Raw genomic sequence first — 72089 nt, 5'->3', positions numbered from 1 at the left:
AAATAAGACAATCATTATCGTACACCCGCTTCAGGCTAGCAAGGGCTTTGGGATAATTTTCCGCAGTAACTTGGAAGGCCCTAACTGTTCCTAAAGCGTCTCCAGCTAAACACGAAATTAAATGATTGAATTTTTCAATATCGTGTAAAGTGTCATCTTTGTCAACGAAAGTTTCGAAAAGGCTAATAAAATTTTTAAATTCGGAGTGTTTTCCGCTAAAAGTTGGGAGAGCAACGCTCGGCAGACGGCATTGAGGCGGGCGATTTGCTGGCGGAGCGGATTTCTCGATATTATTTTGTTTGGACTTATTTAAAATTGAAATCAGCAATGACTTTGTCATTACGGCCCTCTCTTCCAACTCTTCGCGGTATACATCTTTTGTATCTTTCACTTCTATTTGGTTTTGCAAAAGTGAAGCATTTTCAATGTGCGTATTTAGAATCTCTAATCGACACTCAAGCTCGACCGGATTTATAGATAATTTAGCTTCTTTTAAGTGGCGATAAGTTCGGTTAATACTTTTCATGCAGACATCTCGTTGATGTTTAAGCTCTTCGATATCCTTAGTTGCCATTGCGTTTATTTGTATTTATTTGGTTGGTATCGAAGAGGTGTTAAATATTTATTTTTATTAAATTATTTTTTTTTTTTTTTTTAAATAATAAAATAAAAAATCAACGAGTACTATACCGATCGCACACGGTGTAAGGGAGCTAAGTGCCGAGAGAATTACAAAAAAATCTAAATAGGGTTTTTATATTTTTTATATAAACCCTGCGACAGTATATGCCGCACGCACGCACTGTAGGGGAGCTACCGCTCAAGCTCAAGCGTACCGAAACAACGAACAAACGTTTAGGCAGACCGAAAATTGCACTGCTGCAGCGATCGAGAACGAAAACGACAAAAGATAACTCGAAATAGCGGCAGCGGTGTCGGTGTGCGTGTGTATGTGTACGCGGCTAGCGGCTCTTCCTATGCAGATGCTAACGGAGAATGATACACTGACCGATAACTAAGGGCAACGAATATATAAGCCTGACGCCAAAATGCGCGCAAAATTATGAAAAGCGCGGAAAAATTGGAAAAGCGCGGGAAAATTCTGAAAAGCGCGGGAAATGTTCGGACAAACTGCAGCGAAAGTTATTGCCGCTAATTTTCTGAGAGCTACAATTTTCACAATTTGCACTTTTTTCCAGCTATTTTTATTTATACCCTAAATTGGTGCTCACTACGACGAAAGTTGGGGGAATTAAGTTCGCACTAATTGGGTCGACGACGAGTATTTTATTGCTTGTTCTTTGGCCAAAGCGATTCACATATAATTCGAAATATATTATGTTTATTGTAGAATTTTGGTTGTTAGTACATGCAAATTTTTATTTCTTGGTTAGAATGCTCACTATCTACCGATTTTTACACGAATGCAAAAAGTTGAAAGATGGGCCAAAACACAATTGACAAAACGCCACAGATTAACTTTCAACTTTTGGCACTCTATACCTGGATGGCCGACTTGATAATTGCAACTTCCTTTTTGTCTTCCATTTGGCGGCAGCAGCAAATTGAGCAATTAAAATTGCCGAAACGTCAGGCGCAACTTCAAGAACGGCAGAAAATTTCCAGCGACGAAATTATTTAATTTAATTTATTGGCCGAACCGACACGAATAAATTGGTTGTTGTTGGTATTGTTTATAGTTTTCACCGACAAAAAAATTAAAACTCGCGAACTCTACTGCTGATCACGTCGGGGTCACCATGAAAATTTAATACTATTTTGTATTAACAACGCGAAAAACTTTGTGAACGCAGTAGTTCTGACGATTTTAATTTGCGACAAATTGTGAAACTATGTCGAAAGCGCGACGAAAGGGAGTGGCTACGATGATGTTCGATGGATCACTAACAATTATATTTCAATAATTTCTCTTAGAACCTAACTTATGCTACGGTGGCGAGAGACGGGGCGAATTCGCAAGAGCGAACAGACGAAAGCTTTATTGGCTCCCGCTCTCGCCCTACAACTAGTGATTCACATACAAGCGCTGAGTGCGCAAACAATGCCTTCAATGGCTGAGATGCTGGGTTTTCAAGTGGGGAAGATGTGAGGCGCCTTAAACGTCCTCACAAATTTTTGGTCGCCTAGAAGTCTACTCGGTCCATTTGAACTTTGTCCCCTTCTTAACCAGGTTTTATAGCGGTTGTGCCAGTTCCGTTAAGATAGAAACAAATCTTCTGTACCAGGGGGCCAACCCTAGGAAGCTGTGTACCTGCTTTGTTGTTTGTGGACTTGGCATGTGGAGGATCGCGGCTATCTTTTCCGGATCGGTGTGTATGCCTCTCGCGCAGACTACGTGCCCTAGATATTTTAGTTGGCATTTATCTGTGTTGATCTTCAGGTTTGCCTTGCAGAGTCGTCACATTATTTCTTGTAGTTTCTCCAGGTGTTCCTGTTTCGTGCGTCTAATGATCACAATGTCATCCAGGTATGCGAACGCGAATGGTTCCATTTCTGGTCCGATGACTGAGTCTAGAGCTCTTTGGAAAGTCGCTCGTGCGGTGTGCTATCCGAAAGGCATTAGTTTCCACTGCAACAGTCCGCGTCCTGGTACAGTAAAAGCAGTGTACTGTTTGTTTATTATTGATTGCACTGCTGGGTTTCGAGGGTAGTACCTCTGTTTAATTGGGCGGTCGTGCTTTATGAAGATTTTGAGGCTGGCAATGTGACTTACTGCTTTGATATGGCTCATCATCTCCAACTACCTTTTGAGGGACTCTTGGATCTGTGAGTCTGTTAAATCGCCTGTTTCTAGTGATCCTATGCCGTGTCTCTTGTGTTTCTTGCTCCTACGTTGGTTCCTCTTGTTCTTTTTAATTTTCGCTGTGATGCCCCCGCATTCTAATGTGGCGTTGCATTGCTCTAAGAAATCTATTCCCAAGAGTAGGTCTCCGATCACCTCGTCGAGGACTAGTTGTTTTGTTGTGTTTGTTTGTGTCCCGAGCTGTATTGGTACTTCTAGTGCCTCTGTGACTGTTCTGTTTGTTCCGTCTGCAAGTCTTATAGCTTAGGTTACGAGCTTTCTTTTTCCATGTCTGGCCATTCTGTTGGCTAGTTCTTTTCTGATAAAACTCCGTGTGGCTCCTGTGTCAATTGCACCGCGAATTTCCGTGCTGCCTATATTGACTTGTGCTAGTAGGCGTCGACCGTTGAACTTTATTGACATTGCGGGTGTAGTGTGTGCCCTGGGTGCCCGCTCTGATCCCATGGGCTGTTTCCATTTCCCGTCGTTTTATTCCGGCGACAGCAATGAATTGTTCGTATTCCATCCTGTCCGCATACCCAGCAAAACCGTCTTGGTTGGTTATTGCATCCACGTGCTATCTATGGCATCTATGGTTAATGTCCCAAGATCTTGTGACGCCTCTGTTAAGTACTGGTGGCGGTTCTTGGGGTCTCCACTGGTTCCTTAGTGGTCTCAAATAAATTCCTGGTGGTTTGTGTCCTCTGTGAGCTTCCGAGTTTTGTTGTTTTGCCTGCTGTGCTGTATGCTCATGTGATTGTAGTGCCTCGAATTCCTCGGCTAGTCGGAGGTATTTTACTAGGGTTTGGCATTCTCCGCGTTTAGCATATCGTTTGAACTCCACGCGACTGTTTCGGTACACCCACTTCATAGACTTCTCCTCATGATCCGCTGGCCTGTAATACTCTAGGAATTCTTTTCGAAAGGTGTTCCATGAAGGCATCGGGTTTGGGTGGGTGTGCCACCAATCCAAGTAACAGCCTCTGAGAAGTATTACCATTACTCCTGCTGCATGATCTAGATCAGGGTTTCCAGTTCCGTCGTATTCTTCTCCCCAACTGCGTATTACTCCCATTGTGGCCACTTTATTTCGTTCTGTCCTTATGGGCTTGGGTACTGGTTTTTCTTCGACCATCTCCGTCGGTTTCGTCACTTACAGCTATTTATGGTTTTTCTCGATATGTTCCTTTGTGTCGGTTGTCCCACTAATGCCTAATAAAATCTGACATTTGTCTTCGCATGTCCTCGCACAGTGTTTCTGGTTTGACCTCGAATTCTATTAGGTAGGCTTCCAGTTGGGCTTTAATGGTGGTGCTTATCCAGCCTCGAATTAACTTGTCTGCCATTGTATTATTTTGTGTTGTGTTGAGGAAGAGGGTAAACGATCTTTGGTGTTTCTATTTGAGGTTACTGTCTTTTTGTGTTCAATTTGCTCGGGCGCCACTGTTTTGGGAGGCGGTATAGCTCGCCGTGACCAGGGTTCGAGACAGAAATTTATTTCCTTTTTAGATCGGTTTACCTCCCTTTCCCCAAAGAATAACACAAATCGAACGCTACAGAATATGGTTATGTTTAATAGTATGGTTGGTTAGGAGGACTACGTTTCTAATTATAATTATATCGGCGCTATGGAAGGGCCTAGTGTGATACTGCTTGCTGGGTTGACGTCGGCGCTGCTGAAGGACCGAGTGTGGTACTGCTTGCTGGGTTGATGTCGGCGCTGCTGGAGGGCGGAGTGTGGTGCTGGTGGCTGCTTTGTGGGCGGGATCGGCGCTACGGAAGGGGCGTGGGTTGCACTGTTTGGTGCTGGCGCTGCACAATGGTGCACTGCTTGGTGCCGGCGCTGCCTAAGGATCGACTTTGCACTGCTTGATGTCGTCGTACCTCGTCGCTCGAGTACGTCAGGTTTGTAGCGTTCTGGGTCGTTTAGAGGAACGATCTACTTAGGTTTTCTAGTGGGATGTGGGAGTTTCGACCTGTCCTTTATTTCGTATCGTTTCCGGATCGGAAGCCGGAAACGTGACTTCTGGGAGGAACTCACTGAGAAGGTTGGAATTATGCCGGGCTCAGTGATCACGACCGGGCGTGGGTGTGTATTCCAAAACCGCACCAGGTCGTAGAGCCGACTTCAAATCGAACTCTTACGGATCCACCACCAGAACACATACCCGGATATTCCTCCTTGGTGATGCTTCCTCGAAGCTCTTCCGAAAGCAAGTGACTGATCTGGGGCTGTGTCTTCGCTTATATAGGTGTCGTTAAGTGTGATCCCGCTTTGGATAAGAGTTGTTGTAACAGTGGGTCGTTACACTCCGAGTATTTCGGTGCTACTTTTGGTCTCCAGTCTCTTTTCCGTAGGTTGAACGTTCTGGCTTGATCTTGTGCTGCTATTCCCATGTTCCGATGAGCCAACTTGCTTGTTTCTATTATGCGTTGCAACCGTGCTTCGATCGTCTCCTTTACTATTCCGGATCCGGGTGTGGTTTCGTTATACAGGCTTCCAGGTAGTCGTTTTTCCCGACCGTATAGTAGATACGCCGGGCTGAATCCTGTTGACTCTGACCTGCTGCTATTGATAGCCATCGATATTTCGGGTAGCCAGTCGTCCCACCGCGTGTGTTCAGTTCCGGAGAATTGAGCTATCATAGTCTTTATTGTCCTATTTGCTCTCTCAGCCGGGTTCTCTTGCGGGGTGTATGGAGCTGTCAACTGGTGGAATATTCTCCATTTCTGAACCTGCGCTTTAAACTTATTGCTCGTTAGCTGTACCCCGTTGTCCGAGATGAGTACTTTTATTACGATTTCTGTAGTTGCTTTTCTGACAGCTTCACCGAACATGTCAAACATGACTAGAAGCATGTTATTGCCGTGGCTAGACCTTGGTAGTGGACCAACGAAGTCTATGCAGAGCGTTTCCCAGGGTGCTTTTGCGGTCTGTGTCAGCATTTTCCCTGCCGCCTGCTGCTTTGAGATCTTGTACCGTTGGCATGTTTCACAGCGTCGTACGTACTGTTGTATGTCTCTGTGCATCCCTTGCCAGTAGTATGATGCCATTACCCGGTGCTTCGTTTTCCTAATCCCTAGGTGACCTGCTTTTGCGTCGCTATGGTTTTCTCGTAGAACTCGTTCCCTTTGGTTCTTTTCAACGCATAGCTTCCACGGTTGCGTATCCTCGTCTGCGGCCCATGACGTTAGATCGCGTAATTCGGCCATGTTTTTGGCTCTTTTTCTATTGCAAGGAGTTTCTGTTTTATCTACTCGTCTTCCTTGACTTCGGCTCCGTGTACTTCTTCCTCGAGCATTCGGGATAATGCGTCTGCCACGACGTTAAGCTTGCCTTTCGCGATAGCGTACCTCGAATGAGTATGGCTGCATTGCCAATGCTCATCTGGCAATCCGTCCTGAAGGGCTCTCGATCGAGTGGCTAGTGATGACGACGAAGTGGTATCCCTCCAAGTACATCCTCATTTTCTTTTCTTTTATTTCTATCAAAATCAGTAAACGCTATCATATAGCTTCCATAGGAACAATCGAATAATTGAGCTGAAAAATTAGATGTTTTAAAGAGTATATTTTTTTTTGTATATGACCTCTGTCGGTTTCACAAAGGACTTGTTTTGGAATCCTGGAATAATTTTTCTTGTGTTGGGCTTGTTTTGCGAAAAAACGCTAAAAAAAAAAAGCTAAACCTTAAACTAAAATGGACACTTTTAAAAGGTGTATTTATTTAGTCGAATGCTTATTAATTTTTCATCCAAAAATTTGATATCAGATATTTCGTATGTGGATTGAGCGATCGTCGTGACTTTTAAACCTCGTTAGGAGTGGTTTTTGTTTATTATAATATATATTATACTACCGTGGGCAAAAAGTATGGTGAATTTGTTTGTTAAATGAAAAATCTTTATTTTGATAAGTTGATTGTTAATTATAAGGTAAACGATCTTAAATATGATGTTTGCTAGTAAGAACGATATATAAATTATGTATGTCAGTAAGTATGAAACTAATCGATAGCAGCTTTAAGCGTTACACAATTCTAGAAATGTATCGGTACTTTGTAAGACTGAGAAAACGAAGCCGAAAAGGAACACGTGTGGGAGCAACAAAAAGTAAAGAAATAAATGTGAATATTAACAAAAACTACAAATAGAACAACGAGTTAACAAATTATTCTTCTAAATTAAAAATCTTCTAAAGCAACGTTTTTTCCAATACTCGAAGCATGCCCATCAGTCCCTTTCCGGTATAACCATCAGCGCTTTCCTTGATTCAACTTTTACAACTCAATAGACTCGAAACGCGTTCCCCGGAATGAGTTTTGGGAATAGCCAGAAGTCACTCGGATCCAAATTTGGCGAATACGGTGGTTGCGGAACGATGTGCGTCATGTTTTTGAGATAATGGTCACGAAGAACGAGTGCACGAAATTGAGCACATTCGGTATCAAACGAGACTTGACTGATATTGCGATTATATCAAAAATGTCTGTAACAGGCAACGGACAATTTTTGGTCATCTGTTGACGTCGATGGTCGTCCGGAGCGCTCCAAATCATCACACGTTCTCGACCCTCTTTGATGTCTTTGTACCACTTATAAACATATTTCTGCGACATGGTAGAAGGCGTTAACTTAACTTTCACAAACTATAGAAGCTTTAACGACAAAAGCTGCATCTCAGCTCAGGAACCAGAAGAGTATGGAAACTCCATAATTGCAAAGCTTCTGATCAAGGTTCTTAGAGAAGTTTTAGGCGTTCAGCTGCTATACCCGACGATAGCTGATGAGTTCAAGGTGACGTGCTAAACTAGCTCGTCCTATCTGAGTCGGGTTCACTCCGCAGGGAGTGCTAGTGGATGAAAGTTATAAAAAATGTTGTCTTATAGAAATTTATAGCCACCTACGACTTCGATTTGTTCACCTCGATTTATGTATTGAATACAAGGCCAATACAACACGCGTTGGTATATGACTGGCAAAAACACCTCTTAACAATATAAAAAGGAATGGACGATCGCACCTTCAACAAACAAAATATTTGATGTCGAATTTTGTGACAAAATATGAATAAGCATTCGACTAAATAATTACACTTTTTAAATGATTTTATTGGGACCGCTTCATCTAGGTATTTGTCCAACACAGGCATTTTTTTTTCAGCGTGCCGAATATATTTTTCTACTAGTTTAAAAGTTATAGCTGTGCAAAGCTTAGCTATTTCTTCTTTTACATTTTTTATAACGAAATGTCCCACACAAGAAAAATGATTCAAGGATTATAAAACAAGTCGTTAAAAGTTTGTGAAATGGAAAGAGGATCAAAAACTTTTGTCTTATAATATACCAAAAAAAGTATTTTTGAAAAATTTCTGAATGGAGCATCGGATTCCAGCAAACACGGTGTCATTCGATCTAGCCGCGCACAAGAGCTTTAATTAAAAAAATGTAATTTTCACCGCCAAATAATTTTCCTTAATTCTTGGTGTTATTGAACTGAACCGATGAATCCACAGAATCCCACTTTCTTATTTGTATACATATCATATATTCTGATCGCATCCCTGTCTTGCCTAATATCGAAACACAGAGTGCTAATCGAAAAAATCACATCTCTAGGAGAAAAGAGTGGACTTTTGGATCGAAAGGAATGCGCGCAGAATATTCGGGCTAAAATAAATATATACCATTTAATTTTTCTTTGTTAACTCATTTCTATAAAGTTTTCATCCTAACGCTACAAGTTTGGAACTTATAAGTTAATGCTTGTTATTTCTACTAAGTGGCTTAACATTGTTTTCGTCTATTGGTTCCCATAGGTCCTTTTCCTAAAACCAGACTTATTATTTTTAAGGATTACATTGTCGGACATAAATTCATTAATTTGATCTGGCATGAGATTTTTAAATACCTTTGATAGGTATGGTGATATGGAGATGGGTCTGTACTCTTTATTTGGTTTTGGAATCTAAATTAATGTTGCCCTTTTCCAACAGTCCGGATATGTAGATATTGTCAGTGCAGGATCCTTGGCAGCAGTATTTTTATAAATTTAGGGTTTAAGTTGTTAGACCCAGTGGCGCCACTCTTAATTCTTAGTATACTCTGAAGAATGTCACACTGGTTAACACCCATAAACCTAAATTTTATATCACAGACAGATTCAGTTACAAATCGTGGGTTCACATATTTATTTTAAGTGATTTCAGTAACTGTGCAGTTTAAGAACTTTTTATTAAGTTCATTAACATTTATGTCTTGGTTTATCTTTGCATATTCCCAGTTTTTTATTTATTTTTCATGTCAGAGTGGTGGAAGATGCGTTGTTGAATTTATGGGAATAGAAATTTGTCTTGGCGGTATCAGTAAGTTTGGTCAGTTTTTTTCTCAATGACTTGAACACCGCTTAAGCTTGAGGTGTCTTGTACCTTCTCTGTAATATTGCGTCTTTGGTGTTTCTTTGAAACAATGGTTTTTCAGAAAAACGAACAACTTTGCTACGGAAACGCACGAGATGAATAACAAATGCTGTGTTGTAAAAAATTTACTTGTTCCTCTACTTCGGAAAGGGAATATATGTTATTCCAATTGCACGAATTAAAGGTGGAGTTCAAAATGTCATAGTTGATATTTCTAAAGTCCCTAAAAACTATAAGTAAGTATAAGTATGGTCAAGATATTGCAGGTCAAGTCCAGAAGTCAAGAATATGAGTTCATGTTTTGAAAAGGATTGGACAATAAGTTGGTCATATGTAGCCACTCTGTCTGTAACAGATGTAACGCTGTGTGGGGACAGTTGGGTGCCGCGATTGGGGTAAGAATTTACGGAGTTAAAGAGGCAACGGAGTCAGTTGTCATATTCCCGGCAAACGGAGAGTTATCCTATGGGAGCTAATTTATATTCCCGCCAGAGCCACGAGCTGCTGGGTTTCTTTTCCTTTTCGGGAGTCATCGAGTGCAGTTCAATTGCATTGTAAGTGCAAGCTTAATAGGTTAACCTTAAATTTATATAACTATAGTGGCAGTGTGTTATTGTGACGGATAGCATTTCCGGATTAGCTTAAATATAGCGCTAAATCCTGTTTATGGGTAAGGAAAAGAATCGGACAACTATAGCATATAACTTCCATAGGAACAATCGGAAAATTAAATGGAAAAAATATAACTTTGCTGTTTTTTAATTTTTTTTTAGTTCTTCGACATATAGTTATGGTTAAATATTTTAGAATTACGGTTTAAATCTCATCAAATTCGGATGCCTATATCATATAGCTCCCATAGAAATAATAAAAATATATAAAATAACTATCAAATAATTGAGCTGCAAATCATCATAGCTTCAATGATTTTAAAAATATACGCAAGTAAATCATAATTTTTATGTTTTCAAAAATGTGTAATTCTTGCAATAGCTGCAAGGGTATATGAACTTCGGCTTGCCGAAATTTGCTTTCTTTCTTGTTTTTAAATAAAAATAAGTGCACAAAATGCACAAAACAAAAATATTTATTTTGTAAAGCTCCAGCATTTGTTTATGTCAAAAAGTTATCCAAATTATTTTAAGGATAAAAAACTTTGCACATGCAGCGCAAGCGAAACTACAAGTTTCTTGGCTTTTTTTCGTACGTAAACAATTCAACGAATTATTTTTGATAAGTCCCATGGCCCTCCACGCGCCCAACCGACCGAGGGGCACGATGCGAGAGGATAGACGCGAGATATAAAAAAAAGAGATAAAAGTCCGGGGAAAAGTAAGATCTAAATTTGAGTTATTGTCGTAAGGATTAATCGTTTTAAGAGCGGCAGAAGTCATAATTAGGTATAACAGGATAAAGTCTATTATAGTCATAACATAACACCCTAATCTACAATAATTTAATATTAGGGGAATATCATTTTTAGTTAATCTAGTAAATCGAGGCTATCAATCTTACCATATTTAATGTTATAGCTCAAGATAGTACCAATCACCTTTCCACGGTTGGCTAGGGATGGTAAATTAATTATTATTAGTCTACTATAACAAGTAGGTTATATAAGATTTGGACCCCAGTTAAAGCGCCGTAAGGCAAAAACAGAAAAGTATTTTTGTACTGATTCAATGCGGTACATATTGACCGGACTCCAGACGGGAGAGCCGTACTCCAGAATCGGACATGCGAAAACCGTTTTCTATTAAAGCCTTTATAAGTTCGGATGGGGTCACATCTGGTTCCATTCCCTTGAGCACAACTTGTAAGCATTTGCAACTTTTCAGATAGTACGTGTAGTAATTCTTTTTAACATCGTTAAAGTACTTCGACACTGCTCGGAAATCATATTCTGTTTTGGTTTGAAGTTTGGTTTCGCTTATATTCCCTTTCATAAACGGAATAACATGAAAGTTATCTTTTCCGACAAGCTCAACTATTTTGTTGACTAGGACGTTGGAGAACTTCTCCCGAACAAAGATAGGTGGGGGGCTTAAGTTTCTTTGGGGCTAATTCTTCAGACTCTGTTTCAGGCTTCGCCAGAATGGAAAATCTATTTTCATTTAATGGACCGAGCTTTTCAGGGCCCTTGTTGGATCGGTTTATTTTGGGTATATTGCCGTCAGATTTTTTTGGGGGTGTTAGCTTGCGCTTGGAAATACTAATGTAGCGATCCATGCCTCTCTGCATGGCCTAACCCGCTTGCGGAATTGTCATTTCACCTACCGTAGCTTTGTTTTTGCCGTTTGACCCGATTTTTGCACTTAGTTGTGTTGTTTGCTTATCCAGCTGCAGAAAAAGAGAGCGGAGTCGTAATTGCATTGTTGGCGACAGAGACCGTTGTGGTTGACGTAGTAGTTACTGTTGTTGTTGCACTAGGTGGCAGAAGCTCGGTTGGAGTTTTGCATTGCTCACTCCATGGCGTTTGAGCGGTGAAAAGTAGGGCGGGAGAGCAAGAACTAGCTCTCTGGTTTTCGGCGGTCAGTAAACTTGCACTTTCTTGCATTTCGGTTCTAGAGTACGACTCGTGAAAGAGAAATAAGCATTGTTACGGGCCAAGGAGAGACGACGTTTGTCTTGCTCTCTCCGAGTTTTTTCATAGGCTTCGTCTTGTTTATTTTGGCGTTGAGTGCGCTGTTCCACGTTCTTACTCATTTGTTTATTGTTAGTGAGTAAAGATAAATTAATTAATTAAATAAAACTTTAGTTTACGATACGCGAATTATCATCGCGAATCGCAAAACCTCGCGTTTATAACTTTTTTCGAACGTTTTCGACTGAGTGACTATTTGTTGTTGTTTTTCCGGAGCGTTAAGAATACACGTCCACACGCGACCGGAGCTTGAATTGAAAATGGTGAATATTCTTAAAATCACAAAACTTTTTTTTATAATGATATTTTGGTCCAATAATGCTAATAGTCGGTCGACACCGCGAAAAAAGTGGGTTGCCATATTTAGATGCTTGACAGTAAGGGCAATGCATCTCGAACAGATTTATCCACCGATGCATGTATATTATGCATTCGAAATTTCGTCAACAGGAGCGGAGTGCCTATTAAGTTTAGGTCCGACATGGGAACTAACTTTGTTGGCGCTTATTGCAAGATGAACAGGATAGAAGACGTTATACATTGTTTGACAGCAACTCATTGTGCTCTGCTCAGTTAATTTCATGTGACAAACCGGTATTGTGTTTACTGTAAAATTGTCAAAAAAAATTAAAACAAGAAAGGAAGCAATATTTGGCAAGCGGAAGTGCATATACCCCTGCAGCTATTGCAAAAATTAAATATTCTTGAAAACATTAAAATTATGATTGACTTGCGTATATTTTTAAAAACATTGAAGCTATGATGACTTGCAGCTCAATTATTCGATAGATCCTATGACAGCTATATGATATCGTTATCCGATTTTAATTAAATTAAAAGTGTAATTTTGAACTGTCAAATTATTAATTAGTCAATAATATTTTCTAAAAAAAATTACAAAATTAAAAAGTTACATTTTTTAAAGCTTTTTTTTCAATGTTTTTATTGTTTCCATAGGAGCTTTATGTTATAGTCGTACGGTTACCATCTAAACCGTAATTCTGAAATATTTAACCATTACTATTTGTATATATATACTTTATAGGTCGGAAATGTCTCCTTCACTGCCGTTGCAAACTTCTGACTAAAATTATAATACCCTCTGCAAGGGTATAAAAACTAAGTTATTCGTTTCCTAACATTTTAATTGGAAACCATCAAAAGCAGGCATCTGTCTTTAAAGTGGTAAAACGAACTGTGTAAATTAAGTGGATCGTGCATTTGAGGTTAAATTCACCTCTTTGTCCATAGTCCAAAATTCTAAGAGGACCACGTGCGAACATCGGCCGACGCACAAGTCATGGAAGCCAGCGACAAGTGTATTTACATAACTTAAGCGAAGAAAGACAAAATATAATACGAGAAAATGACCGATTGAGACACCGCGTGAGGACACGAAGATAATTGGCAACATACAATCGCTTGATATTGCAAAATTTAGATATTGGACCAATGACGACTATATGCCGATATGCAATGCGAAGCGGCTGGATTGCGCTGCGTAAGTGGAAAAGTCAAACTGGATTTATTACTTTCTTACTTACTTAAGTGATCCCGATTCCAAATATTTTCTTCAACACATCCTTGAATACAATAACTGCCTTCGTATGACTTCCTTTGGAGCTAATATCATTCGAGAAGGCGACTTCTTGCCGACTTGCAAGGTAAAAGATACAACACACATAACCAATCTGTTGTGTTTGGTTAGAAGCGTTCTCGGTGAGTGCTTGGTACAGACTGGCTTTATTCAGAGATCAGCGAGAGAATGAACAAAAGTAACGTGTGTGTGTATACATGTGTGTGCTTATAGAATGAAGGAATACAGATTTTTTTTGGATGTGCGATGTAGCGAGAATACATTTTGCTTATACATAACACATCTCCTCCTTTAATTAAGAACTATTTATATGCTTAGTTTTTCTGAAGTCCTTTGGCTTAAAACGATCGACTTCCTGGCGAACACGGCTGCTTTGGCGTACTGGTATGCCTGAAAGACGTGGTGTAGATTGGTTCTGCCTTGGCTGCTGGGTAGGCTCTGCTGCGCGTTCAGGAGGACGAGAAACAGGAACAGGATCAGATTGCTGAACAACTGGCGGAGTTAGCGGTCGATCTTGTTGCTGTATTTCTTGATTGCAGAATGGCTTTGGCAGTTCAGGAATCCACCAAAACTCTGGAGGTCTCTTGATTGAGTTGTTTGCTGACAACTTCGGTTTTAGCTGGTTGAAATGGCGCTTGATGTAACCATTTGACGTGCGAACAATGAACAGCATTTTGCCAACTGGACGGTCGATAATGCCTTCATTCCACTTTTCTCCCCTTGAATAGTTTCGAGCGTATACCATTTGATTAGAGATGTACTTGGTGATTGTCCGTTTATTCTCGACAGGCTGCTCGAAAAGTTGACAAAGCACGTTGCGGACTGATCGACCGTGGATTAACTCGGCAGGAGTTTTACCTTGGGCGTTTGGAGTGAACCTGTAAGAAGAAAGATAATTTGTTACAGCATCCCTAAGTGGTATACCGTCTTTGAGGTTCTTCTTGACTGCGAATTTTAATGTCTGTACAAATCGCTCTGCTAATCCGTTGGATGCTGGATGAAACGGTGCTGTGGTAATATGCTTTATACCGTGCAGTTTGCAGTGAGGCAATAGGGCTTCGTTGCCTGGCTGGAGTTTTTCTGACCTGTTTGAGAACTTTGTCTTTGTCCATGTGGTTGCGAATTTGCTCGGAATTTATCAGTGGTGATACTTCGACTACATTGTGGCAAGCTTCCTCTTCTTTGTCGAAGTCTGGATCTGTACCCACTGGGAGGCGTGAAAGAGCATCTGCATTACCATGAGCAGATGTGGATCGATACTGGATATCGAAGTTGTAGGCCATGAGAATAATAGCCCAACGTTGTAGCCTGTTTGACGTCATCAACGGGAGATGCTTGCCTGGATTAAAAATGGTAACAAGCGGCTTGTGGTCTGTGATTAGGATAAACTTTCTGCCATAAAGGTATTGATGAAAACGCTTTACTCCAAATATTATGGAAAGTCCTTCCCTTTCGATTTGGCTGTATTTAACCTGGTGCTTGTCGAGCGTTTTAGATGCGAAAACAATGGGTCTCTCTCCGCCATCTGGCTGAAGATGCGAAAGGACTACCCCGATGCCAAGGATGAGGAATCTGTAGCGAGCACTAGCGGTAATTTTTCATCAAAGTGAGCTAACTGCGTTGCGTTAATGATGTGGGACTTAAGAGCTGTAAAAGCCTGCAGCTGTTGTGGACCAAAAAAAAAGGCTACGTCTTTTCTGCGAAGTTGATTCAATGGAGCAGCCAACTGCGAATAGTTCGGAATAAAATTACAATAATAATTAACTTTACCCATGAATGCTTCCAATTGTTGTAAGTTAGAAGGCGGACACAACAGTTTTACAGCCTCCAAGCCTGAGCTGTCTGGGAGAATGCCGTTTGCGCTGATTCTTCGCCCTAAGTATTCTATTTCGTCCTTGAAAAAGAAGCATTTTTGCCGTCTGCATCTGATGCCGTTCTCTTGAAGAGTGCTGAGAACTCGGTCGATTCGGTTCAAATGTTCCTCGCTTGTAGGTGCTGAGATGATGATGTCATCTAAATAGTTGCCACAACCTTCTATTCCTTTTAGAAGTTGCTCGAGGTATCTTTGGAAGATAGCTGATGCGCTTGCAATCCCGTAAGGAAGACGCTGATATTGAAAAAGGCCCAGTGGTGTGTTTACCACCATGATTTCCTTCGAAGCCTCATCTAATTCCATCTGGAGATAGGCATCCTTGAGGTCTATCTTGCTGAACTGCTTACCATGACGAATGATGTGAAATAAATCTTCTTTTGTTGGTAACGGATACTGTTCGACGTCGATTTGTGCGTTGACTGCCTGTTTAAAATCGCCACAAATACGAATATCGCCTCCTGGCTTAGGAGCGAGCACGATTGGAGATGCTCAATTGCTGAATTTTACTGGTTTCCAAATTCCGGCTTGTGTGAGTCTGTTCGTCCATTTGAGCGAACGGAATTTGGCGGCATTTATAAAACTTTGGTGTCGCTGAAGATTTTAAAAATACGCTGGCTTTGAAGTCTTTAATGACACCCATGGCTGGTTCAAACACTTCGCTGTACTTGTGGCAGAGGTCACTTACTTTGTCATTATGTACCTCAAAAATGTTTGATACTTGCATGATATCAAATTCGAAAACGTTAAATAAATCCATACCGAAGAGATTAGTAGAACTTTCTATATTTGCCACGATTATGACCACTTGATTCTCTTTCTCTCCGCACTTTGCGAAAGTGTGCAGCTCCCCTAGTATTGGTGTTGGAGTATGTACAAACGCATGTAAAACTCGGGAACACTTATGCAATTTCGGCTTCTGCAGCAAGGCGTATTTATTGGAGTTTATCACGGATGCTGTTGCTCCGGAATCCATTTGAAATGAGATAACTTGTTTTAATATTTCGAGGTCAATAACTTTTCTGTTTTGTTGACATTTTACTTGACCTGTGACACTGTAAACTGCTTCGGTTATTTACTTGACCCGGCCATTTGACATTTGACTTGACATACTTTGACATACAGACGACTGCTATATGACCTTTCCTACCGCACTTGTGACATACGGAGGCTCTGAACTTACATTTTTCTCTCTGGTGAGTTTGACCACAACCAGAGCAAGATTTAAGATCACCTTTAAACGATCTGGCATCATTTCCACTGCTTGCTGGCTTTTTTGTGTATGTGTGGATCGCATTGATTGGATCCTGTTTGTATACGTTCTCTTTTAGCGTTGCAACGGTTTTTGTTGTTGTTTCATAGGTTTCTGCAACTATGAGAAAATCTTCAAGAGTTGGCTGTGACTTTTGAAGAGCAGATGCCCGGACTGCATCATACGGATTATGTACTATGATCTGATCTCTTATCATCTCATCTACATAATTTGATAAACAACCGTTTGCGTTGCACACAAATTGGCATTCACGAGCGATCCCGCGCAAGTCGGCTACCCACTCTCTATGTGTTTGTGAATGCTTCATCTCTCGTTTGAAAAACTCGTAGCGAGCTGCTACAATATGGCGTTTTGTGGTGAAATGCTCCGTTAGCTTGTCTGTGAGCTGATTGTATGTATACGTGTTCAAATTGTTACTCCCGAATAGATTTTTTAATAGTTCGAATATGTTAACACCACACCATGAAAGGAAATAGGCTTTTTGTTTTTGTTTTGCACTAACCGAATATGCGTTGAAGCATTGTCTGGATTATGTTCTGATCTGCCGGCATCTTGATGAAAATCAACGGCTACGCGACACTGTTTACACAAGAATGTTGTGTTCCTTTACGATTTTACACAAAAACGATAATTCTTGTGGCTGATATTCTGCTTTTTATCCTCGTCGCCAATAATGTTGTGTTTGGTTAGAAGCGTTCTCGGAGAGTGCTTGGTTTAGACTGGCTTTATTCAGAGATCAGCGAGAGAATGAACAAAAGTAACGTGTGTGTGTGTATACATGTGTGTGCTTATAGAATGAAGGAATACAAATTAGTTTTGGATGTGCGATGTAGCGAGAATACATTTTGCTTATACATAACACAATCACTCACACAAACATAATAAAATACAAACATCACATAAATTAGGAACAAACCAAGCTTCAGACACATATATAACATCGACGCTCGAATTGATAAAGAGATATCTCAATTCTTCAATTTTTCGTGAGAGGCTTTGGGCATTTATATGACACAGCTCTCTTCTTTCCGAGAACCCTTAACATCGCATTGCTATTTGATCGATTTGGATTTATGTCTATGTTATTGCTGTCACCAATTTTAAATTATTTTATTGAAATATTAACTGCGGTCGCACACACCATACCAAGAAACAAACTAAAATTAATGCGACTGATTCTAATCCTAAATAAATATAATGAAACTACTGATAATTTCTCAAAAATGAAATATAAATAAAAAAGCCTTTTAGGCGCGAATTGAATTATAATTTAAAGTCCCAGAACTAGCAGCTTCCAGGGCAGCTAATTCATCGGGGGTGGAAATCTCCATTTGAGCTAGTTCGCCCAAGCCTTGCACGCAAATCGTCTCCCCTCCCTCTTTCTCCTTTACAAAGATAACTCCGCATCGAGAAAACAGCTGTTAGGCTCTTCTGCCTCTTGAGATACATCGCCCGCTTAAAGACTTCGTATTTTGGTTTGGTCAGCTGTTCGTTTATATGTAAACGCTGGCGAGTCTAGGCCGATGAGCTTTATTTATTTGTATTTGTTTTTGTGAATAGTGCTTCGGATATAGCAGTAACATTGTTTGTTTTAACTGGTGTGTGCGGTGAGTCTGACAAGGAACTTAGCAGATCGAATGGAAAAGCTGGAAAAACCATCGCAAGTTGCAACATCCCAAAGCGCATATGGCAGCGCAATTGGTGGCGCATATAGCGGCACATCCAGCCTGGCTACACAGGGTAGCTCGGGTATTCTTCCTGGAGTTGCAATAGTAGTTATGTATGCTATATTAGTATCTAAGGACAATTTATGATTCTGTGGGTTTTGGTTCAATAGGAAACCGAATCTATCCTACAAATATTTCAACACATGTAAACGCTCCTTTTATGCAAATATAATAAAATATGTAGCCTAGAAAGTTAATCGACTGTCAGATTTTAATGAAAATCCGGAAGATTGGATTTATTACCATGTTCAATGAATCTTCGCTTAAGAGTCAATATATGAGATCTTATTTAGACTGTAAAAAGCATTTAGGGAGATGCTAAATACGAATTTACGGACTTACTTATTAATCTCGAAAATGTGGGTCATATACGACCAGAATTTTTAGTAAAAAGCCAGATTAAGATGGTTAATGATTTGCCAACTGTATCGGAACACCACGATAAGGCAGTTATCTTTGCAACTAATATTGAAAATTTAGTAATCCGTAATCCGAGCTTGCCCTTATCAAACGGAATACAATAAAATGAGCACTGTACAAATATATTTTATTTACCCAGACTTGAGCCACTTTAGCGCTTGGCTTGGCCAAACAGGTAATCCAAAACCGATGTTGAAGGCTGATTATCGTAATCAGCATAGAACTGTCATGCAAACCACATAGCATACAGAGGTCCACAAAAAGTCAAAGGTGACTAGTTACAAATGCGAGTCAAATGCGAGGTATATAAAAACGAAAGAGTAAAAAAGAGATGGGCTCTAGCTTAAGAACTTGGTCTTAACTATTTTTGCCTCTATCGTGGACACAATGTGACAAGTTTAAGCAGGAATGAAAAATATATTGTTGCCAGAGAAACCACGAGAAGACTCGACATTTTACACAGACTGACATACTCGTAAATACAAAGTATGAGTCTGTAAGGGCCTAGTTACACTTGGTTGCGTCATTGCGTCTGTGGCTTGACGCAGTTTTTTTTACATATGTTTTGTATAGTCAGATAGAGATGGAGAAACTTCTACAAACTTTTGATTTTTACCGATGTTTGTTAGTTATTTACTAGATATTTATTTAATATTTGGGATATCGATATACCATCGTGGGGAACTATCACCATTAACGACCGAAAAAAACAACAACAAGAACGAAAACAAGCTTCGGTAAGCCAAAGTTCATATGCACATAGCTGCAATTTCAAAAATTAAAATTTCTTATTTTTTGTTTACATATGCATTTTATTCTGAATCTTTTCTGAATTGAGTCTAACAATAAGTATATAAAATCTTAAATAATAAAAAAAAAACTATATCTGACAGTCAAGATGATTGACGCGAGATGTAAGGGCTCTAATAACTATTGCTGAGCTGGAAGGTCATTTCGTTGTAATCGGGTCCGGTTGGCTAGGCCCCTGGCGGTTTGGATGAGAAGTTAGTTTGGTGTGGTAGGACGCTTTTTGATTTGATATTTCATCTTTTACGGGTAGAATGCCAAGATCTCTGGGATGTTGTCGTTCCGAACATACCAATACTGGGTAATATCGATGTTATTGCTGCTCGCGTTTCCCCACAATTGGGAGCCGTAAGTCCAAACTGGCTTAAGCGTTGAATTGTAGAGCAGACCTTGAAGTCCAGGCAGAGGGGGAGCGAGCGTTTATGAGCCAATGACGGCTATTCGCTTCGATATGTCTCCGCCATGTAAGTCTCCTGTCTAGGTGGACGCCAAGGTACGTTACATCGTCAGATTGTGGAAGTGGCGTGTTATTCAGAGTTAGCGGGGGACACGTTTGTCTGTTAAGAGTAAACGTTATGTGTTTACATTTTTGCGCATTTATTTTTATACGGCAGTCTGATAACCACCTCTATTTCTGTTGTTAATGTATTGACTTGCTCTACTGTGCCATGGCTTTCTCGAAAGCCAAATTGATGTGCCGGAATAACGTTGTGCTCTTTTAGATGTGGGATTATGAGCGTCAGAAGGAATTTTTCGAGCAGTTTAGACAGACACGAGAGTAAACTTATCGGTCTGTTTAAAGCTGTAATTGTGTGATCTTTTCCTGGCTTTGGGATCATTATGATTACCGACTTTTACCATTTTTTTGGGAAGTAGCCAAGTCGTGTAATCCCGTTAAAGAGTTTACAAATTACCTCAACTGCACAGTTTGGGAGTTCAATTAGCATCTTGGGAGTTATTAGATCACCTCGCTGGGTCGTGCTGGATGCGAAGTGGTGTCTCCCTCACCAGTTTCTCTTGCGATGTCTTCTGCTGTCTTTGGCTCGGCGGGGTTACAGGGATTAGGGATGCGTCGCCATTCCCAGACTAGGGTGAACAGGCACTGTACTCTCAAGGCGTACGTCTTTCGCAGCCTCCTGTCCCTTGCACTGTCCCGGCCGGTCGCACCGGACGTCGGCTCAGTTTCTACCTGACGGTTCAGGCGTACGCCGGAAGCTGCCAACGCAGTCCCTTTGTCAAACGCCAGGTTCTAGACGAACTCTTCTACCCTACCCTCTCTGCCGCAGGCTTAAGAATTCGAAATATATGCTGCTCGCACGACGCTCGTTGTTCGTCGTCCTGGGGTCCTCGTCGTTCTTGTTCTGCCTCCATGTATTTCGGCCGGCTTTGCTCCGAGTTGGCGACTCGCTAAGCTGCCGTTCTGGGACTCTAGCGGTGGACCGCTGTGCTCTCAACGCATACGCCTTTCGAGACACCAGCCGACCAAACGCGCGTCCTTCCGGGCTAGTCGCATCAGGACCTTGTACAGTTCCTGCAGGACGATCAGGCATACACCGGAGTTCGCCAATGCAGTCCTTGTAGACAGGCAGCTAGTTCTAGACAACTTTCCTTCTGAGCCCACGGTTTTTCGTCGAAGGACTCTATTTATTAAACTCTGTCGGACACGTCGGGTAAGATGCCAAGCTCAAATCGCGACAGAAGTTGTGACAAAGCGCCTGGACTTAGCCGTGTGATGCCGTAGGGACCTTAGCTACCTGTGTCTCAATTCGGAGACTTTAGCTCTAAATTCCGAACGTCTCGACGTAGCGATCTTGTTTCCTTGATGACTCCGCACGGCTTTACCTGCTCCTTCACGTTGTTTCACTGGTTACTGGTTCACTTGATGACTGTTACTTGTTGACTTGGTAGAAATCGACTGATCCAGCTTCCTGCGCTCGGCCGGTTTATATAGGCCTCCATTTACCGCTAGTTATTGGCGTCTCCTTGCCTTCTGGTCCAAAGTACACGGTTTTACCGTTCGAGCTTTCGGCCTCTGCGCACGGCACTAAAATATCAGGGTCCAAAGTCCGGTGCCGTCCCGTTACTTCCCTGTCCTTGTATGGTGCTCAGTGCACGACTCTCTCTCGCCGCACTTCCGTTACTAAGGGCGAATTCGCCGCGTAACTGGTAACTGGTGGGCCACTGCTTGCATGTGCTTACTCTGCTTGCTTCTTAACTTGTGGGGAGGTATTCAACTCCTCACATCCTCTCCTTACTTCGGGAACGCAAAAGAGACTCGTTGTTCTTTCTTTCTTGGTATACTCCAAATATTGACATTCTTTCCTCAACGTATATTCTCCTCGAACTTGTCCTCGTTTACTTGCAATCTTCTAGTCGACTAACTCCTCCAGATGGTTCCAACGACGCTCACAGCTCCTTCTTCAGTTCCACACACAGATCCTCCTTCCAGATTTTGAATCTCCCGCCCGAGACGTTTCCCCCGTAGACTTTGAATTCCCGCCCAGACGTTTCCCCATAGACTTTTGAATTCCCGCCCCAGATGTTTCCACCGATGACTTTCTCGATCTCCGTGATTTGTCCTCACCGTCGGATGGTCACTCTACGTCGTGCCGATCGGTTTCCAGTTGTTATCGGTGTTATCGATATTCTCCCGTGTGACTCTCCGTTGTATGGTCACTCTCCGCCAAGCCGATCGGTCTACAGCTGCTATCGGTTCCGTGACTCAAGGTGCCATCCGGTGTTATCGATGTTCCACAGCGTGACTCCTTTCCAGTATTTTGTGCCCACCGATCGACACTATCGTCTAGTGCCAATCGACCGCCATGAATCGAAGTGCCCCATCCCTTGTTTATAGTGACTTCGCACAATGATACGGTAAGCGCAATTTCCTATCTATTTCATGTTTACTTATTTTGTTTTTCCTTCAAAGCTTGGCCCAGGATTGCAGAGTTGACCTTTCCTGCCCTTGGGGCTGGGGTCAATGACCTGCTCGGCTCATCACTTTCTGCGACTTTCCCTGCGACCCTGGTTTTCATGTATATCTCTCATTTCAGATGGCCGGATAATCCGTAGTGCATTTTATGTGAGTGTATTTTCCTTTTTTTTTTAATGTGGCCGTTTATGTGGGTGCGCGTCATTTTCGTGTTTTTGCGGCTTGGCATGCTAATTAATTTAACTGTGGCCGTTTATGTGTGTGCGCGTTATTTTCGTGTTTTTCCGGCTTGGCATGCGGTAAAGCTCTCGAGCTGTACCGTCTCCCCTCTTTCCTCGGGAAATAATGATCTGGTCGTGGTTTTCCTCGATTCGTACAGAGTTTGCCGACGCTACGGATTGTTGTTGGTCTGCGGTCTTTTCGGTTTCTTGTCCTGTGCATCACCTTATTCTTCGCGGCGTATTAACGGATGACTCTGGCTTCATGCCCGACGCAGAATCTGTTTGCCTCGTTGTCTGGGTCACTGTACCTCCTTTTTTCTTGCGTTCTATACAGACTCTGGTACTTGTGGCCGACGATATAGTCCGTACTTTTTGTCGTTGAATGCTCGTGTTGTCCTTGCTTGTTTGTACCGAGTTCTTGTGTTTGTTGCTTAAGCTCACTGACGTGGACGGTTCGTTCTTTTTGTGTATCCTTGTGGCTGATTCTACAAATGACTGGTGAGACGAAGTCTATTACCGTGTACGGTCCTTCATATCTCGGCGCTAGCTTTGTCGCGAAACCCTCGGCTGCCTTTGACAAATGATGCTCCTTCGCCCAGACCGTGTCCTCTATTGTTGGATTCCATTGCCTCCTTCGTAGATTGTAATGCCTGGCTTGGTCCTGAGCAGCTTTCTCCATGTTCCGGCGCACAATTTTTACCGATGTTTGTTAGTTATTTACTAGATATTTATTTAATATTTGGGATATCGATATACCATCGTGGGGAACTATCACCACGAACGACCGAAAAAAACAACAACAAGAACGAAAACAAGCTTCGGTAAGCCAAAGTTCATATGCACATAGCTGCAATTTCAAAAATTAAAATTTCTTATTTTTTGTTTACATATGCATTTTATTCTGAATCTTTTCTGAATTGAGTCTAACAATAAGTATATAAAATCTTAAATTATAAAAAAAAAACTATATCTGACAGTCAAGATGATTGACGCGAGTTGTAAGGGCTCTAATAACTATTGCTGAGCTGGAAGGTCATTTCGTTGTAATCGGGTCCGGTTGGCTAGGCCCCTGGCGGTTTGGATGAGAAGTTAGTTTGGTGTGGTAGGACGCTTTTTGATTTGATATTTCATCTTTTACGGGTAGAATGCCAAGATCTCTGGGATGTTGTCGTTCCGAACATACCAATACTGGGTAATATCGATGTTATTGCTGCTCGCGTTTCCCCACAATTGGGAGCCGTAAGTCCAAACTGGCTTAAGCGTTGAATTGTAGAGCAGACCTTGAAGTCCAGGCAGAGGGGGGAGCGAGCGTTTATGAGCCAATGACGGCTATTCGCTTCGATATGTCTCCGCCATGTAAGTCTCCTGTCTAGGTGGACGCCAAGGTACGTTACATCGTCAGATTGTGGAAGTGGCGTGTTATTCAGAGTTAGCGGGGGACACGTTTGTCTGTTAAGAGTAAACGTTATGTGTTTACATTTTTGCGCATTTATTTTTATACGGCAGTCTGATAACCACCTCTATTTCTGTTGTTAATGTATTGACTTGCTCTACTGTGCCATGGCTTTCTCGAAAGCCAAATTGATGTGCCGGAATAACGTTGTGCTCTTTTAGATGTGGGATTATGAGCGTCAGAAGGAATTTTTCGAGCAGTTTAGACAGACACGAGAGTAAACTTATCGGTCTGTTTAAAGCTGTAATTGTGTGATCTTTTCCTGGCTTTGGGATCATTATGATTACCGACTTTTACCATTTTTTTGGGAAGTAGCCAAGTCGTGTAATCCCGTTAAAGAGTTTACAAATTACCTCAACTGCACAGTTTGGGAGTTCAATTAGCATCTTGGGAGTTATTAGATCACCTCTCTGGGTCGTGCTGGATGCGAAGTGGTGTCTCCCTCATCAGTTTCTCTTGCGATGTCTTCTGCTGTCTTTGGCTCGGCGGGGTTACAGGGATTAGGGATGCGTCGCCATTCCCAGACTAGGGTGAACAGGCACTGTACTCTCAAGGCGTACGTCTATCGCAGCCTCCTGTCCCTTGCACTGTCCCGGCCGGTCGCACCGGACGTCGGCTCAGTTTCTACCTGACGGTTCAGGCGTACGCCGGAAGCTGCCAACGCAGTCCCTTTGTCAAACGCCAGGTTCTAGACGAACTCTTCTACCCTACCCTCTCTGCCGCAGGCTTAAGAATTCGAAATATATGCTGCTCGCACGACGCTCGTTGTTCGTCGTCCTGGGGTCCTCGTCGTTCTTGTTCTGCCTCCATGTATTTCGGCCGGCTTTGCTCCGGGTTGGCGACTCGCTAAGCTGCCGTTCTGGGACTCTAGCGGTGGACCGCTGTGCTCTCAACGCATACGCCTTTCGAGACACCAGCCGACCAAACGCGCGTCCTTCCGGGCTAGTCGCATCAGGACCTTGTACAGTTCCTGCAGGACGATCAGGCATACACCGGAGTTCGCCAATGCAGTCCTTGTAGGCAGGCAGCTAGTTCTAGACAACTTTCCTTCTAAGCCCACGGTTTTTCGTCGGGTGGGATGCCAAGCTCAAATCGCGACAGAAGTTGTGACAAAGCGCCTGGACTTAGCCGTGTGATGCCGTAAGGACCTTAGCTACCTGTGTCTCAATTCGGAGACTTTAGCTCTAAATTCCGAACGTCTCGACGTAGCGATCTTGTTTCCTTGATGACTCCGCACGGCTTTACCTGCTCCTTCACGTTGTTTCACTGGTTACTGGTTCACTTGATGACTGTTACTTGTTGACTTGGTATCGCGGCGTATTAACGGATGCCTCTGGCTTCATGCCCGACGCAGAATCTGTTTGCCTCGTTGTCTGGGTCACTGTACCTCCTTTTTTCTTGCGTTCTATACAGACTCTGGTACTTGTGCCCGACGATATAGTCCGTACTTTTCGTCGTTGAATGCTCGTGTTGTCCTTGCTTGTTTGTACCGAGTTCTTGTGTTTGTTGCTTAAGCTCACTGACGTGGACGGTTCGTTCTTTTTGTGTATCCTTGTGGCGGATTCTACAAATGACTGGTGAGACGAAGTCTATTACCGTGTACGGTCCTTCATACCTCGGCGCTAGCTTTGCCGCGAAACCCTCGGCTGCCTTTGACAAATGATGCTCCTTCGCCCAGACCGTGTCCTTTATTGTTGGATTCCATTGCCTCCTTCGTAGATTGTAATGCCTGGCTTGGTCCTGAGCAGCTTTCGCCATGTTCCGGCGCACAATTTCGAAGATCTCCTTCATCTTATTGGTCTTATCTTCAAGCGTTCCCGTCTGCTTTCCTGTGCCGATGGAAACGCAGTCGAGGCTCTCGAGCCTGCGTGAGGAAACACGGGGAGTACCCTGTTGATTCCGACGTACTTGAGTTTACCGCTAGCATAATCTCCGGCCACTTTTCTTCCCAATTCCTCTGGTTCTGTCCCGCAAACTGCGTTATCATGGTTTTAACGGTTCGGTTTGCTCTTTCCGTCGGATTCTCCTGCGGTGTATATGGTGCTGTGAATTGTTACTTAATGGCCATTTCGTTGATGAATTTTTAATGCGCGGCTGGCAAACTAAACTCCATTGTCCGTTATTACCATGATGACTCTTTCTCGGAACGCCGTTTGAAGTGTTTCTGCCGTTGCTGCTCGCAGTGGCATCAGCACTAGCAGCATCTGGTTGCCGTGCTTCGATACACATACAGTTGCCCATGGTTCTTCGGGTATCTGCGTCAGCATTTTCCCAGCTGCCTGCATCTGGTTAGGCTTGTATTTGAGGCATGTCTCGCATTTCCGTACGTCCGCTCGGGCGTCCCTATGCCAGTAATATCGAGCTGCCAGCCTTGCAATCGTTTTCCGACTTCCCACGTGTCCAGCGGCTGGTGAGTCGTGTGATTCTCCTTCAGGACTGTTTCCCTCAGCCCCCGTGGGACACAGAGCTTCCATGCTGCCACGTCTTCGCTGCTTGCTCTGTGCGGGATATGCCTGTATAACGCGCCTCCTTCCATGAGGTAGTCCGGAAACTTCTGTGGCTGTGTGTTAATCTTCTCACACATATCCTTGATCCAGCTGCATGTTCCCTGCGTGTCCTCCGGCGTTTTCTTGGCTAGCTTAAAGGCTTCTGGCAGAGGCTATCTTGACAGTGCATCAGCGACCACGTTAAGCTGCCCCTTCCTGTACGATATTTCAAAATCATACTGCTGCAGCTCCAGGGCCCACCTCGCTATTCTTCCTGAGGGACTTTCGATGCTGTTCAACCATTTAAGCGCCATATGGTCAGTCACCACTTTAAAGTGGTATCCTTCCAAGTATGGTTTGAGCTTCCGGATTGCCCACACGATTGCCAGGCATTACTTTTCGCTGGTTGAATAGTTCTTTTCCGCGCCATTCAGGGTCCGGCTTGAATATGAAATTATCTTTTTGCCGCTTTCAGTTTCCTGCGTCAGAACTGCCCCTATACCATAATCGCTTGCGTCCGTCTGCAGTACGAATGGTTTATCGAAATCTGGGCATGCCAGCACAGGATCGGCCATTAGCCTTGCCTTAACCTCCTCGAAAGTCCATGTCCATTTCGTGCCCTTTCGCAATAGGTCATTTTGTGGTTTCACTATTCGCGCAAAGTCGGGCACGAATCGCCTGTACCACGATGCTACGTCCAAGTATTGGCGCAGTTCCCGGATGGTTGTGGGTGGTTCCAGCTCGGCTATGGCTGCTACTTTTTCGGGATCAGTGCCGATTCCTTGGTTCCTAACGCGGTTTCCCAGATAAAGCAGTTCGCTTCTGAATAAATGACATTTTTCGGGATTTATCCTGAGGTTTGCCTGTTTAAGGCTTCGGAAAACTTCTCTCAGGTTTCTTCTGTGTTCTTCCGGTGTGCGCCCGATCACGATGATGTCGTCTTGGTATGCAAACGCGTGTGGTGACATCTCCGGTCCAATAATCTGGTCCAGTGCTCTCTGAAAAGTCGCCGAGACGGAGTGTAAGCCAAATGGCATTACTTTCCACTGGGAAAGCCCCTTTCCTGGCACTGTGAACGCCGTGAATGGCCTGCTATTTTCCTCTAGGGGGATTTGCCAGTGGCCATCTTTCAAATCTAAGCTACTTATGTACCTTGCTTCCCTCAACTGGTCCAAGATGTAATTTATCCTTGGCATTGGATAAGCATCTTTGATGGATTTGGCATTGATCTGTCTAAAGTCGACACAAAGCCACAAAGGCACAAATTCCATCCTAGCACCAGCGAGTCTACCACTCCTGGTAGGATCAGCAGGCTTATGGGCAATCGCTTATTGCCGAATTCGATCTCCACCTCGAACTGCGTGTTTATCCCGCTGCACCTGCCATCTGCCAACCTAACTTGCCTTCTCGTCCTTGTAATCTTTCCATCAGCAGCCAGTATATCCGCCAGCTCCTCACTTATAAAGCTCGCTGTTGCTCCGGTGTCGACAATCTTTACCGCTGCGAATAACTGCTGCTCTTCTTCAATTAATTTGCCAGTTAGCTTGGAGAGACAACACCTTGCGACCCCTGCTCGCCTCTCTGCGGCTGGGATCGCGGGCCATTTCCCGATCTCTGGCAGCACTCTACACTTCTAACACCAACCTTGCCGCAACGTGCTCTGGGGGTTATATTTGTTTGGAGTCCATTGGCTTGGTCCGTCGATGGTCGCTTGGTGTCCGCCTTCTTCTTCGCAACTTCTACACGTAACCTGATGTGGTGCTGTTGCTTTGCTTCGAGAGAATTTGTTTTCTTGTATGAATGTCTCTCGCACTTTCTCGCGTTTTTCATATTCATCCGCCAGGACCGTAAGAGATTCTAAATCGTCTATCTTGTACGTTCTCAGAGAGATCCTAAGATCAGGAGTGCAGTTTCTTTTATTAGCTCGAGAGTTTCCTTTGGAGAGTAGCCGAGTGGTCTCATCAAGGTCTGCATGTCGACCATCTAGTGCTTGAACGACTCTCCGAAACCCTGTTTTCTTTGTTTGACTTGATCTGCGAGCTTTGAAAAGAAAATAGCAGAAAATGGCAGAAAACAATGTTGGAAACTGTCGCTGAACTCTCCCCATGTATCCCAGTGTTTATTGTTTGAAATAAACCACTTTAGGGCCTTGCCTTGCAGTAATTTTGGCATAGCTCGGGGATGAGGTTCAGGTTCAAACCGTATGTGTTTGCTGACCATTTCACGTGTTCCAGAAACTCCAGTGGTTTCTCCGTGCCGTCAAACTTGAACGACCATTCCCTGACTTGCTTTGCGACTTTTGCATAGTATGGTGCGCTGGGCCTTTGCTGTTCTGGACTTCTTTCTTGACTTGGGCCCATGGATCTTCCTGCCTCCTTCATGCTCTCCACGCCAAGGCTAGCTATGAGCTGTTCGGCGTCTGGGACTTGCAACTTGCCGCTTGAGCCTGGTTTGTCGTATATTTCCTCCAGCTCAGCAAAAATTTCCGCCATTCCTGGGTCGTTTTGTGTTTTCGTAACATACTCTGAAAGGGCTTTTCGCATGTCGTCCGACCTGCCCTCCAGGATGATGCCAAGCTTGGCTGCCACCTTTGGGAAATCCTCTTTCTTGAGGAGATAGATCCAATTTTTCCCCATTTCTGTTTAATGCTGTATTTTTACTGTCAGAACAATCACGTTGGGCGCCGGATGTAACGAACTGATTTTCTTTGTTATCTGCTCGCTACGAATATCGTGCGGCTAGCTCAGAAAATGTAAGTGTTCTTCCCACCAAATTTATATTTACGTGACCGCCCTGTTGCTTAGTGAAACGCACAAAAAGATTGGGATTATACAGTGATCTTTTATTCGCCGACTTGATCCTCGGCCTAGGTGGTGTATTGATAATGTCGTCGTCTCCTTCCCACGTTGAACGTCTCACTGGGTCGTGCTGGCTGCGAAGTGGTGTCTCCCTAGCCGGTTTCGCTTGCGATGTCTTTTGCTGCCTTTGGCTCGGCGGGGTTACAGGGATTAGGGATGCGTTACCGTTCCCAGACTAGGGTGAACAGGCACTCTGCTCTCAAGGCGTACGCCTTTCGCAGTTTTTACCTGACGGTTCAGGCGTACACCGGAAGCCGCCAACGCAGTCCCTTGGTTAAACGCCAGGTTCTAGACGAACGCTTCCACCCGTCCCTCTCTGCCGCAGGCTTAAGAACTCGAAGTATATGCTGCTCGCACAACGCTCGTTGTTCGTCGTCCTGGGGTCCTCGTTGTCCTTGTTCTGCCTCCAAGTATTTCGGCAGGCTCCGCTCCTGGTTGGCGACTCGGTAAGCTGCCGTTCTGGGACTCTATCGGTGGACCGCTGTGCTCTCAACGCATACGCCTTTCGAGACACCAGCTGATCAAACGCGCTTCCTTCCGGGCTAGTCGCACCAGGACCTTGTACAGTTCCTGCAGAACGATCAGGCATACGCCGGAGTTCGCCAATGCAGTCCTTGTAGGCAGGTAGCTAGTTCTAGACCACTTTCCTTCTGAGCACACGGTTCCTCGTCGAAGGACTCTATTTGTTCAACTCTTTCGGACACGCCGGGTGGGACGCCAAACTCAAATCGCGACAGAAGTTGTGACAAAGCGCCTGGACTTAGCCGTGTGATGCCATAAGGACCTCAGCTACCTGTGTCTCAATTCGGAGACTTTGGCTCTAAGTCCCGAACGTCTCGACGTAGCGATCTTGTTTCCTTGATGACTCCGCACGGCTTTACCTGCTCCTTCACGTTGTTTCACTGGTTACTGGTTCACTTGAAGACTGTTACTTGTTGACTTGGTAGAAATCGACTGATCCAGCTTCCTGCGCTCGGCCGGTTTATATAGGCCTCCATTTACCGCTAGTTATTGGCGTCTCCTTGCCTCCTGGTCCAAAGTACACGGTTTTACCGTTCGAGCTTTCGCCCTCTGCGCACGGCACCAATATCAGGGTCCAAAGTCCGGTGCCGTCCCTTTACTTCCTTCTGCACACGGCCCTTCGCCGCTCTCTTCTGTTGCTGTCCCTCTCGGACTCTCCCTGTCCTTGTATGGTGCTCAGTGCACCACTCTCTCTCGCCGCACTTCCGTTACTAAGGGCGAATTCGCCGCGTAACTGGTAACTGGTGGGCCACTGCTTGCATGTGCTTACTCTGCTTGCTTCTTAACTTGTGGGGAGTTATTCAACTCCTCACATCCTCCCCTTACTTCGGGAACGCAAAAGCGACTCGTTGTTCTTTCTTTCTTGGTATCCTCCAAATATTGACATCCTTCCCTCAACGTATCTTCTCCTCGAACTTGTCCTCGTTTACTTGTAATCTTCTAGTCGACTCACTCCTCCAGATGGTTCCCACGACCCTCACAGCTCCTTCTTGAGTTCCACAGAGCAGGAGGATCCAGATTTTGAATCTCCCGCCCGAGACGTTTCCCCCGTAGACTTTGAATTCCCGCCCAGACGTTTCACCATAGACTTTTGAATTCCCGCCCCAGATGTTTCCATCGATGACTTTCTCGATCTCCGTGATTTGTCCTCTCCGTCGGATGGTCACACTACGTCGTGCCGATCGGTTTCCAGTTGTTATCGGTGTTATCGATGTTCCACAGCGTGACTCCTTGTGCCGATATTTCCAGTATTTTGTGCCCACCGATCGACACTATCGTCTAGTGCCAATCGGCCGCCATGAATCGAAGTGCCCCCATCCCTTGTTTATAGTGACTTCGCACAATGATATGGTAAGCGCAATTTCCTATCTATTTCATGTTTACTTCTTTTGTTTTTCCCTCAAAGCTTGGCCCAGGATTGCAGAGTTGACCTTTCCTGACCTTGGGGCTGGGGTCAATGACCTGCTCGGCTCATCACTTTCTTGCGTCGTTCTGCATTTAGTTGGCAAGTGGTTTGTTTCCCTGCGACCCTGGTTTTCATGTATATCTCTTATTTCAGATGGCCGGATAATCCGTATTGCATTTTATGTGTGTGTATTTTCCTTTTTTTTAATGTGGACGTTTATGTGTGTGCGCGTCATTTTCGTGTTTTTGCGGCTTGGCATGCTAATTAATTTAACTGTGGCCGTTTATGTGTGTGCGCGTTATTTTCGTGTTTTTCCGGCTTGGCATGCGGTAAAGCTCTCGAGCTGTACCGTCTCCCCTCTTTCCTCGGGAAACAATGATCTGGTCGTGGTTTTCCTCGATTCGTACAGAGTTTGCCGACGCTACGGATTGTTGTTGGTCTGCGGTCTTTTCGGTTTCTTGTCCTGTGCATCACCTTATTCTTCGCGGCGTATTAACGGATGACTCTGGCTTCATGCCCGACTCAGAATCTGTTTGCCTCGTTGTCTGGGTCACTGTACCTCCTTTTTTCTTGCGTTCTATACAGACTCTGGTACTTGTGGCCGACGATATAGTCCGTACTTTTTGTCGTTGAATGCTCGTGTTGTCCATGCTTGTTTGTACCGAGTTCTTGTGTTTGTTGCTTAAGCTCACTGACGTGGACGGTTCGTTCTTTTTGTGTATCCTTGTGGCGGATTCTACAAATGACTGGTGAGACGAAGTCTATTACCGTGTACGGTCCTTCATACCTCGGCGCTAGCTTTGCCGCGAAACCCTCGGCTGCCTTTGACAAATGATGCTCCTTCGCCCAGACCGTGTCCTTTATTGTTGGATTCCATTGCCTCCTTCGTAGATTGTAATGCCTGGCTTGGTCCTGAGCAGCTTTCGCCATGTTCCGGCGCACAATTTCGAAGATCTCCTTCATCTTATTGGTCTTATCTTCAAGCGTTCCCGTCTGCTTTCCTGTGCCGATGGAAACGCAGTCGAGGCTCTCGAGCCTGCGTGAGGAAACACGGGGAGTACCCTGTTGATTCCGACGTACTTGAGTTTACCGCTAGCATAATCTCCGGCCACTTTTCGTCCCAATTCCTCTGGTTCTGTCCCGCAAACTGCGTTATCATGGTTTTAACGGTTCGGTTTGCTCTTTCCGTCGGATTCTCCTGCGGTGTATATGGTGCTGTGAATTGTTACTTAATGGCCATTTCGTTGATGAATTTTTAATGCGCGGCTGGCAAACTAAACTCCATTGTCCGTTATTACCATGATGACTCTTTCTCGGAACGCCGTTTGAAGTGTTTCTGCCGTTGCTGCTCGCAGTGGCATCAGCACTAGCAACATCTGGTTGCCGTGCTTCGATACACATACAGTTGCCCATGGTTCTTCGGGTATCTGCGTCAGCATTTTCCCAGCTGCCTGCATCTGGTTAGGCTTGTATTTGAGGCATGTCTCGCATTTCCGTACGTGTGCTCGGGCGTCCCTATGCCAGTAATATCGAGCTGCCAGCCTTGCAATCGTTTTCCGACTTCCCACGTGTCCAGCGCCTGGTGAGTCGTGTGATTCTCCTTCAGGACTGTTTCCCTCAGCCCCCGTGGGACACAGAGCTTCCATGCTGCCACGTCTTCGCTGCTTGCTCTGTGCGGGATATGCCTGTATAACGCGCCTCCTTCCATGAGGTAGTCCGGAAACTTCTGTGGCTGTGTGTTAATCTTCTCACACATATCCTTGATCCAGCTGCATGTTCCCTGCGTGTCCTCCGGCGTTTTCTTGGCTAGCTTAAAGGCTTCTGGCAGAGGCTATCTTGACAGTGCATCAGCGACCACGTTAAGCTGCCCCTTCCTGTACGATATTTCAAAATCATACTGCTGCAGCTCCAGGGCCCACCTCGCTATTCTTCCTGAGGGACTTTCGATGCTGTTCAACCATTTAAGCGCCATATGGTCAGTCACCACTTTAAAGTGGTATCCTTCCAAGTATGGTTTGAGCTTCCGGATTGCCCACACGATTGCCAGGCATTACTTTTCGCTGGTTGAATAGTTATTTTCCGCGCCATTCAGGGTCCGGCTTGAATATGAAATTACCTTTTTGCCGCTTTCAGTTTCCTGCGTCAGAACTGCCCCTATACCATAATCGCTTGCGTCCGTCTGCAGTACGAATGGTTTATCGAAATCTGGGCATGCCAGCACAGGATCGGCCATTAGCCTTGCCTTAACCTCCTCGAAAGTTCATGTCCATTTCGTGCCCTTTCGCAATAGGTCATTTTGTGGTTTCACTATTCGCGCAAAGTCGGGCACGAATCGCCTGTACCACGATGCTACGTCCAAGTATTGGCGCAGTTCCCGGATGGTTGTGGGTGGTTCCAGCTCGGCTATGGCTGCTACTTTTTCGGGATCAGTGCCGATTCCTTGGTTCCTAACGCGGTTTCCCAGGTAAAGCAGTTCGCTTCTGAATAAATGACATTTTTCGGGATTTATCCTGAGGTTTGCCTGTTTAAGGCTTCGGAAAACTTCTCTCAGGTTTCTTCTGTGTTCTTCCGGTGTGCGTCCGATCACGATGATGTCGTCTTGGTATGCAAACGCGTGTGGTGACATCTCCGGTCCAATAATCTGGTCCAGTGCTCTCTGAAAAGTCGCCGAGGCGGAGTGTAAGCCAAATGGCATTACTTTCCACTGGGAAAGCCCCTTTCCTGGCACTGTGAACGCCGTGAATGGCCTGCTATTTTCCTCTAGGGGGATTTGCCAGTGGCCATCTTTCAAATCTAAGCTACTTATGTACCTTGCTTCCCTCAACTGGTCCAAGATGTAATTTATCCTTGGCATTGGATAAGCATCTTTGATGGATTTGGCATTGATCTGTCTAAAGTCGACACAAAGCCACAAAGACACAAATTCCATCCTAGCACCAGCGAGTCAACCACTCCTGGTAGGATCAGCAGGCTTATGGGCAATCGCTTATTGCCGAATTCGATCTCCACCTCGAACTGCGTGTTTATCCCGCTGCACCTGCCATCTGCCAACCTAACTTGCCTTCTCGTCCTTGTAATCTTTCCATCAGCAGCCAGTATATCCGCCAGCTCCTCACTTATAAAGCTCGCTGTTGCTCCGGTGTCGACAATCTTTACCGCTGCGAATAACTGCTGCTCTTCTTCAATTAATTTGCCAGTTAGCTTGGAGAGACAACACCTTGCGACCCCTGCTCGCCTCTCTGCGGCTGGGATCGCGGGCCATTTCCCGATCTCTGGCAGCACTCTACACTTCTAACACCAACCTTGCCGCAACGTGCTCTGGGGGTTATATTTGTTTGGAGTCCATTGGCTTGGTCCGTCGATGGTCGCTTGGTGTCCGCCTTCTTCTTCGCAACTTCTACACGTAACCTGATGTGGTGCTGTTGCTTTGCTTCGAGAGAATTTGTTTTCTTGTATGAATGTCTCTCGCACTTTCTCGCGTTTTTCATATTCATCCGCCAGGACCGTAAGAGATTCTAAATCGTCTATCTTGTACTTTCTCAGAGAGATCCTAAGATCAGGCGTGCAGTTTCTTTTATTAGCTCGAGAGTTTCCTTTGGAGAGTAGCCGAGTGATCTCATCAAGGTCTGCATGTCGACCATCTAGTGCTTGAACGACTCTCCGAAACCCTGTTTTCTTTGTTTGACTTGATCTGCGAGCTTTGAGAAGAATCCCCTTGGCAGAAAATAATTTTGGAAACTGTCACTGAACTCTCCCCATGTATCCCAGTGTATATTGTTCGAAATAAACCACTTTAGGGCCTTGCCTTGCAGTAATTCTGGCATAGCTCGGGGATGAGGTTCAGGTTCAAACCGTATGTGTTTGCTGACCATTTCACTTGTTCCAGAAACTCCAGTGGTTTCTCCGTGCCGTCAAACTTGAACGACCATTCCCTGACTTGCTTTGCGACTTTTGCATAGTATGGTGCGCTGGGCCTTTGCTGTTCTGGTCATCTTTCTTGACTTGGGCCCATGGATCTTCCTGCCTCCTTCATGCTCTCCACGCCAAGGCTAGCTATGAGCTGTTCGGCGTCTGGGACTTGCAACTTGCCGCTTGAGCCTGGTCGTATATTTCCTCCAGCTCAGCCCAAATTTCCGCCATTCCTGGGTCGTTTTGTGTTTTCGTAACATACTCTGAAATGGCTTTTCGCATGTCGTCCGACTTGCCCTCCAGGATGATGCCAAGCTTGGCTGCCACCTTTGGGAAATCCTCTTTCTTGAGGAGATAGATCCAATTTTTCCCCATTTCTGTTTAATGCTGTATTTTTACTGTCAGAACAATCACGTTGGGCGCCGGATGTAACGAACTGATTTTCTTTGTTATCTGCTCGCTACGAATATCGTGCGGCTAGCTCAGAAAATGTAAGTGTTCTTCCCACCAAATTTATATTTACGTGACCGCCCTGTTGCTCAGTGAAACGCACAAAAAGATTGGGAGTATACAGTGATCTTTTATTCGCCGACTTGATCCTCGGCCTAGGTGGTGTATTGATAATGTCGTCGTCTCCTTCCCACGTTGAACGTCTCACTGGGTCGTGCTGGCTGCGAAGTGGTGTCTCCCTAGCCGGTTTCGCTTGCGATGTCTTTTGCTGCCTTTGGCTCGGCGGGGTTACAGGGATTAGGGATGCGTTACCGTTCCCAGACTAGGGTGAACAGGCACTCTGCTCTCAAGGCGTACGCCTTTCGCAGTTTTTACCTGACGGTTCAGGCGTACACCGGAAGCCGCCAACGCAGTCCCTTGGTTAAACGCCAGGTTCTAGACGAACGCTTCCACCCGTCCCTCTCTGCCGCAGGCTTAAGAACTCGAAGTATATGCTGCTCGCACAACGCTCGTTGTTCGTCGTCCTGGGGTCCTCGTTGTCCTTGTTCTGCCTCCAAGTATTTCGGCAGGCTCCGCTCCTGGTTGGCGACTCGGTAAGCTGCCGTTCTGGGACTCTATCGGTGGACCGCTGTGCTCTCAACGCATACGCCTTTCGAGACACCAGCTGATCAAACGCGCTTCCTTCCGGGCTAGTCGCACCAGGACCTTGTACAGTTCCTGCAGAACGATCAGGCATACGCCGGAGTTCGCCAATGCAGTCCTTGTAGGCAGGTAGCTAGTTCTAGACCACTTTCCTTCTGAGCACACGGTTCCTCGTCGAAGGACTCTATTTGTTCAACTCTTTCGGACACGCCGGGTGGGACGCCAAACTCAAATCGCGACAGAAGTTGTGACAAAGCGCCTGGACTTAGCCGTGTGATGCCATAAGGACCTCAGCTACCTGTGTCTCAATTCGGAGACTTTGGCTCTAAGTCCCGAACGTCTCGACGTAGCGATCTTGTTTCCTTGATGACTCCGCACGGCTTTACTTGGTCCTTCACGTTGTTTCACTGGTTACTGGTTCACTTGATGACTGTTACTTGTTGACTGGGTAGAAATCGACTGATCCAGCTTCCTGCGCTCGGCCGGTTTATATAGGCCTCCATTTACCGCTAGTTATTGGCGTCTCCTTGCCTCCTGGTCCAAAGTACACGGTTTTACCGTTCGAGCTTTCGCCCTCTGCGCACGGCACCAATATCAGGGTCCAAAGTCCGGTGCCGTCCCTTTACTTCCTTCTGCACACGGCCCTTCGCCGCTCTCTTCTGTTGCTGTCCCTCTCGGACTCTCCCTGTCCTTGTATGGTGCTCAGTGCACCACTCTCTCTCGCCGCACTTCCGTTACTAAGGGCGAATTCGCCGCGTAACTGGTAACTGGTGGGCCACTGCTTGCATGTGCTTACTCTGCTTGCTTCTTAACTTGTGGGGAGTTATTCAACTCCTCACATCCTCCCCTTACTTCGGGAACGCAAAAGCGACTCGTTGTTCTTTCTTTCTTGGTATCCTCCAAATATTGACATCCTTCCCTCAACGTATCTTCTCCTCGAACTTGTCCTCGTTTACTTGTAATCTTCTAGTCGACTCACTCCTCCAGATGGTTCCCACGACCCACACAGCTCCTTCTTGAGTTCCACAGAGCAGATCCTCCTTCCAGATTTTGAATCTCCCGCCCGAGACGTTTCCCCCGTAGACTTTGAATTCCCGCCCAGACGTTTCACCATAGACTTTTGAATTCCCGCCCCAGATGTTTCCATCGATGACTTTCTCGATCTCCGTGATTTGTCCTCTCCGTCGGATGGTCACACAACGTCGTGCCGATCGGTTTCCAGTTGTTATCGGTGTTATCGATGTTCCACAGCGTGACTCCTTGTGCCGATATTTCCAGTATTTTGTGCCCACCGATCGACACTATCGTCTAGTGCCAATCGGCCGCCATGAATCGAAGTGCCCCCATCCCTTGTTTATAGTGACTTCGCACAATGATATGGTAAGCGCAATTTCCTATCTATTTCATGTTTACTTATTTTGTTTTTCCTTCAAAGCTTGGCCCAGGATTGCAGAGTTGACCTTTCCTGACCTTGGGGCTGGGGTCAATGACCTGCTCGGCTCATCACTTTCTTGCGTCGTTCTGCATTTAGTTGGCAAGTGGTTTGTTTCCCTGCGACCCTGGTTTTCATGTATATCTCTTATTTCAGATGGCCGGATAATCCGTATTGCATTTTATGTGTGTGTATTTTCCTTTTTTTTTAATGTGGACGTTTATGTGTGTGCGCGTCATTTTCGTGTTTTTGCGGCTTGGCATGCTAATTAATTTAACTGTGGCCGTTTATGTGTGTGCGCGTTATTTTCGTGTTTTTCTGGCTTGGCATGCGGTAAAGCTCTCGAGCTGTACCGTCTCCCCTCTTTCCTCGGGAAACAATGATCTGGTCGTGGTTTTCCTCGATTCGTACAGAGTCTGCCGACGCTACGGATTGTTGTTGGTCTTCGGTCTTTTCGGTTTCTTGTCCTGTGCATCACCTTATTCTTCGCGGCGTATTAACGGATGCCTCTGGCTTCATGCCCGACGCAGAATCTGTTTGCCTCGTTGTCTGGGTCACTGTACCTCCTTTTTTCTTGCGTTCTATACAGACTCTGGTACTTGTGGCCGACGATATAGTCCGTACTTTTTGTTGTTGAATGCTCGTGTTGTCCTTGCTTGTTTGTACCGAGTTCTTGTGTTTGTTGCTTAAGCTCACTGACGTGGACGGTTCGTTCTTTTTGTGTATCCTTGTGGCGGATTCTACAAATGACTGGTGAGACGAAGTCTATTACCGTGTACGGTCCTTCATATCTCGGCGCTAGCTTTGCCGCGAAACCCTCGGCTGCCTTTGACAAATGATGCTCCTTCGCCCAGACCGTGTCCTCTATTGTTGGATTCCATTGCCTCCTTTGTAGATTGTAATGCCTGGCTTGGTCCTGAGCAGCTTTCGCCATGTTCCGGCGCACAATTTCGAAGATCTCCTTCATCTTATTGGCTCTCGAGCCTGCGTGAGGAAACACGGGGAGTACCCTGTTGATTCCGACGTACTTGAGTTTACCGCTAGCATAATCTCCGGCCACTTTTCGTCCCAATTCCTCTGGTTCTGTCCCGCAAACTGCGCTATCATGGTTTTAACTGTTCGGTTTGCTCTTTCCGTCGGATTCTTCTGCGGTGTATATGGTGCTGTGAATTGTTACTTAATGGCCATTTCGTTGATGAATTTTTAATTCGCGGCTGGCAAACTAAACTCCATTGTCCGTTATTACCATGATGACTCTTTCTCGGAACGCCGTTTGAAGTGTTTCTGCCGTTGCTGCTCGCAGTGGCATCAGCACTAGCAGCATCTGGTTGCCGTGCTTCGATACACATACAGTTGCCCATGGTTCTTCGGGTATCTGCGTCAGCATTTTCCCAGCTGCCTGCATCTAGTTAGGCTTGTATTTGAGGCATGTCTCGCATTTCCGTACGTGTGCTCGGGCGTCCCTATGCCAGTAATATCGAGCTGCCAGCCTTGCAATCGTTTTCCGACTTCCCACGTGTCCAGCGGCTGGTGAGTCGTGTGATTCTCCTTCAGGACTGTTTCCCTCAGCCCCCGTGGGACACAGAGCTTCCATGCTGCCACGTCTTCGCTGCTTGCTCTGTGCGGGATATGCCTGTATAACGCGCCTCCTTCCATGAGGTAGTCCGGAAACTTCTGTGGCTGTGTGTTAATCTTCTCACACATATCCTTGATCCAGCTGCATGTTCCCTGCGTGTCCTCCGGCGTTTTCTTGGCTAGCTTAAAGGCTTCTGGCAGAGGCTATCTTGACAGTGCATCAGCGACCACGTTAAGCTGCCCCTTCCTGTACGATATTTCAAAATCATACTGCTGCAGCTCCAGGGCCCACCTCGCTATTCTTCCTGAGGGACTTTCGATGCTGTTCAACCATTTAAGCGCCATATGGTCAGTCACCACTTTAAAGTGGTATCCTTCCAAGTATGGTTTGAGCTTCCGGATTGCCCACACGATTGCCAGGCATTACTTTTCGCTGGTTGAATAGTTCTTTTCCGCGCCATTCAGGGTCCGGCTTGAATATGAAATTACCTTTTTGCCGCTTTCAGTTTCCTGCGTCAGAACTGCCCCTATACCATAATCGCTTGCGTCCGTCTGCAGTACGAATGGTTTATCGAAATCTGGGCATGCCAGCACAGGATCGGCCATTAGCCTTGCCTTAACCTCCTCGAAAGTCCATGTCCATTTCGTGCCCTTTCGCAATAGGTCATTTAGTGGTTTCACTATTCCAAGTATTGGCGCAGTTCCCGGATGGTTGTAGATGGTTCCAGCTCGGCTATGGCTGCTACTTTTTCGGGATCAGTGCCGATTCCTTGGTTCGTAACGCGGTTTCCCAGGTAAAGCAGTTCGCTTCTGAATAAATGACATTTTTCGGGATTTATCCTGAGGTTTGCCTGTTTAAGGCTTCGGAAAACTTCTCTCAGGTTTCTTCTGTGTTCTTCCGGTGTGCGTCCGATCACGATGATATCGTCTTGGTGAAATCTCCGGTCCAATAATCTGCTCCAGTGCTCTCTGAAAAGTCGCCGAGGCGGAGTGTAAGCCAAATGGCATTACTTTCCACTGGAAAAGCCCCTTTCCTGGCACTGTGAACGCCGTGAATGGCCTGCTATTTTCCTCTAGGGGGATTTGCCAGTGGCCATCTTTCAAATCTAAGTTGCTTATGTACCTTGCTTCCCTCAACTGGTCCAAGATGTAATTTATCCTTGGCATTGGATAAGCATCTTTGATGGATTTGGCATTGATCTGTCTAAAGTCGACACAAAGCCACAAAGACACAAATTCCATCCTAGCACCAGCGAGTCTACCACTCCTGGTAGGATCAGCAGGCTTATGGGCAATCGTTTATTGCCGAATTCGATCTCCACCTCGAACTGCGTGTTTATCCCGCTGCACCTGCCATCTGCCAACCGTACTTGCCTTCTCGTCCTTGTAATCTTTCCGTCAGCAGCTAGTATATCCGCCAGCTCCTCACTTATAAAGCTCGCTGTTGCTCCGGTGTCGATTGTGGCTTTGTGTGATGTTCCGCCAATCTTTACCGCTGCGAATAACTGCTGCTCTTTTTCAATTAATTTGCCAGTTAGTTTGGAGAGACAACACCTTGCGACCCCTGCTCGCCTCTCTGCGGCTGGGATCGCAGGCCATTTCCCGATCTCTGGCAGCACTCTACACTTCTAACACCAACCTTGCCGCAACGTGCTCTGGGGGTTATATTTGTTTGGAGTCCATTGGCTTGGTCCGTCGATGGTCGCTTGGTGTCCGCCTTCTTCTTCGCAACTTCTACACGTAACCTGATGTGGTGCTGTTGCTTTGCTTCGAGAGAATTTGTTTTCTTGTATGAATGTCTCTCGCACTTTCTCGCGTTTTTCATATTCATCCGCCAGGACCGTAAGAGATTCTAAATCGTCTATCTTGTACGTTCTCAGAGAGATCCTAAGATCAGGCGTGCAGTTTCTTTTATTAGCTCGAGAGTTTCCTTTGGAGAGTAGCCGAGTGATCTCATCAAGGTCTGCATGTCGACCATCTAGTGCTTGAACGACTCTCCGAAACCCTGTTTTCTTTGTTTGACTTGATCTGCGAGCTTTGAGAAGAATCCCCTTGGCAGAAAACAATTTTGGAAACTGTCACTGAACTCTCCCCATGTATCCCAGTGTTTATTGTTCGAAATAAACCACTTTAGGGCCTTGCCTTGCAGTAATTCTGGCATAGCTCGGGGATGAGGTTCAGGTTCAAACCGTATGTGTTTGCTGACCATTTCACTTGTTCCAGAAACTCCAGTGGTTTCTCCGTGCCGTCAAACTTGAACGACCATTCCCTGACTTGCTTTGCGACTTTTGCATAGTATGGTGCGCTGGGCCTTTGCTGTTCTGGTCATCTTTCTTGACTTGGGCCCATGGATCTTCCTGCCTCCTTCATGCTCTCCACGCCAAGGCTAGCTATGAGCTGTTCGGCGTCTGGGACTTGCAACTTGCCGCTTGAGCCTGGTCGTATATTTCCTCCAGCTCAGCCCAAATTTCCGCCATTCCTGGGTCGTTTTGTGTTTTCGTAACATACTCTGAAATGGCTTTTCGCATGTCGTCCGACTTGCCCTCCAGGATGATGCCAAGCTTGGCTGCCACCTTTGGGAAATCCTCTTTCTTGAGGAGATAGATCCAATTTTTCCCCATTTCTGTTTAATGCTGTATTTTTACTGTCAGAACAATCACGTTGGGCGCCGGATGTAACGAACTGATTTTCTTTGTTATCTGCTCGCTACGAATATCGTGCGGCTAGCTCAGAAAATTTATATTTACGTGACCGCCCTGTTGCTCAGTGAAACGCACAAAAAGATTGGGATTATACAGTGATCTTTTATTCGCCGACTTGATCCTCGGCCTAGGTGGTGTATTGATAATGTCGTCGTCTCCTTCCCACGTTGAACGTCTCACTGGGTCGTGCTGGCTGCGAAGTGGTGTCTCCCTAGCCGGTTTCGCTTGCGATGTCTTCTGCTGCCTTTGGCTCGGCGGGGTTACAGGGATTAGGGATGCGTTACCGTTCCCAGACTAGGGTGAACAGGCACTCTGCTCTCAAGGCGTACGCCTTTCGCAGTTTTTACCTGACGGTTCAGGCGTACGCCGGAAGCCGCCAACGCAGTCCCTTGGTTAAACGCCAGGTTCTAGACGAACGCTTCCACCCGTCCCTCTCTGCCGCAGGCTTAAGAATTCGAAGTATATGCTGCTCGCACAACGCTCGTTGTTCGTCGTCCTGGGGTCCTCGTTGTCCTTGTTCTGCCTCAATGTATTTCGGCAGGCTCCGCTCCTGGTTGGCGACTCGGTAAGCTGCCGTTCTGGGACTCTATCGGTGGACCGCTGTGCTCTCAACGCACACGCCTTTCGAGACAGCAGCTGATCAAACGCGCTTCCTTCCGGGCTAGTCGCACCAGGACCTTGTACAGTTCCTGCAGAACGATCAGGCATACGCCGGAGTTCGCCAATGCAGTCCTTGTAGGCAGGCAGCTAGTTCTAGACCACTTTCCTTCTGAGCCCACGGTTCCTCGTCGAAGGACTCTATTTGTTCAACTCTTTCGGACACGCCGGGTGGGATGCCAAGCTCAAATCGCGACAGAAGTTGTGACAAAGCGCCTGGACTTAGCCGTGTGATGCCATAAGGACCTCAGCTACCTGTGTCTCAATTCGGAGACTTTGGCTCTAAGTCCCGAACGTCTCGACGTAGCGATCTTGTTTCCTTGATGACTCCGCACGGCTTTACTTGGTCCTTCACGTTGTTTCACTGGTTACTGGTTCACTTGATGACTGTTACTTGTTGACTGGGTAGAAATCGACTGATCCAGCTTCCTGCGCTCGGCCGGTTTATATAGGCCTCTATTTACCGCTAGTTATTGGCGTCTCCTTGCCTCCTGGTCCAAAGTACACGGTTTTACCGTTTGAGCTTTCGCCCTCTGCGCACGGCACTAAAATATCAGGGTCCAAAGTCCGGTGCCGTCCCGTTACTTCCTTCTGCACACGGCCCTTCGCCGCTCTCTTCTGTTGCTGTCCCTCTCAGACTCTCCCTGTCCTTGTATGGTGCTCAGTGCCCCACTCTCTCTCGCCGCACTACCGTTACTGAGGGCGAATTCGCCGCGTAACTGGTAACTGGTGGGCCACTGCTTGCATGTGCTTACTCTGCTTGCTTCTTAACTTGTGGGGAGTTATTCAACTCCTCACATCCTCCCCTTACTTCGGGAACGCAAAAGAGACTTGTTGTTCTTTCTTTCTTGGTATCCTCCAAATATTGACATCCTTCCCTCAACGTATCTTCTCCTCGAACTTGTCCTCGTTTACTTGTAATCTTCTAGTCGACTCACTCCTCCAGATGGTTCCCACGACCCTCACAGCTCCTTCTTGAGTTCCACAGCGCAGATCCTCCTTCCAGATTTTGAATCTCCCGCCCGAGACGTTTCCCCCGTAGACTTTGAATTCCCGCCCAGACGTTTCACCATAGACTTTTGAATTCCCGCCCCAGATGTTTCCATCGATGACTTTCTCGATCTCCGTGATTTGTCCTCTCCGTCGGATGGTCACACTACGTCGTGCCGATCGGTTTCCAGTTGTTATCGGTGTTATCGATGTTCCACAGCGTGACTCCTTGTGCCGATATTTCCAGTATTTTGTGCCCACCGATCGACACTATCGTTTAGTGCCAATCGGCCGCCATGAATCGAAGTGCCCCCATCCCTTGTTTATAGTGACATGGTAAGCGCAATTTCCTATCTATTTCATGTTTACTTATTTTGTTTTTCCTTCAAAGCTTGGCCCAGGATTGCAGAGTTGACCTTTCCTGCCCTTGGGGCTGGGGTCAATGACCTGCTCGGCTCATCACTTTCTTGCGTCGTTCTGCATTTAGTTGGCAAGTGGTTTGTTTCCCTGCGACCCTGGTTTTCATGTATATCTCTTATTTCAGATGGCCGGATAATCCGTATTGCATTTTATGTGTGTGTATTTTCCTTTTTTTTTAATGTGGACGTTTATGTGTGTGCGCGTCATTTTCGTGTTTTTGCGGCTTGGCATGCTAATTAATTTAACTGTGGCCGTTTATGTGTGTGCGCGTTATTTTCGTGTTTTTCTGGCTTGGCATGCGGTAAAGCTCTCGAGCTGTACCGTCTCCCCTCTTTCCTCGGGAAACAATGATCTGGTCGTGGTTTTCCTCGATTCGTACAGAGTCTGCCGACGCTACGGATTGTTGTTGGTCTTCGGTCTTTTCGGTTTCTTGTCCTGTGCATCACCTTATTCTTCGCGGCGTATTAACGGATGCCTCTGGCTTCATGCCCGACGCAGAATCTGTTTGCCTCGTTGTCTGGGTCACTGTACCTCCTTTTTTCTTGCGTTCTATACAGACTCTGGTACTTGTGCCCGACGATATAGTCCGTACTTTTCGTCGTTGAATGCTCGTGTTATCCCGCGGTCTATATAGACTCTGGCTTATGTCCGACTTTATAGTCTGTACTCTTTTTCGTTGCATGCTCGTGTTATCTTGCGGTCTATATAGACCCTGGCTTATGCCCGACGCTATAGTCCGCACTTTTTTTCGTTGCATGCTCGTGTTGTCCTTGCTTGTCTGTACCGAGCTCTTGTGTTTGTTGCTTAAGCTCACTGACGTGGACGGTTCGTTCTTTTTGTGTATCCTTGTGGCGGATTCTACAAATGACTGGTGAGACGAAGTCTATTACCGTGTACGGTCCTTCATATCTCGGCGCTAGCTTTGCCGCGAAACCCTCGGCTGCCTTTGACAAATGATGCTCCTTTGCCCAAACCGTGTCCTCTATTGTTGGATTCCATTGCCTCCTTCGTAGATTGTAATGCCTGGCTTGGTCCTGAGCAGCTTTCTCCATGTACCGGCGCACAATTTTGAAGATCTCCTTCATCTTATTGGCCTTATCTTCAAGCGTTTCCGTCTGCTTTCCTGTGCCGATGGTTTCCCTGTCGTAAAGGGCGCTGGGCAGTCGAGACTCTCGAGCCTGCGTGAGGAAACACGGGGAGTACCCTGTTGATTCCGACGTACTTGAGTTTACCGCTAGCATAATCTCCGGCCACTTTTCGTCCCAATTCCTCTGGTTCTGTCCCGCAAACTGCGCTATCATGGTTTTAACTGTTCGGTTTGCTCTTTCCGTCGGATTCTTCTGCGGTGTATATGGTGCTATGAATTGTTACTTAATGGCCATTTCGTTGATGAATTTTTAATGCGCGGCTGGCAAACTAAACTCCATTGTCCGTTATTACCATGATGACTCTGTAACGACCTGATTCCTATGTATTCTCGCTCGCTACGTTAACGGGCGGCTAGCTCAGAGAGGTTATGGGTTCGTTCCACCAAATTTATATTGGGTGATTGCCTTTGACCAATGAATAACGCAAGAGTTCTGTTGGGATCGTAACTGTCTTTATTCGTCTCCTTGTACAAGCCTCGCGGCTCTTCATCTGCTGCTGCTCCTCGTCGTCGTCCTCTGCGGCGTCGCTCCTCGTCGCTGTCCTTCGCTGCTGTCCTTCGCTGCGTCCTCGTCGTCGACTGCTTGCTGGTATCTGCCTCGTGACGGCTCCTTCGGGACCGGCAAGGTGTTTCGCCTAGCAGGTAGAACGCCGTTCTGCCTTTCCGCCCAGCTACCTTTATCGCAGGCTCCCTAAGTTGGTCCGGATTGTGTCGGCAAGGTGTATCGCCTAGCCGGTTGAACTCGGTTCGACCTCTTCGCCCAGCCACCTTTATCGCAGACTCCACGCAAGGACTCCCTGAGCTCGATTTAACCACGACCTAGCACCCTTTGGATCTCAGCGTTGAAGCCTCAGCCTTGTAGACTCTCAGTCGTTCGGCGTCTCGACTTTGCGATCTTGATCCTGGTACTCGGCACTTGATTAACTTGCTACTAGTCTCGCGTACACGCACTCGCTTTGATTCTCGCACTATTACTCCTCGTTTGCTGCGCTTGCGCCGCCTTTTATAGCCTGTGATGGTCCGGTTATTTCCCTTTTCCAGCTCGCGTGATCGGGTCCAAGGTCCACTGCCGCACCGTTAGTTCACGGTGCGTCCTCTTTGTGCGGGTCCGAAGTCCGCCAATTTACCGTTCGACCCTGTTGCCCTTGCCGTATGAGGGTCCAATGTCCAGCGTGGTACCGTTAGTTCACGGTGTCTCCGCTTTGCCCGGGTCCAGCTCTCCTGAATCGGAATTTGTGGGGAGTTTTAAGACTCCTCACATTTCCTCCTTTCTTCGGAAATGTTATGAAAGTGGTGATCTCCCCGCCCCTGTTGTTCGTTCATTCAAATTCCCCGCCCAAACTCGTTCTCCTCGTGACCCCATACAGTTCCCCAAAAGACTTCAACTTTCCCTGAGCTGCCTTCGTAAGACTCCCCCCAGACAGCGCTCTGAAAGACCTTTAACTTTCCCATGGCTGTGCTGCGTTAGCCTGTTCCCCAGACAGTTCCCCGAAAGACTTGAACTTTCCCAAAACTGCATCTTGTTCCTTCGATAATTCCCCGCGTAGAATTTGAATTTCCCGCCCAGACATTTTCCCGTGTTTGACATCACCATTCCGATTCCCGTCGTCTGACCACACCTCGATCGCACTTATCGATAGTGGTTCCAGCATTGCCATCGTTGCTGCCGTTATCGTTTCCGTTGTCTTAAGTTGCCTCCGTGTGACCGTTTCTTGAGAAATCCAGTATTTTTTTGTACCCATCGATCGCAACTATCGATCGACCGCCTATCGCCTGGCGCCCCCGTCCCTAATTTCCTCACGGCCTCGTTGTTTTGAAAAAACTGGAAAGTTAACTTGCTGATTATAGTTTTCCTTTAATTAACGACTTTTTTCTTTACAGCGACACCATGACCATGATGCCCCTGATGCCCCTGACATGTCTCGGGGTGCTGACCCTGGACCGCGTGCCCCGGGAGACCCTTGCGGCGGCAAGTGACCCCCCTCGCCATACGCCTGCGGCAGCCTCGTGTTTTCTGCCGGCCCGCGTGCTTGGCCCGCGATTCCCGGCCCCCTGCTACCTTGACTCGGTAGCGTTGTCCCTCCTCCAGCACGAGCTTGGCCCACCTGGCCTTCCTCTGCCTCCCTCGCTGTCGCTGCGCCTCTTCGGCCACCCGCGCCGGCCAATCCGCCTCCGGAACCTCCGTCCATGGTTTCGCGCCCTCCGACTGCTGTCTCCGCAGCGTCGGCCTCGCCGGTGGGGCTTGCGACTCCGGGCACGAAGTCTGCCGCGCCAGCTTCGGGGGTGGCGCCGTTTCCCGCGACGTCTCCGGCAGGGTTGGCCACTCCCATGGCCCCTTCTCCAGCCCCTCCTGGGCCTCGCGTTCCTCCTCGGTCGTCACCTCCAGCCCCGCGCGATCGGCCGTCTCCGCGACGCGTTTCGTCGACCTGGCCCTCGGATCGCGCGGGCTCAGGGGCGGTGGGCGCCGCCACTCGATGGCTTCGATGGCCTCTCTCATCCTGGCCTCCTCTGCTGCCTCCTCGGGCCCGGGCCACGTCCACGTGACCGTCTGCTGATGCTCCCATTGGCGGACAGTGACCGCCCGCGCCTCCAATATACGAGCCCACTCTTCGGGCTCGCCCGACGGTGGTATATGCCCTAGGCCGATCCTCCCGAGCCCTGCCGTCGCCCTGCTCAACCGGCGGAAGATCATCCTGTCCCTCGCAGCTCGCCGCGCCACGTCGTCCTCGTCCGACGACACCTCGGGACTGACGGTCTCCGTCCCCTCCTCCTCCTCCTCACTCGCGTCCTCCGGCCCACTCTCGTCGGAAGAGATGGCGACGACCTCTGCGATCTCCGTCGCGTCTGCGCCTGGGTCCTCCTCCTCGGACGGCAGCTCCACGTCCGAGATCTCCCCGGTGGACTCCTCGTCCGCCTCGCTGACCGGTGACGGGGATCGCAACACCAGGGGGACGCCAGAAGCTGGAGAACGGAATCGGAGTCCCGTCTCCACTTCGCCACTGGCTGTTCCCTGGCGCGCTCCTCCCTCACCTCGTGTTCCACTCGCTGTTGGGTGTTATATTCACATGCGCTCATGATGACGATTTTGTTTGGAAAGACCTGCACCATGCAGCGCCGTCGCTGACGAAACCTCGGTTCTTCCGCGTATCCTCGGTTCCGTTATTCGCGGAGACGTGTACCGGTAACGGGACTCGGTCTCCGCTCTGTGTCCGTGTAACGTTTACAAGTAACGGTGCCCTCCGTGTACACGCCTCCTACGCAACCCGTGCATGTGTGTGTTTAGCCGGTAACGGTGCCTACGGCTTTTTAAACCCTCCCTGTCCCGCTCTCGCGCTCCTGACGTGTGTGCCTGTGTGTGTGTGCTTGACCGTTAATTTCGATACTGTGTATCGTCCCCCCCCTTTCTTTGGTTAGGGTACAGTGCTCCTCCGATACGCCGGATTTGTTGAGACTGCCCCTCTTTGCTTTGGGGTTTTAACTGGCTTATGTGTGTTTTCCTTTCCTTGCCCGTGTGTTCGTGCCGCAGGTTGCAAATAACCGGAGAATCGAAATTAATTATTTTAAACGGTCCCTCGTATCTGGGGGCCAGTTTCGCCGCGAATCCTTCTGCCGCCTTGGATAAATGGTGCTCCTTGGCCCATACCGTGTCTCCAATCTGTGGTTTCCAAGGGCGCCTCCGGAGATTGTAGTGGCGCGCCTGATCCTGCGCCGCCTTCTCCATGTTCCGTCTGACCAGCTCGAAGATTTCGTTTATTTTTTTCGCATTCTCCGACGGGGTCTGGGTTTCCCTTCCTGTGCCGGTGGTTTCTTCATCAAACAACGCGCTCGGTAACCTGGGCTCTCTACCCTGCGTGACGAATGCCAGCGAATACCCTGTGGACTCGGCTACACCAGTGTTCACGGCCAGCTGCAATTCTGGCCATTTCTCATCCCACGTTCTCTGGTCTTGTCCGGCAAATTGGGCGATCATTGTTTTTACGGTTCTATTGGCCCTCTCCGTGGGATTTTCTTATGGTGTGTACGGGGCTGTGAACTGGTGCCGCACTCCCAACTCTGTCAGGAACCGTTTGAACGCCCTGCTCGTGAACTGCACCCCGTTATCGGTGATTAAGACCTTCGGCACGCCGTACCTTGAGACAATCCTTTCCCGGATTGCCTTTTCCAGCGTCTCCGTGGTAGCCCTCCGCATTGGCACTATTTCCGTCCACTTCGAGAACCGATCTACGAGCACTAGTAGCATCGAGTTCCCGTGTTTCGACCGAGGAAGCGGCCCAACGAAATCGGCGCATACTGTGGCCCAGGGCTCCTCTGGGATCTGTGTGAGCATTTTTCCGGCTGCCTGGAGCTGACTGGGCTTGTACCTGAGGCAGCTCTCACAGTTCCGCACGTGCTTCCTAATGTCGCGGTGCATGCCCGGCCAATAATACCTCGCTGCCACCCTCGCGATCGTCTTCCGGCTGCCCATGTGTCCGGCCGTCGGCGTATCGTGGTTCTCAACCATGACTCGCTGCCTTGACCCGCTTGGTACGCATAGCTTCCATGCGACCACATCCTCGTTGCCTGCTCTGTGAGGAATGTGCCGGTACAGCCGGTCGGCCTCCACTAAATAGTCCGGATATTTTTGGGGGTTCGGTGCTATCTTGCCCCTTATGTCCCTTATCCAGCTACATTCGGCTTGTTCTGCTGACTGACCAGGTGACTTCGTTTTCAACCTTCGGCAGGTTTCGGGTAAGGGCTGCCGCGACAGTGCGTCCGCCACAATATTCAGCTGGCCTTTCCTGTATGTTATTTCGAAGTCGTATTGCTGGAGCTCCAGTGCCCACCGCGCGATTCTTCCGGTTGGGCTCTCGATGCTATTCAACCACTTCAAGGCCATGTGATCTGTTATCACTTTGAAGTGGTAACCCTCCAGGTATGGCTTTAATTTCCTTATGGCTCACACGATCGCTAAACATTCCTTTTCAGTGGCGGAGTAACTTTTTTCCGACCCATTTAGGGTCCGGCTGGAATAGGATATCACCCGCTCACCCTGGTCGGAATTTTGAGTGCGAATGGCGCATCAGCCCATAATCGCTGGCATCGGTCTGCAGCACAAACGGCTTTGTAAAATCCGGGCATGCCAAAATTGGGTCGGCGACCAATCTTGCCTTGACAGCTTCAAAGGCCTGCTGGTGGTCGTCGGTCCATTCCCATTTGACACCCTTTCGGAGAAGGGCGATCAGCGGATGCACTAGCGTGGCAAAATCTGGCACAAAACGCCTGTACCACGACGCCACTCCCAAGTACTGCCGTAGTTCCTTGACATTTGCCGGTGGTTTTAGCAATGCTATCGCTGATACCTTTTCCGGATCCGTCCCGATGCCCTGGTCTGTAATGCGTTGCCCTAAGTATTGAAGTTCCTTCCTGAAGAATTTACACTTATCCGCGTTTACTTTCAGGTTTGCCGCTCGCAGTCTTCTGAATACTTCCTTTAGGTTCCGCATGTGCTCCTCTAGTGTCCGTCCGATGACGATTATATCATCCTGATACGCGAAAGCGTGCGGCATCATTTCTGGTCCAATTACCTGGTCCAACGCCCGCTGGAATGTTGCTGATGCCGAGTGTAAACCGAAAGGCATAACTTTCCATTGAAACAGGCCTATCCCTGGCACTGTGAATGCGGTATACTGCCTGCTGGCTGCCTCCAACGGTATTTGCCAGTACCCGTCCTTTAAGTCGAGGCTGCTTATATATTTAGCTTCTCGGAGTTGGTCCAGGATGTAGTTGATCATCGGCATTGGATATGCATCCTTCACGGATTTTGCGTTGATCTGCCTGAAATCCACACAGAGCCTCCATTTCCCGGTCTTCTTTCTCACCATGACTATTGGTGAGCTGTACGGACTCCTTGACGGTTCGATGCATCCCTTTTCAAGTAGCTCGTCTACTTTGGCGTTGATCTCGCCCTGCATTTTTGGATTCTTCGGATAGTACCGCTGTTTGACCGGCTGATCGTCCTTCATGGTGATCCTGTGTACTGCCACGTTTGACGTGCCTTGCAGATTTTCCAGGCTCTCCAACTCGGTCTTTAAAAACTGGTCCACATCCTTCTCCGAAAATTCCTTCGCGGCTTCCACGACTGCTACCGACAGTTTTTCCTCTAGCCAGCCTCGGTGTCTGTCCCTCGCCGGTATCATCACTCTGTGACCTGCGCATTTCACCTCGGCTCCGATTTTGGTGAGGAAGTTCCATCCTAGCACCAGTTTGTCAATCAATCCTGGGAGGATCAGCAGCTCCATTGACACTTTTTTTGTGCCAAGTCCGATTTGAATTTCTAACTGCGATTTTACGTCTCCGCATCTACCGTCCGCCATCCGTACTTGCCTCTTTGTGGGTCCAACCTTTCCTGCCGCCTGCAGCCTGTCCGCCAGCTCTTTGCTGATGAAACTCGCTGTCGCGCCGGTGTCCACCGTGGCCTTAACGTTGCACTGTGGCGGACAGTTGCATTTTTCCGCCTTCAGGTCGCCCATTATTTTTGAGAGGCAGCACCTTACGATCCCTGGCCGCCCCTCGGAGGCTGGGATCGTTGCGCGTTTCCCGAACAGCACTCCACCGTTCGGACGCCTATCTTTCCGCATCGCCAGCAGAATGTGAGTCGCCGGTTCCGGCACTCCTTCGTCCAGTGGTCCGCGCCCCCGCATCTGCGACACGCGTTGGCCGGATTCTGTATAAATCCACTGCGATCGGCTGGTGGTCCGTGTTCCTGCGGCGTATGCCTCCGTGGCGCCTCCGTGTCCTCCTGGCACCGCCTACACACCGCACCCTGCTCTGCCCTTGGCCTTGGCACTGGGCGGTTCTGTGTCCTCTGGAGTGGTTTTCCATTTCAAACTTCTCCCGTTGCTCCTCCAGCTCCTCAAACTCGTCTGCCAGCGCCATCAGGGTGTCCAGGTGCCGACACTCGTACGGCCGGATAAACATTCGGAGGGCCGGCGTGCTGTTCTCCTTTATCCTGTTCAGGACTTCTTTGGCAGACATACCCAGGGGCCGCATCATCGTCTGCATGTCCACCATGTAATCTTTAAATTTTTCCCCGTATGTCTGCCTCCGCTGCCTGACCTGGTCCGCAAGCTTCTCCATGTAGCCTCGAGGAAGGAAATAGCCTTGGAAGCTGAATATGAAGTCTCCCCAGTTGTCCCACTGCCGGTTGTTGGCTATGAACCACTTTAGGGCTCTGCCCTGCAGCAGCTCCGGCATTGCTCGTGGGATCTGGTTTATATCCAGACCATATGTCACGGCTGACCACTCCACCTGCTCCAGGAACTCCAGTGGCTTGTCGTTGCCGTCATACCGAAAGTTCCACTCTCGGACTTGCTTGGCCACCTTGGCGTAGTCCTGCGGATGTGGCCGTACGCTTTCTTTCCTCTCGCGGCTGCCTTCTCGCTGCCTGCCGTCGCTTGCCATGCTCTGAATATCCAGGCTTGCTATAAGGCCTTCGGCATCTGCGGCTGTTAGCTTGAATTTTGGGACCGGCAGCTTCCGGAATTTGACCTCCAGACCTGCCACTAACTCTGCCACGACCGGGTCTTCTGTTATGCGGTCAACCGTCTCTGCCAGGGTCTTCCTCATCGCCTCTACCGAGCCCTCAAGTTCTATTCCCAGAACATTGCTCACCTCGGCGAAGTCCTCCTTCCTGAGATTATAAATCCAGGACTTTCCCATCTTTGATCTTTTGTTCTCTTGGTCAGGGCAATCACTCATGGGCGCCAGATGTAACGACCTGATTCCTATGTATTCTCGCTCGCTACGTTAACGGGCGGCTAGCTCAGAGAGGTTATGGGTTCGTTCCACCAAATTTATATTGGGTGATTGCCTTTGACCAATGAATAACGCAAGAGTTCTGTTGGGATCGTAACTGTCTTTATTCGTCTCCTTGTACAAGCCTCGCGGCTCTTCAGCTGCTGCTGCTCCTCGTCGTCGTCCTCTGCGGCGTCGCTCCTCGTCGCTGTCCTTCGCGGCGTCGCTCCTCGTCGTCAACTGCTTGCTGGCATCTGCCTCGTGACGGCTCCTTCGAGACTCTCGATGTTATGCGAACCTCACTATCGGGACCGGCAAGGTGTTTCGCCTAGCAGCTAGAACGCCGTTCTGCCTTTCCGCCCAGCTACCTTTATCGCAGGCTCCCTAAGTTGGTCCGGATTGTGTCGGCAAGGTGTATCGCCTAGCCGGTTGAACTCGGTTCGACCTCTTCGCCCAGCCACCTTTATCGCAGACTCCACGCAAGGACTCCCTGAGCTCGATTTAACCACGACCTAGCACCCTTTGGATCTCAGCGTTGAAGCCTCAGCCTTGTAGACTCTCAGTCGTTCGGCGTCTCGACTTTGCGATCTTGATCCTGGTACTCGGCACTTGATTAACTTGCTACTAGTCTCGCGTACACGCACTCGCTTTGATTCTCGCACTATTACTCCTCGTGTGCTGCGCTTGCGCCGCCTTTTATAGCCTGTGATGGTCCCGTTATTTCCCTTTTCCAGCTCGCGTGATCGGGTCCAAGGTCCACTGCCGCACCGTTAGTTCACGGTGCGTCCTTTTTGTGCGGGTCCGAAGTCCGCCAATTTACCGTTCGACCCTGTTGCCCTTGCCGTATGAGGGTCCAATGTCCAGCGTGGTACCGTTAGTTCACGGTGTCTCCGCTTTGCCCGTGTCCAAGGTCCGTTGTTTACCGTTTGACCTTGTTGCCCTTGACTCCTCCGGCATTCTCGCCTCCTTCGCTGTTGCTATGCAGCTCTCCTGCCTCGGAATTTGTGGGGAGTTTTAAGACTCCTCACAACTCTTTCTCGGAACGCCGTTTGAAGTGTTTCTGCCGTTGCTGCTCGCAGTGGCATCAGCACTAGCAGCATCTGGTTGCCGTGCTTCGATACACATACAGTTGCCAATGGTTCTTCGGGTATCTGCGTCAGCATTTTCCCAGCTGCCTGCATCTGGTTAGGCTTGTATTTGAGGCATGTTTCGCATTTCCGTACGTGTGCTCGGGAGTCCCTATGCATTCCTGGCCAGTAATATCGAGCTGCCAGCCTTGCAATCGTTTTCCGACTTCCCACGTGTCCAGCGGCTGGTGAGTCGTGTGATTCTCCTTCAGGACTGTTTCCCTCAGCCCCCGTGGGACACAGAGTTTCCATGCTGCCACGTCTTCGCTGCTTGCTCTGTGCGGGATATGCCTGTATAACGCGCCTCCTTCCATGAGGTAGTCCGGAAACTTCTGTGGCTGTGTGTTAATCTTCTCACACATATCCTTGATCCAGCTGCATGTTCCCTGCGTGTCCTCCAGCGTTTTCTTGGCTAGCTTAAAGGCTTCTGGCAGAGGCTATCTTGACAGTGCATCAGCGACCACGGTAAGCTGCCCCTTCCTGTACGATATTTCAAAATCATACTGCTTCAGCCCCAGGGCCCACCTCGCTATTCCTCCTGAGGGACTTTCGATGCTGTTCAACCATTTAAGCGCCATATGGTCAGTTACCACTTTAAAGTGGTATCCTTCCAAGTATGGTTTGAGCTTCCGGATTGCCCACACGATTTCCCGGCATTCCTTTTCGCTTGTTGAATAGTTCTTTTCCGCGCCATTCAGGGTCCAGCATGAATATGAAATGACCTTTTCGCCGCTTTCAGTTTCCTGCGTCAGAACTGCCCCTATACCATAATCGCTTGCGTCCGTCTGCAGTACGAATGGTTTATCGAAATCTGGGCATGCCAGCACAGGATCGGTCATTAGCCTTGCCTTAACCTCCTCGAAAGTCCATGTCCATTTCGTGCCCTTTCGCAATAGGTCATTTTGTGGTTTCACTATTCGCGCAAAGTCGGGCACGAATCGCCTGTACCACGATGCTACGTCCAAGTATTGGCGCAGTTCCCGGATGGTTGTGGATGGTTCCAGCTCGGCTATGGCTGCTACTTTTTCGGGATCAGTGCCGATTCCTTGGTTCGTAACGCGGAAAACTTCTCTCAGGTTTCTTCTGTGTTCTTCCGGTGTGCGTCCGATCACGATGATATCGTCTTGGTATGCAAACGCGTGTGGTGACATCTCCGGTCCAATAATCTGGTACAGTGCTCTCTGAAAAGTCGCCGAGACAGAGTGTAAGCCAAATGGCATTACTTTCCACTGGGAAAGCCCCTTTCCTGGCACTGTGAACGCCGTGAATGGCCTGCTATTTTCCTCTAGGGGGATTTGCCAGTGGCCATCTTTCAAATCTAAGCTACTTATGTACCTTGCTTCCCTCAACTGGTCCAAGATGTAATTTATCCTTGGCATTGGATAAGCATCTTTGATGGATTTGGCATTGATCTGTCTAAAGTCGACACAAAGCCACAAAGACACAAATTCCATCCTAGCACCAGCGAGTCAACCACTCCTGGTAGGATCAGCAGGCTTATGGGCAATCGCTTATTGCCGAATTCGATCTCCACCTCGAACTGCGTGTTTATCCCGCTGCACCTGCCATCTGCCAACCTAACTTGCCTTCTCGTCCTTGTAATCTTTCCATCAGCAGCCAGTATATCCGCCAGCTCCTCACTTATAAAGCTCGCTGTTGCTCCGGTGTCGATTGTGGCTTTGTGTGAGGTTTCGCCAATCTTTACTGCTGCGAATAACTGCTGCTCTTCTTCAATTAATTTGCCAGTTAGTTTGGAGAGACAACACCTTGCAACCCCTGCTCGCCTCTCTGCGGCTGGGATCGCGAGCCATTTCCCGATCTCTGGCAGCACTGGGGGTTATATTTGTTTGGAGTCCATTGGCTTGGTCCGTCGATGGTCGCTTGGTGTCCGCCTTCTTCTTCGCACCTTCTACACGTAACCTGATGTGGTGCTGTTGCTTTGCTTCGAGAGAATTTGTTTTCTAGTATGAATGTCTCTCGCTCTTTCTCGGGTTCTTCATATTCATCCGCCAGGATCGTAAGAGATTCTAGATCGTCTATCTTGTACGTTCTCAGAGAGATCCTAAGATCAGGCGTGCAGTTTCTTTTATTAGCTCGAGAGTTTCCTTTGGAGAGTAGCCGAGTGGTCTCATCAAGGTCTGCATGTCGACCATCTAGTGCTTGAACGACTCTCCGAAACCCTGTTTTCTTTGTTTGACTTGATCTGCGAGCTTTGAGAAGAAAATAGCAGAAAATGGCAGAAAATAATTTTGGAAACTGTCGCTGAACTCTCCCCATGTATCCCAGTGTTTATTGTTCGAAATAAACCACTTTAGGGCCTTGCCTTGCAGTAATTCTGGCATAGCTCGGGGATGAGGTTCAGGTTCAAACCGTATGTGTTTGCTGACCATTTCACTTGTTCCAGAAACTCCAGTGGTTTCTCCGTGCCGTCAAACTTGAACGACCATTCCCTGACTTGCTTTGCGACTTTTGCATAGTATGGTGCGCTAGGCCTTTGCTGTTCTGTTCTTCTTTCTTGACTTGGGCCCATGGATCTTCCTGCCTCCTTCATGCTCTCCACGCCCAGGCTAGCTATGAGCTGTTCGGCGATTGGGACTTGCAACTTACCGCTTGAGCCTGGTTTGTCGTATATTTCCTCCAGCTCAGCCCAAATTTCCGCCATTCCTGGGTCGTTTTGTGTTTTCGTAACATACTCTGAAAGGGCTTTTCGCATGTCGCCCTCCAGGATGATGCCAAGCTTGGCTGCCACCTTTGGGAAATCCTCTTTCTTGAGGAGATAGATCCAATTTTTCCCCATTTCTGTTTAATGCTGTATTTTCACTGTCAGAACAATCATGTTGGGCGCCGGATGTAACGAACTGATTTTCTTTGTTACCTGCTCGCTACGAATATCGTGCGGCTAGCTCAGAAAATGTAAGTGTTCTTCCCACCAAATTTATATTTACGTGACCGCCCTGTTGCCCAGTGAAACGCACAGAAAGATTGGGAGTATACAGTGATCTTTTATTCGCCGACTTGATCCTCGGCCTGGGTGGTGTATTGATAATGTAGAACTATGTTCTGCCGTCGTCTCCTTCCCACGTTGAACGTCTCGCTGGGTCGTGATGGCTGCGAAGTGGTGTCTCCCTAGCCGGTTTCGCTTGCGATGTCTTCTGCTGCCTTTGGCTCGGCGGGGTTACAGGAATTAGGGATGCGTTACCGTTCCCAGACTAGGGTGAACAGGCACTCTGCTCTCAAGGCGTAAGCCTTTCGCAGCCGCAGCCTCCTGTCCCTTGCTCTGTCCCGGTCGGTCGCACCGGACGTCGGCTTAGTTTCTACCTGACGGTTCAGGCGTACGCCGGAAGCCGCCAACGCAGTCCCTTGGTTAAACGCCAGGTTCTAGACGAACGCTTCCACCCTACCCTCTCTGCCGCAGGCTTAAGAATTCGAAGTATATGCTGCTCGCACAACGCTCGTTGTTCGTCGTCATGGGGTCCTCGTTGTCCTTGTTCTGCCTCCATGTATTTCGGCAGGCTCCGCTCCTGGTTGGCGACTCGGTAAGCTGCCGTTCTGGGGCTCTAGCGGTGGACCGCTGTGCTCTCAACGCATACGCCTTTCGAGACACCAGCTGACCAAACGCGCGTCCTTCCGGGCTAGTCGCACCAGGACCTTGTACAGTTCCTGCAGAACGATCAGGCATACGCCGGAGTTCGCCAATGCAGTCCTTGTAGGCAGGCAGCTAGTTCTAGACCACTTTCCTTCTGAGCCCACGGTTCCTCGTCGAAGGACTCTATTTGTTCAACTCTTTCGGACACGCCGGGTGGGATGCCAAACTCAAATCGCGACAGAAGTTGTGACAAAGCGCCTGGACTTAGCCGTGTGATGCCATAAGGACCTCAGCTACCTGTGTCTCAATTCGGAGACTTTGGGTCTAAGTCCCGAACGTCTCGACGTAGCGATCTTGTTTCCTTGATGACTCCGCACGGCTTTACTTGGTCCTTCACGTTGTTTCACTGGTTACTGGTTCACTTGAAGACTGTTACTTGTTGACTTTGCATAAATCGACTGATCCAGCTTTCTGCGCTCGGCCGGCTTATATAGGCCTCCATTTACCACTAGTTATCGGCGTCTCCTTGCCTCCTGGTCCAAAGTCCACAGTTTTACCGTTCGTCCTTTCGCCCTCTGCGCACGGCACCAATATCAGGGTCCAAAGTCCGGTGCCGTCCCGTTACTTCCTTCTGCCCACGGCCCTTCGCCGCTCTCTTCTATTGCTGTCCCTCTCGGACTCTCCTTGTCCTTGTCTGGTGCTCAGTGCACCACTCTCTCTCGCCGCATTACCGTTACTACGGGCGAATTCACCGCGTCACTGGTAACTGGTAGGCCACTGCTTACATGCGCTTACTCTGCTTGCTTCTTAACTTGTGGGGAGTTATTCAACTCCTCACAAGCATATAGCTCCCATAGGAACAATCGTAAAATTAAATGAAAATTTTTTTCCGATTATTCCTATGGGAGCTATATGATATAGTCGTCTGATCCGGCTCGTTCCGACTTATATACTACCTGCAATAGAAAGACAACTTTTGTGAAACTTTCATGCAGATAGCTTTAGAGACTAGTTAGCGTAGAAACGGACGGGCAGACGGACGGGCAGACGGACGGACAGACGGACGGACAGACGGACGGACAGACGGACATGGCTAGATCGACTCTCCTAGTGATGCTGATCAAGAATATATGTACTTTATAGGGTCGGAAACGTCTCCTTCACTGCGTTGCAAACTTCGGACTGAAATTATAATACCCTCTGCAAGGGTATTGCAATTAAAACATTGCTGTTTTTAAATTTATTTTTTATTTCTTCGACATAGAATTACGGTTTTAATTTCATCAAAATCGGACGACTATATCATATAGCTCCCATAGAAATAATAAAAATATATAAAATAGCTTTCTAGTAATTTAGCTGCAAATCATCATAACTTCAATGTTTTTCAACATATACGCAAGTAAATCATAATTTTAATGTTTTCAAAAGTATTTAATTCTTGCAATAGCTGCAAGGGTATATGAACTTCGGCAAGCCGAAGTCCTTCTGTCCTTCTTGGTGCCGTTTTAATTTAGTTAACTATCCCGACACCAGTTCTGAAGAGTTTTAGATCAGATCGTAAGTCTTTCCGGCAGGAAATAGCCTTAAACAGAATACATAATTTAAAATAATCGGTGTACATAAGTACGCGTGAACGACATATAATTAAGGGGAGGTCGTAAATAAATAAAGTAAAAAGTAGCGAACCGAGTTGGCTCCCTTGTGGGTCGCCGAAGGTAACACGCAGATTCTAAGTTGAATTTTTAAAGAGCAACCTTTGAGTTCAGATAACTTAAAATTCATCTAAGTAGATCAACAAGTCGAGTTTCCGAACCAAAAATAAATGATTTACAGAGTCAAATGCTTTACTAAATGCAGTGTTAATAGCGTTTGTTTGGAAATTACTTTTGGTCTGCGTTTCATAAATCCGGAGAAATAACTGATTTAGCTAACAGCTTATAGATATAGCTTTTAACTTCTTGGCATCCAGTTTCTTACCTTTCTTGTAAAGAGGAAGTACAAAGGATTCAATTAATAAGGTGAATAGTTTGTTAAGAGGTTCCGCGCAAAACTTAAGCACAGAACCAGAAATTCCATCGGGCCCTTGCGAAAAAACCGGCTCAACACGTTGAAGATCTAAAAGCAATGAACTGTCGTTTAAGATGGGTCAGAAAATTATGTTCGAATTGGAAAAGGTGTGATAATATGGCTGCGGAGAATAAGTCGTTTGGAAAAACTGTGCAAATAAAACTTCCTAGGGTCCTGCGAGAACTGAACCCTATTAAGGCTTTAATAATTTGTTGTAAAACAGCATTAAGCATGGTAAATCTTGACCGAGTACTTAAAAATCTAGACAACAAATTTTTGTTGGTTAAACTTACATTTTATTTATTGAATCTTCTCATTAGGGAGACTAACAGTAAGTGCTATAAATCTTAAATTAAAAAGCAAATCTACAGTCAAGATGAGTGACGCAAGATTAAGGGGCTCTAATAACTATTGCTGAGCGGGAAGATCATTGCGTTGTAGGCGGGTTCGGTTAAGAACCCGTGTTTAACTCCTGGCGAGATGGTTTGGATGAAAAGTTGATCAGCTAGAAATGCTGTTGCTTGAGTTGGGCATCTGGACCGACTAATTATCGCGGTATCGTCTGCGATTGTATGTGTTGTTAGACGCTCGTTCGTGGGAATATCCTGAGTGTATATGACGAAAAGAATTGGCCCAAGGGCGCTACATTGAGGAACTCCAGCTTCTATTATGTGGTCGTCAGATATTGTATCGTTGCAACTTTTTGAGTAGCTTGTGGGTGTATTCAAGCGGGATCGTTTTAATTTGATACATTAGACAATCAAGACAGACTAGGTCAACAGCCTGTGCGACGTGGATGAATATTGCACTGCAATGTTCCCGATACTCGAGTGCTGTCTGTATTTCTGATGTTATTCTGTTGACTTGCTCTATGGTTTCATGACTTTCTCGAAACCCAGGTTGACTTGCCTCTGTGCTCTTTCAGATATGGGATTATGTGCATCAGAAGCCATTTTTTGACTAGTTTTAAGAGGGACGAAAGTTAACTAATTGGCCTGTACGAAGCTGGTTGTTTATGATCTTTGCCAGGCCACGGTATCATTATGATAACGTTTTTTTTCCACCTTTTTGGCAAGTAGCCAAGTCATATGATCCCGTTGAACAAATTACAAAGGCTTCAACTGCACAGTTAGGAAGTTCAATTAGCATTTTGTGTTCTTTTGTTCTATCTTATCGCAATGCAGTTCGGCGTATCGGAAGCATCTTTTATCAGTTTATTGAAGGTTCACCGGATCCAAAGCTGCAAGCTTTGTTCTTTTCCATTTGAGCCTCGCAGACAACCGTAATTTTTAACACTCGCGAAAACTAAAAGACAAGAGAAAAAAGTTCAGCAAGTGCAGGAGGAAATCGTAATTTGTAATCCGCAAGCACCGAAAAAAGTATTTAATTTCAAATAAACAATTCCGAGCTTGTTGGGTTTCTTACACGTATTGCTGGGAGACATGGTAAATATTTGGCGAAAATTAAATAATTTAAAAATGCAAAACATTAGCATTATTGTCAATTTGCAGTTGATTTCCGGTGCATCCAAGGGTTTATTTAAAAAAAAAAAAAACAAAGCCCAGTTTCAGTACCATGTTAGTTGCAGAGGCAGGTGAGAATTTCGAGTGAGACGGCTAAGAAGACTTTAATTAATTTAATACAATTAACTCCAGGCAGGGTGACATTCGCAGGTCGATAATTTATTTTTGCCAAAAAATCAAACTCCAACAGTACCCAGAAACCGTACAAATCAACACGGTTGTACAATTTATTCGGCAACCACGAGGCGAGGAAAATCTAAGTTTTCGGCAGGTTCAAGTTTTTCCGTCCTAGAGAAAATCGGCGAATTAACATTACTACGAAAAGTTTAGTGCACTATCTGTACTTTAATGATTGGTCAAAATATTGCAGATATCGGACGAAACAGACGGATCCTAAAGTATATATAATAAGAGAAGAATACCAGCACTGTGGGTGGCTTAGGTGTAGGTTGCCCCCAATCTCTACCCTCCCAACGTTTGTAACAGTAGAAATTGCTTCCTGTTACCCCTTAGCAAAAGCTTTATTTTTTTTTTTTTATTATTGTTTATTATTATTGTTTATTTATTAAACCATATTCGAAAAGGTTGACAAAAGCACCGCTATTTATATTAATTATTCGCTCATATTAAACGGTAACAAAATTCGAGATAATTTATACATATTCTCCATCTTCATTTTTATACCCTTGCAGGAGGTATTATAATTTCAGTCAGAAGTTTGCAACGCAGTGAAGGCGACATCTCCGACCCTATAAAGTATACATTTTCTTTATCAGCATCACTAGGAGAATCGATCTAGCCATGTCCGTCTGTCCGTCCGTCTGTCCGTCCGTCTGTCCGTCCGTCTGTCCGTCCGTCTGTCCGTCCGTTTCTACGCAAACTAGTCTCTCAGTTTTAAAGCTATCTGCATGAAACTTTCCCAACAGTTGTCTTTCTATTGCAGGTAGTATATAAGTCGGAACGAGCCGGATCGGACGACCATATCATATAGCTCCCATAGGAACAGTCGGCAAAAAAAAAAATTATAACTTTGCTGTTTTTTAATTTTTTTTTTTTGTTTTTCGACATATAGTAATGGTTAAATATTTCAGAATTATGCTCTAAATTTCAATAAAATCGGACGACTATATCATTGGAAACAATAAAAATATATATGTAACTTTTCAATTTTTTTTTAATTCTTTTTGACTTTTTTATAATTTGAAATTCTCAACTTTCACGCTTTTAATGTTATTAATATCGGAAAACGATATCATATAGCTGCCATAGGAAATATCGAATAATTAAGCTGCAAATCATCATAGCTTCAATGTTTTTAAACATATACACAAGTAAATCATAATTTTAATGTTTTCAAGAATCTTTCGTTTTTGCAATACCTGCAAGTGTATATGAACTTCGGCTTGCCTAAGTTTGCTTCCGTCTTGTTTTTTGTATGTTTCTTTTCAGTTTCTGAATTTACATTCTAATAATTCGTGTTCTTCTTTTGCTATTTAACCTTCTTAAATATATTTTGTTTAGACATATTTTAATAATTCATGACTTTACTTGATAAATTTATTAAAGCTCTTAGTTATGCCCTTTCTTAACATATCCCCGCTAAATCAAATTAAGTTTATATATATATGTCAGCCGCTAAGCAGCAAGAACCAATACTCAATGGCTACTGTGTAACGATCCTGCTTTGCTGAGGTAGCTCAACGGTGTCTAGGGGCTCGTTCCAACATTTATTTATGTCAGGAGTGGTTGCTGTAAGAGGTCGACCCGGTTCCCAGAGTATGACACGTAAGCGGGTTCAGTGAAATCGAATCGGTATGCGTTTATTAAGAATTATTTGTTACATAGGATATATATATATAGTTCGTGCTGCAGGGGCTCGTCCGCCCGTAGGTTGCATGGGTCTTCGAGAAGAGGGTGGAGGCCGCTTGGGTCTACCAGGTGAGATCGGTTCGGCAGACGGCCGGGGAGCGCCTCGGAGAACCGAGTGGTGGAGTCCCCCGAAGATCGGGTGTCACTAATGACGGTCGGTCTTGGGGTGTGGGATCCCAAAGGTTGGATATCCGCTACCGATTCGTTGGGCCCATCGAAGATGCAGGTGCTGTTAAGGATTTCAAAGAGCGTGGTTATTAAATTTAAACGGGATTAATAGTTGTGGCATCTGGCATTTACTTAATTTATATGCTAAATAAAAAGAAACAGCTAATAAGAACAATGTCTGATCCTCAAAAAAAAGTTCAAGCTAAATCAAAACAATAGGATTTCTCTTATGGGCGGTCGGTATCGCTGACGTCTGCCAGTGTAGGCGCTGTTTTGCAAGTATGTATGCTTGCATCGGTTGTACTCCGTAGCGGACTAAATGCTGCTAGAAGCGTCAATCCCTCTTCACAGGTTTGCTGAGACGATCTCCTTTAGGCCTGTTTATTTCAGCCCAGAAATAGTATAAGCCGAAGGTACTCCCAAAAGGCTGTTGTACAAGTCTTCTGACGTTCTAGGTTAGGGCTCAAAGTATCGGTATGCGTTTCACCAAGTTCCGGCCAGGTATCACTTGTGCTCCGCTCTTAGTTTGAGATTGCAAGCTCCCCAACCTGCAGCACCTTTAGCTGGGCTTTACTGGTATTGGGGTTAGGTTGTCACGTGTTATTATTATTATTATTAATATCGGGGTGTCCAGTGTACCGCGACCTATAAGATCTATTGTACCCCCATTCAGAGCCTGCAGCTCAGATATCAACCCACTTCCTCGAATAAAGTCGAGGAGTTTTAGTGGGTTGATTCTTACTAGGAGCTCAGGTGTAAGAGTTCTGGTTCCTAAGATTTTACATCTTATGCTTGCTAACGCCGGACAGTCTGCAATGATGTGTCTAGAGGTTTCGTCCTCTATGTCGCAGAATCTGCAAGTTCCACTGCTGGTTATTCCCATCTTACCTAGGTGACTTTTCAGTCTACAGTGCCCGGTTAGTAATCCGGTAACGATCCTAAGTGAGTTTTTCCCCAGTTGAATAAGTTCCTTGAACCTCTTCTTGTTATAGTTATTTATTTGAGTTTTGGCTTGCCTAAGACCTGGGGTATTTCTCCAGTGTTCTTGTCTCATGGCGCCTTCCGCTTTCCTAAGGTATTCTTTTATAGTGTGCCTCCCTATGCCACAGTAGGGCTCTGGGCCTACCAGGGGCTGTTCGGCTCCTAGTTTTGCCATTTTATCGGCAAGTTCATTTCCGGATATGTCCTTATGTCCCGGAATCCATCTGAGGGCCAGCCTGTTTCGACTGCCCAGTATATTTAGCTTACTCTTCACCTCTAGGACTAGCTTCGAGGTGATTTTGTTGCTATGTAAAGCAGTAATTGCTGCTCGGCTGTCCGAAAGGATCGATATGTCCTTTTCCTTGTATCCACGCTGTATGTTGAGCTCTGCACAACGTCCAATGGCACATACCTCAGCCTGGAATATGCTGGTGTATTGGCCAAGGGATTCGTGGTATTTTATGCGAGGCCCTACCACTCCAAGGCCCGTGCCTTGTTGTGTCAGGGATCCATCTGTGTACCATGCAATGGTGTGTTTAGCCATCGGATGCACTTCAGACAGTGTGGTCCAATCTTTCTTATTGCCTAGGTGTGCTGTGAAGTTCTGCTCGAAGATTAGTTCGGCTGTCATTTCATCCCTAGGGTGGAGTATTAGGGGCACCTCACCTAACAAATTAGTCGCATCCCTGTTATTTAGAAAGCAACCACTACCTGTGCCCTCAGTGCTTATTCTCAGGAGTGTAGCTTTGCGTTGGATATCAATCACATAGTGGAGTGGTGTTAGCTCCATCAAAACTTCTAAGGCAGCTGTAGGACAGGTTCTCATTGCCCCTGTCATGCATACGCAGGCAAGTCTTTGTAGTTTTCCTAGCTGGTTTTGCATGCTGATGAGCTTAGCTCGTTTGCCCCATGCAAGTGCTCCGTAAGTGAGGATTGGTCTCACGATCATTAAGTATAGCCATCGTATTATCTGAGGCCTGGTTCCCCAGGATTTCCCAGCAATTTTCCTACAGGTATAGAGTGCTCTGTAACACTTTTCCAATGTCTTTTGGACATGGGAAGCGAAAGTCAGTTTACTATCTAAAGTGATTCCTAGATATTTAACCTCTCGGCTAGTTTCTATAGGAGTTCCTAGCAGTGAGATTTGTCTCATTCTCTGTAGTTTGTACTTCCTTGTGAAAGGAACGATGACTGTCTTAGCAGGATTTAAGTTGAGTCCAACCTCCCTGCACCAGTCTAGCGTTGTCCTTAGTCCGAGTTGGACGATGTCGCAGAGTGTCGCTTCAAATTTGCCTCTGGCGATTATCACGATGTCATCGGCGTATCCTTGACATTGAATTCCTTTTCCAGCAAGCTTGCTGAGAAGGTCATCTACTAGCAGGCTCCATAGCAGAGGGGACAGTACTCCTCCTTGCGGGCAGCCTTTGCTGGTAGCGATTGTTACTCTTTCCGAACCCAGTGTACATGTTGCTTGCCTGGATTCAAGTAGGTTGCCAATCCATTTGCTCGTAGTAGTGTCTATGTTCCTTCTGGACAGGGCAGCTCGAACTGCATCATGTGATGTGTTGTCGAAGGCTCCCTCTATGTCTAGAAAGGCACAGATAGCTATTTCTTTGCTGTCAATTGCCCCTTCTAGGGTGCGACATAGTTGATAAAGTGCAGTGTCTGTTGAACGGCCTGCTCTATATGCATGCTGTGTGTTTTGCAGCGGACAGTCTCTGAGAGCTGTTCTTCTGATGTTGTAGTCTACCAGTTTTTCCAGCCTTTTAAGACAAAACGAAGTTAAGCTGATAGGTCTGAAGGACTTTGGGCTGGTGATGTCTTTCTTCCCGATCTTGGGGATGAAGACGACCCCAGCGCTGCACCATGCACTTGGCATATACCCAAAGGCTAGGCTGCTCACCATTAGTCTTCTTAGGCGGGTTAGGAGTAGTTCCTGCCCCTGCTGTAAGAAAGCTGGAGAGATCATGTCTAATCCCGGTGATTTAAATGGTTGGAAGGTTCCAATAGCCCATTTGAGTTTCTCGGGCGTAACTATAGATTTGGCTGTTGCCCAGTCACTGGCTACTGTCCTAGGGGTTCTATGTTGATCACGCCTTGCGTTTCCCATAGTGGGAGTATTCCCCGGGAAATGCGTGTCAAATAGCAATTCTAATTTCTCCCGATCCGTGGAGGTGAAGGTGTTATTCCCTTTCCTCAGGGCTAAATTACTATCCGCTGCACTTTTAGCCATTGCTTTTTGCAGTCTCGCGCCCTCGTTGACGTTACTTATTGCCTCACAGAAGTTCCTATAGTTTTTCCGTTTGGCCTTCCTGATCTCTTTGTTGTAGAGCGTCAGGCTTTGCCTGTATAGTTCCCAGTTTCTATCAGTTTTTGGTTTGTTGAAAAGCTTCCGAGTGGTTACTCGTAGTCGTTCAAGACTAGCATTCCACCATGGTGCGTCTGTTTCCCGCCTCTGTCTACCTAGAGGACAACTGTCTTCCAAGGCATTTACTATCTTGTGACCCAGGTTGTCTACCGCTCTGTCTAATTCCAAGGGATGTCTAGGGTATCCTGACGGTTCGTTGGAAAGATTGAGCTCTAGAGTTGACCTGAATTTGTCCCAGTTTGTTTTTCTGGGGTTTCTTTTAGGGCTACATCTTTTTGTTTTGAAGGCTACTTCAAACAAAATTGTCCTGTGGTCTGACATTGATTCTTCTGGTGACACATGCCAGTTCTTAATGTGGGGTTTAAAAGAATTGGTTACTAGAGTTATGTCTAGCACCTCTTCTCGTACCCTAGTAACAAATGTCGGCCTGGCGCCGACATTACAGATCTCTAGGTTATTGTTTAAAATAAATTCTAGTAATTGCTCACCTCTGTTGTTGACATCCGTGCTACCCCAGATCACGTGATGTGCGTTGGCATCACATCCTATGATGAGGGGGATCTTGTTCGTCCGGCAGTGGTCTACTAGCCCGGGTATTCCTGGCGGTGGACAGGCCTCCTCCCCGGCAAAGTAGGCGGAGGCCACTGCTAGTTTCGGTGCAGCTTCTGTGCCGTTGATGGTTACGGCGACGCAGTCTCTGCTCATGAACTCTGAAAAGATACTATAGTTGATATCTTTCCTTATAACGATGCATGATCTGGGAGGTGATCCTCCTGGATCGCATATTACCTTAGTGTCCTTCGTGTACAGGCCTTTTATGCCATGGTGCCACCATGGCTCCTGTACAAGGGCTAGCCCGAGGTGTTGGGAGGTGAACATCCTCGCCAAGACAGCAGATGCTGCTTTGGCCCGATGGATGTTTACCTGGGCTAGCCGAGTGCTGCTTGTTGCAGCCATCACTCCGAGGTTTGATGCTCCGTGAGGTCTGGTGAAGAGAGAGAGCAAGTCTCTCCACCACCGGCTATCACGGTAACCTCGGCTTCTTCGCAGCTTTCGTCCAGGAGGAGCTCCTGGGCCAGCTCTTGGGATGACATAGGGTGTCCATCCCCTTGGTCGTCCCCAATGTCCATGCTGGTGATGGATTGTTCATCCTCTTCACCACGCTGTGACTTCGGCTCCGCATTCGGTTGTTCGAGGGTATCCTCGATAGCCTTGCATGTGCCGTCATTGGGCGTCTCTTCCGGAGCTCTCTTGGTCTTTTCAGACCGCTCACGGTGACGTGGCCAAACCGGAAGTTGAGTTTGTGGTCACGCTCCACTATCTCATCCCTTCCGGTCTGGTCCATCCCTACGACCAGGAGTGCACCAGCTCCGTCGTTCTTCCTGGAGATGACCTTCCAGGCGTCCGTCTCGACCCGGTTTTGGAAACCAATGAAGGCCAATATTTCCTCATTGGTCCGGTCGGAGCTCCTCGGGCAGAACAACGTGGCGTTGTATGCTGCCGGGATGTCTGCTCCCGTGCGGGTCTCTAGGGGTACTCCCTTCCACGTCCGCAGCTGAGGTACGGCAATCTTGAGCCACTCAGCTGAGCCTTCATCCAGGCAGTCGATAATCAGGTAACCCACCCTGAAGTGGATTCCCCTGAACACGACGGGACCGCTCCACGCTGACGTGAGCATCTCGTCCATGACCGACTCCTGAAGCCCGGATAGTTCCTCTGCGGTCAGGCTGGCCGCCGGGAAACCCTCCGGGAGTATAGCCACCCTGATGAGGGTGGCTTTCTTGGCAGCCTCCGCGTAAGTCGGACGGGGTCCGATGACCGGCGGTGCCGAGCTAGAGGGTCTTCCTCCAGCGGTTGTCGGCTTCTGGTTTTGATGGGGCTGGGAAGGTATCTTCCTGGCCCGCACTTTTGCCTTTTCTGCCGCTGCTGCTGATGTGCTAGGCCCCTCTTGCTCAGGGACCCGTGAGGACGTCTCACTAGCCCCCGGGCCGTGCCTAGACCTTTTGGGGGTGTCCGTCGGTGGTGTGCGGCTGGTGTTCAGCCGTTTACCAACCGGTGCTGTCCCCAATGCCGGCTGCTCCCTCGGCTCCTTTGCCTTCTTCAAGGCCTCCTCTGGTGTCATGCCCTGCATGAGGTACCTCAGGTACCACTTTACCTTTGACCCTGGCAGGCCACGCCTGTTGGGGTCGTCCAGTCCTCCGGGCTGTCCCAGGGCTGGAAGAGCGTCCTGCTTCTTCAGCTGCCTGATAGAGGTTGGCCTATCAGATGCGAGAGGTGGGCGTGCTGGCAGGGTAGCTCCTGCTGGCACCCCACGCTCCCTGGCTGGGAATGTCTGGGCTGCTGGTGTAGTCCTAGGCGGGTGCGCTGCCGCCTGGGGTCTGTCGCCTTCGAGGGATCTTTTCTCAAAGTGTCTTGCGACACCGGTTGCAGGGATATCCTGCGGGATTTTTATTTCTTTACTTCTTTTCATGTGGTCCCACGAGCTGCGGAGAAGTATGAGGTCCGCCCGGGCAGAGATCCGCTGTACCCGGGTAAGGCGTACTTAGGACAGGCGGTCGCCACTTGCCTGAACCCTCCGTTTGCGACTGGGCTATTTGTTAACTCGGGCCCCCAGCCAGGCTGACTATCGGCACGGGTCGAATGACACCTTAGTCCGGCACCGAGGTGAGATGTGGGGGGATAGGATGGAGGTGGGTAGTCGTGAGGGAGGGGGTGTGTAAGGCTACGGTGTTAAGACGGCCAAACAAGCGTCTTGTCGGTATACCTCCATCGGTATACCCGCTGTTTGTCCGGGGTTGCTTATTTGCTTACGCTTATTCGCAACTAACCTTCCCAGAAGGTCGTTTGCTATCCGCAACCTGCGACCCGCCTGGTGGCCCCAGCTAAGCCTCCCTTCGAACCATCCCACTAGTTCTTGAGGACCAAGTGTTGGTGTAAGTGATCTTCAGCAACGCACAGATTTCCCAGTTTCACAGCAAAATATCCGTACTAGGCACGGTGATGTATAAAGATGTATTTTGTTATAAAGATGTAGGCGCAACAGCGTTCGCGAAGAGCGCGTGTGCTTTCTGGCCGACCTCCGATGAACGTGTTCTACATACATAGACACATTGTGAGATTACACTCGCACATTTCATTTAACACAAATAATTGCCCTTGAAGTTTGATCCACTTTATTGTTTTAACAGTAGGCTCTTTTCTTATTGTAAGAGCGTGATGGTCTTTGTGTTAATCAAGTCACCCCCTGCAGACAAAAAAAAAACCGGTTTGTTTATATCTATAATAAAGTCGGGACTTTCTTAGGTTAGTCAGCGCTTTCCTAAGCCAATGAGGTTTGTTGGAGATAGACGGATAGAAGCAAAGAACACAAGAATATATAAAATATTTTATTGCAGAATAAAAAATAATAAGGGCATCAGCCATTGTGTTGCATGATTAACGATCGGACCAATAAAAAGCAGATAAAAAATTATTTAGACTCAGAATGTCTGCCTTGCGACTTTTCTGAATTTTTTTTCTATAACGGTAACCGTGTCGTTTGTCACATTGAAAGTAAGATAAAATGGATCTTCAGTTTGAGTAAGCGGTGCTACTCTGGACAGAAACGCGTCTTCAGGATTTGTTACAAAGCACAGGTCTACTAAGCGGATAAGTGAATTTTGAGGACTGCAAAAATCTCGTTTTTTTTTATTAATTTCTGACAACATCCTAGTGCAAGAAGTTAAGCCTAGTGGCTTAACATTTTTTTTTACTTTACTTTTTTATTTTCAAAATTTTTATTTAGTCTTATTGTCTAATTATTATTTTGATTTGGGATTCTGAACGCTAACATTTATATGAAATATACTAAAAATTTTGGTTTTATTTTGCTTATATGTTTTATTAGTTGTGATTTTTAAAATTTGTATTTTTACTTTTTATTATAACTGCAGTTTTATTTAATTTAATTTAATTGGGGAGTGTGCATTAATATAGAGATTTTTGTTTTGAATTGGGCAGTGCTTTTAATATTTTTGATATTTTAGGAAGTTGGTTCCACAGGTGAACGGCATTTGTTAAGAAATGGTTGGCAGAGCTGGCTAAATGGGTTCTTGTGAAAGTTAGGTTGTTTCTTCTTTGGGAGACATTGAAGCGTAACATAGAAAATAGATAAGACGTATATTTGGTAACTATAACTTTGTGCAGTAATGTCCCAGTTTTGAGAAGAAGGCTATATGTTCTGTAGGTCGAATATTTGTTGTTTTTCAAGTTTTAATGACTTAACGACCGACAAGCTTAAATTAATACGTGTGGTCTATTCAACGGTCGAAATTGGAAGGGGTCCGACATATAAAAGTATTCCAGCTTCACATGAATGCTTACAGACTACCGTTAATATGTGTTGCCAACTGATATGTAAACTTATAATTTCAACAATATTAATGATATATCTGGCGATGTTGTTAAATAGGACTGTTTTATTAAAGCTGACTGAATCCATTTTCCTAAAACTTCGACTCCATAAAACAAAGAGGAGGTCAGTAAGGATACAAATATTACTAGGCACTAAAGATTGGGCCAAGTTAAGTTGTCGGAGAATTTCAAACGGATTAAGGCCCAGCCCATTTCTGTGGGACCGTTTACGTATATTTGACAGCTCAACGTTAAACACATATAATGCACATGCACATATAATATTTGATTTAACGGGCATCATCTGCATAATATGTACATCGCATAATATGGACAACACAAAGGGGAAATCATTTACATAAATAGAAAATAATAAAGGACCAAGACCTGCACCTTGAGGTTCCCCACGACGAGTTTTTAAAAAGGATGAAGCAGTATTACATTTACAACTGAATGTAGATGATTTACAATATGCGAGTTAATTGCAAGAGTCGAAAAGTTTTACATTTTGATTAATTAAGTGCAGAGAAAGTCAAAACCGTATAAAATGCCTTACTGAAGTCAAGTAAGATTAGTAAAGTGACCTCTCCTGAGTAGTTTTACTGATGTCTTTTGACATTTTCAGAATTGCAGTAGTACTGCTCCTTCCGCTACGAAAACCATATGATGCTTATTAAGAAGCTAGTTTTGGTAGATAAAATTTGATTTGGATAGCCATCAGCTGCTTAAATGCTTTAAAATGAAAAGGTACTATAGCTATGGTTCTATACTCATTCGAGGATTATTATGTATCTTATCTTCGATCTACAAATAGATACGACCGGAACCCACACATAGAAATCAAAACCTAATTCCTACCATGTCTTATGCCTG

The 72089-nt window shown here is 46.6% G+C and overlaps 1 pseudogene; it reads right to left on the bottom strand.

The window, feature by feature from the left end:
* Window positions 1-13767: 13767 nt before the first annotated feature.
* On the bottom strand, window positions 13768-51811 carry LOC121467322 (annotated as a pseudogene).
* Between the last annotated feature and the right edge of the window lie 20278 nt (window positions 51812-72089).

This window comes from Drosophila elegans, unplaced genomic scaffold (assembly GCF_018152505.1).
Source record: "Drosophila elegans isolate 14027-0461.03 unplaced genomic scaffold, ASM1815250v1 contig_377, whole genome shotgun sequence".
NCBI classification, from domain to species: Eukaryota; Metazoa; Arthropoda; class Insecta; order Diptera; family Drosophilidae; genus Drosophila; species Drosophila elegans.
The sequence above is the reverse complement of the archived record's forward strand: the minus strand, read 5'-3'. Positions and strand labels throughout refer to the sequence as shown.